Consider the following 72,089-nt stretch of genomic DNA (forward strand, 5'->3'; position numbering starts at 1 on the left):
GATGCCCACAGCTCATTATCTTAATATATTTCATTGTTTAATATGCCTATATTTGGCAATGAATAGTTTTTTCTATAATTTTATAGATTATTTTTATCTTGTCTCACAAGTATATTTTTCAATTACAATTATATCCTTTATAGTTTTAGAACACATTTGAAATTCTGCATATATACCAGTTCATTTTAGCATTGTAAACAAAACTTAAGTACTTACTAAGGCAGAATAATAGTGGCTTACCTAGGAAAACATAAAAATGATATAATGTATCCACTATATTGAAAGAAGTTTTAATTTGCATGAAACCAAGGGATCATAAAATCCTTGCTTGAATTTTTCTTGCATATTGTTTTCAATGTTACCAAGAATTATATACTGGTAATCAGAGTACTATTAATCTTATATACTTGTAGATATCTATTTATTAAAAAAACTTAATAATGATTGTACATTTACTCAGGAAACAAAGAACAAAGGAAGTGCAATCCATTTTCTCTTTTGTTTAAAAAAGTAGATATATTTATTATCACTTATTTTTAAATAACTGTATTAAAAATCAAGTTAAAGAGAATTAATACTATTATAGCACTAAGCTATTTTGTGGGTGGATTAAGTAGAAGAAAAAGACCACGGTCATTGGTTTGTTGAAATGTAAAGTCTATCAAGAAAGTACATTTTACTTGCTCATTTTTTCAAAAACAATGGTATTATAAACATAATTGTTATCTAAGTACATATAGGGGAACAAGATATAGGAAATTCTTTTTGAATAGGTCAGATTTAAGAAAAATTATAAAACTAAATATAAGATACAGTTCCTAAGACATCAGTTGGCTTTTCAAGTTTAATTGTGCAAGATATGAAGGACCCCAAACTATGTTTTATTTCTAAAATTTTAATATGGTTGTATCATATCCCCCATTCAAAATTTTCCCTCAGACTGGTCACAGGTACCAGTACCCTCTTCCTCAAATATATGAACAAAAATCTTCGTTTGTCTGTGTGTGTGTGTGTGTGTGTGTGTGTGTGTGCATGTGTGTGTGTCACCCACAATAAGATGGTGGTCCTGGGTTCTATTAAAAAGGAAGCTGAGCAAGCCATATTTGAGAAACCAACATTCCTCCATGGCCTCTGCATCAGCTCTTACCTCCTGGCTCCTGTACTTAATTTCTCCAGTGAAAAACGGTGACATGCAAGTAAAAATCAAATAAACCCTTTTCTCTTCAATTTGATTTTGGTCAGCTATAGTAAGGCTAACTAGGCCAATTGTCACAGAGGTTTGCAAACCACTCTTGCACCCTTGGGTACATTGTGGTTGTTGCTATGGTTCACAGACATCAGAGTTATTAGCTGATAGCTATTGTTTTTTCCCCTTTCTTTGAAGTTCTCCATAACACCTTCTGGTACCATGAAAGTCATCCCCAAGGAAGGACTCTTACAAGTCAAATCTAGCTCAGGTCCATTGGAACCTGCTTTTTTAAAATTTTTATTAATTTATTCTTATTACATCTCAATGATTATCCCATCCCTTGCATCCTCCCATTCTTCCCTCCCTCCTATTTTCCCCTTACTCCCCTCCCCTATGACTGTTCCTGAGGGGGACTTCCTCCCCCTGTGTATGCTCATAGGGTATCAAGTCTCTTCTTGGTATCCTGCTATCCTTCCTCTGAGTGCCACCAGGCCTCCCCATCCAGGGAACAGGGTTAAAAAGGAGGCACCAGAGTTCGTGTGAAAGTCAGACCCCACTCTCCACTCAGTTTTTTTTAAACCTTGTGGTTACTGCTTGGATTATCTCGATTGCTAGCATGCACCAGGATTCTGTTTGACTCAGCTTCCCCAGTGCTGGGACTGAAGGAAAGAGTAGCTATTTTCAATTTTTTAAAAAATCTTTGTTTATCCTTTGGGAAAACGCTGTGACTTGATCTGAGTTCATGCTTTTGCAGCAAGCAATTTTTAACTGAGCGATATCTACATACCTGTTATTCACATTTCTGACTTCTAAAATATTAAACAATTTTACATCTATTGCTTAAGTGATATGTGTATTAACTAAAAATTTTCTTATTGAAAATATTTAACTAAATGCCTTATAGCCGATATGTGTAGTCATATTTCTTGAAAATGCAGTGATAAAATAGTCATTGAGCCAATAAATCATGCAGAAAAAGTAATATAACTGTTTAGAGGGTGTTTTGGTGCAAGAGAGAAATTACAGTCAATTTCTTCAGTTTGAGCTACAAAGAGCACCATGCTATTAAGGTGTTGATCTAGCCCAAAACAAGAGACCAGACTTTTTTAGTTTTGGCTGTTCATCACCCTACTTCAAGACACTTCTAGAGAGAATTGCTCCAGCAAATGCTTTGAGGCCCCAGGTTATGGGTGCTGCTCAGAGTTCCAGCTGTTGCAGTTGAAATCACCTTTGCTGAATTGCTGGTTTGCTGTTTAACTGGTCTATGGGAACCCTGACATCTATGCCAGTGGAATTGCTCTAAGAATCAGAGTCTAAAAATGTCTACTTTTTGTTCCTATTAACCTCTTCTCTCTCCTATGTAGGGTAGGTGGCTTAGAAGGTAGGTATAAGCATTAAAGAATCCCAACCTACTACATTGACCAGACCTCCTTTTATTTTCCCTGTTTTGTCTGTTACCTCAGCTTATGCATTCACATGTGAAATTGGACGCAGGAACCAAAAGGAGAGAAAACATGCTGTTTGTCTTTCTAGGTGTGGGTTATGTCACACAATATGATCTTTTCTATTACCCACCCATTTACCTGCAGAGTGTATAATTTCATTTTTTTTTTTTTAGGGATAAGTGATATTACATAGTGTATGTGCTAAGTTTACGTTATCTACCCATCAGTTGAATGACATATATGCTGGTTCTGTTTGCATTCTCCAGCTACTGTGAGGAGAGTGACAACGGCATGGCTGAGCAAGTATCTGCCGATGTCAAGTGCTTTGCACAAATACCAAGGATTGGTACAGCTGACTCATATATTAGATTCATCTTTTTAGATTCTGATAGTCCCCTACGTTGCTTTTAGAAGTCGTGTACCAGTTTGTAACGCCACCAACAGTAAATAAGGGCTCTGGTTCACTCACATCTTCTCCTCCATTTGTTTCCAGTTGTTTGGTTGATCTTTTTTCCTTCAGTTTGTGGAAATATAAAACCTTGAAGTTTGCTTGGATATTTATTTTCCTAAGTGCTAGGGACAAGGAACATTATTTTTAAAAATATTTCAGGCTGCTTTATTTCTTCTGTTGAGAAAGCTTTGTTCAGATCTCAAGTCTACTTTTTTAATTAGTCATTTTTGTAGCTTTGCTCTTGTTTTTAGTATTTGATTTTTCAGTTGTTAAGTACACTCTGGAGAGTAATTATCTGTCAAATTATAGTGGGCAGAGATTTTCTCCTAATCTGTGTACTTCTTCAGCTGTTTGGTTGTTTCTTCATCTGTGCAGAAGCTTTTTAGTTATATAATGTTCAATTTCTCAATTGTTAACTACAAGCCATGGACAAATGTGCTCATAACCATGAAGTCCTATGCCTATAACATAATGGGTACTGCATATATTTTCCTGTAAAACTTTCAGTGACTCAGGTTTCTAATTTTGGTACTTGACCCATTTCTACTTAGTTTTGTGTAAGTTGATTGATAGTAATTGTATTCATTTTTCTCCACATGGTTATGTAATTTTCCCAGTACCATTTGTTGAATATGTTTTTGTTTCACAGGCACATATTTTTAGCATCCCTATCTAGTATTAGATGACTGTAGTTATCCATTCTCATGTTTGGGTCTTTGATTATGTTCCATTGCTCTACTTGTTTGTTTTTGCTCCAGTACAATTTATTTATTAGTATGCCTGTTTAACTTATCATGAGGTTTGAAATGCTCATTTTTCCAGTATTATTCCTTCTGAAGAGGGCTTCTTTAGGTATTTTTTATTTATTCTATTTATTTTTAGTGTTATATGGAGATTTTGATTAGGATATTGAATCTGCAAATAACTTTCTGTAAATGGCTATTTTCACATTAATTCTGTCAATCCATAAGCACAGAATGTCTTTGTCTTTTTTTTTTTTATTCCAGTGTCTTTATCTATCTTTTGTCTTCAGAGACTTACAGTTTTAATTGTAGAGGTATTTCATCTCTTTATACAGATTAATTCCTGGCTTACGAGGCTACTATGAATGGACATGTGTGTGTGTGATATCTTTCTTTTTATATTTTAAATGTTGCATAGCAATGTTATTGATTTTTGCAATTTGATTCTGTATTTTTGTATATTGATGTCATTGATCATCATGTATATGTTTTCTGGCAGAACTGTGGGATTTTAGGGGTTTTTATGTATAAGTACTACTGTCCCATCTCCAAGTGGGGATAGTTTGGGTTCTTCTTCTTCCATAGGTGTCTCTTTAATTTCCCCTTGTCTTTTTACCACAGCTAGTACACAGAGTACAATATCAAAATGGAGAGATGGCTGGGGACAGTGGTTTTCTCTGTCTCATTCCTGACTTCAGTGGGGTTGCTGAATGGTTTTCTCCATTAAGGATGATTTTTGGATGTGGGTTTTTCATGTATGAAATTAATTATATTGAGCTAGACTTCCTCCGGTCAAACATTCTCTATGACTTTTATCAAGAAGGCATGTTGTGTTTTCATCTGAATATTTTTTCCTTATACATTGTAATGATTGCATGATGTTTCCCTATGTTCATTTTTTGTGGCATATTATATTTATTTCATTGTTTATATTGAGCCATCCATGAAGAATAAAGCAGTGAGCTGTATGGTAGTATTGAAGGATGGATGGATGGAAGGATGGGGGAGAAGCACCCGAAGAGATTATCAAGGCTGGTGGATCTGGAACCAGGGGACCTGCGGTGATGTAACCCATGGACAACTCATTCTCCATGTACGGAAGGGGGCGTGGAGAGCAGAGGACTGCCTCTGACATGAACTCTGGGCCTGCCCTTTGATCACTGCCACCTGAAGGACAAGCTCCGTGGGAACTCAGGGGAAGAGGATGCAGGCTACCAAGATGAGACCTGATAGGCTGTGGTCAAATCTTGGGGTAACAGGACCCCACCTATCAGAGATCTTGGGGAAGGGAATAGGGCAGAAGCGGGAAGGAGGAAGGGAAGGAGGGAACAGCAAGATAAAAGCAAGGGAATTACAGTAGGAATATAATGTGAATAAATTATAATAATAAAAAAGAACTATAAATGTCCCTCATTGAATTGCTTTCGATGTGTTCTTGAGGATTCGTAGTTTTATGTTTTCAATTTCATGTAGTTCTAAAAATATATTTATTTCTCAATTTTTTGCCTCATTGATCATTCAGTAATTATGTGGTTGTTTACTCCCAAAATTTGTGAAAGTATTAGAGTTTTGTTTGCAGTCAATTTTAAGTTTCGATGTGCTATTATCAGAGAGATACGTAAGTTTTTTTTTCAGTGTTTGTGTGGAATACACTTAAAATATTAGTTAAGTCCATGTGATATATGATGTCACTCAATTTTGTTGTTTCTCTGCTTCTTTTGGTCAAGACCTGATTATTGGAACAAGTGTGTTATGAAAGCCACCTAGTATTAGTGAGTAGATGTTTTTTGGGTTTTGTTTTTGTTTTGTTGTTTTTTTGTTTTGTTGTTGTTGTTGTTGGTTTTTTTTTTTTTTTTTTTTTTGCTTTTTCAAGACAGGGTTTCTCTGTGTAGGCTTGACTGTCCTGGACTAACTTTGTAAACCAAGCTGGCCTCGAACTCACAGTTATCTGCCTGCCTCGGCCACCGAGTGCTGGGATTAGAGGCATGTGCCACCACCACCCGGCTTAGTGAGTTGATATTGATCAATATTTTTCATTCCAACAGTACCTATTTATGAATTTGGATGCCGTAGACAGAATAGTAATGCCTTATTGGTTAGTTGTTCCCTTGATTAGAATGAAGTGTTTTCATTTATGTCTTTGTATAAGTTTTAGGTGTAATTCTATTTTTTCAGATATTATAATGAAGAAATATTCTTGTTTCAGGTTCAATTTGATTGAAGTACTTTTGTCCATTTTTATTGTAATTTTTTTTTAAGTTTTTTAAATGAAAATTGATTTTTCATATAATATATTTGTATTACAGTTTCTCCTCCCCAACACCTCTGAGATTCTCCTACTTCCTCTTCCATCTGCATCCCTGATGTTTCTGTCTCTCTTTAGAAATCAAAAAGTCATCTAAAGGGCAATAAAATAAAATGAAACAAAAACAAATTACTCATAATAGGACAAAACAAACATACAGAATAAAAAAACCAAAGAAAAAACACAAGAAACAGACACATAGATGCAGTGAAGAAGACATGCACAAACACATAGGAATCCCATAAAAACAAAGATAACAAAATATTGGAAGCCCTAATATAAAGACAAAAAATATGTAAGGTTAAAAATCTGCCCTGATAAAACTTCATAAGACAAAGAACATCCAAAGACGCCATTAAGTTCATTTTATTTTGGTCATCCAATGCCTCAGCATGGCATGAGGACTGCCCTTAAGTGTGGCTTGTATTCTCAGTGAGATTCAGATGGAGATACTATTTTTTTTTTCTTTTGCAAGTGGTTATCACTTGGAAACATCATCTGAGTTAGGGATAAGGGCTTGTGTCCACTTCCCAGCACAGAACTAGAACCCCATCTGGTGTAGACTAGGAAAGCCCTGTACATATTATCTCAATCTCTGTACATTCATATGTATATAAGTCCTTTTGTGTCTAGAAGACTGTCGCCTTGGTGTCATCCATCCTTCCTGGCTTTTACAATATTTCTCTGCTTCTGCATAGTCCTCTGAGCCCTAAGGGGAAGGGTTTGAAGAAGATACCACATTTAAAACTGAGTATTTCACGGTCTCTTACTCTCTGCATATTGTAAAATTGTAGGTCTCTGTACTTATTCCTATTTACTGCAGAAGTAAACTTCCGTGACGATGGCTGAGCAACACACTGGTCTCTAATTATAAAAGAATATTTTAGGTTATATTTTACTGTTCTGTTCCTATTTTTGAACAGAAGCATTTGCTTTTTATCTAGGTACTTTGGCAAACAACTTAGTCAAAGTTCTTGGCCACCCAGGCAGTGTTGATAGTGGATTCTATCTTATGGGATGGGGCCTTATATAAAACCAGATATTGGTTGATTTAGACCCACAAACATTGGGCCAATATTGAACTATCACATCTTGATGACAGGTTATAATTTTAGAAATTGAAGGTTTTACAGCTGAGTCTATGCTTATTTGTATCCTTTGGCAGTAGTATAATGGGTCCCTTCCAGTACCATGAGCACTACCAGTCAGTAGGAGTGAAGGCTCTAGGTAGACCCTAATTCAACTTCATGTTCAATGACTTGTGTAGGTACTGTCTTCACCAATATGGCCTTACCGTCAGCTTGTGAAAATTTTCCAATGGCCTTGGCAGTAGGTTGGGTTGTTGGAGGTGTCCATTGAGTCCCTTTGGCAAACAACTTGATTAGATGTACCTCATTATCAGTACCGGTGCCTTTATTTGATGATAAGAGATATGCAGTTGGGGTTCTGACTCTCCTATAATTTGGTGTGTTTGTTTATGTTGCCATCATACATTAATGTACTTTGGGAAGCTTCTACTATATTAGGTTTCCATACAACACCTCAAGTAAACCTGCCTTGTCCCCCTCTTATTCTCCACTGCCCATTTAATCTTTCTGTTCCAACCCTGCTTTTCACTCAGGCATAACATTCTATTCTATTTCTCTTTCCTCAAGAAATCCATTTGCATTTAAAATGTTTTTTATTATTTTAAAGATTCACTGAAAGTGAGACAGATTAACTCCTGGCAACACCTAACATACCTCAAATGGGATGATGAGTATCAAAGAACCTCCTTATGGATATGGCTTGAAATGTGGCAAACAAGCCTCTGGGCAAAATATCCTTATTTCTACCACAGACAATATTCAACCTTAAAAAAGGGCAAGTGTAGATGCAGGTAGAGCTGACAGCCAAATTCTGCCAAGACAGGGTAAGCAAATTTTCAATAGTTCCTGACTCACAAATATGTCTGTCAGATATATTGGGCCAGAAGGCTGAAGATGATGCTCCAACATTATAGAGAGTTTTGGGTGCATATTCAGGTAGCAAACTGTCTCTGTCAGCTTCTCATTCAGAAAACTGCTAACCTGCACTTCCTGTCTACTTATGTAATCAATTTTATTTTATTCTTTCTCAAGTCTCTGGTGGGGGTGAAGACCAGATAAGTTGGTTTTACAATTAAGCTTAGTTGTTTAGGGACTAAGACATTAAGTTGATGATCATGAGATAAGATATATATTGATTTACATTAAGAATTTTAGATGCAAGAAGATAGGAAAAATGTTTTCTTCAAGGTTGTCAAATACAAATAGCCAAAACACTAAGAATGTAACATTTATTTAATTCCTGATTATGTCATGGTGTTTTGTTTTGTTTTGTTTTGTTTTTGTTTGTTTGTTTGTTTTTGCTATAGGTAGTTTAATGTATATATGTGTAATAATAGAAATTTATGTGTAAAAAATAAAAAATCAAATAAATACTATAGTGTATTTAATTTTTAGAATTTTTCCTTAGATTAACCAAGTTCCTTTGCAAATAGCTTATGACCTGGCTTTCACTCCATAGATATATAAAAGGCCAGGAGGAAAAGGCACTTCAATCAGTATTCATAACATAAAAGATGATTTTGTGACAGACTAGTGCCCTTTTAATGGGAAATGAAATGAACCTTGTCTTTGGAAAATGGAAGGTGTAATATTTCCACTAAAGCCCTTCTGAGAACTATCTCAATAATATCCAGTGTCTCTTCAATTTTAATGGCATGAGATTAAATTTTGGAAAAAAAAATTTATTCTCCATGACTTACTTGAAATACTTCATGTGAAGGGATAGAAGTTTGCTTCCTCCATTTTATTATAGAGACAGAGTATCAATTAAGTAAGCCATATGGAAAGAGTAAATAAAAGCCTCTGTTTTTTGGGGGGTTCTATATGTAATTTAATTGTATTCAATAGATATTACTAATTTGAAGTGTCAAACAGAACTTTATGTTGATACCTTTGTAAATACTTTCTGAAATTATGAATATAAAAACAGGTACTATACTGTTAGCACCTGCTTTGTGATAAGAAAATAAGTTCATTTTGCACTACTGATTTAGTAGACTTTTTAAAGAAGGCTTTTATATTCAAAAATGAAAAGAAGTGTGCGCTTTCCTATATAATGTGTGTCTACCCACATTTTCTAAGCTCTGTCCCCACTATTAATTTTCTCACCACAGAAATAACTTGTAACAGCCGGGGAAGCCACCCTGCTGCATCCTTGGTGCCTATGGTCTGTGGTCTGCAGTGGTTAACTCTGCGTGCTGTACATTATCTGAGTTTAGCCAAAACTGTGATTATTTTTGCCCAATTCTTTAGTAGTACCGAGGGGTCCTATTTCCTCAAGAATTCCCCGTATACATTAGTGAGATGGTTCAGCAAGTAAGACACAGGCCTTCAAGCCTTACAACTTGAGTTCAATTCCCTAGAAAGAGAGAACTTTCAATTTTGACTCATATCCTCATATCTCATTTGCTATTTACATAGTATTTAGGGATTAAAAAAAAACTATACAAGTATAAGGAATTTTTATTGCTTCCAAATTGCAAACTATATATAAAGCTTTTGTGTACTTGTAACAATTTTTATATGAATGAGCATTTGGTTTTTGGTTTGTGCTTGTTTGTTTTGTTGTTGTTTTTATTTTACTAGTGGGTGTTAGAATGTGACTGTAGCACTGTAAAGTGGAAATATGCTTAGTTTATAAACAATTATTCTAGGTCCTCCAAAGTGCATTTTCACCATGGAAATGATATTTCTTAATCCTTGTCAGAACTTGATGTAATTAGCATTATGAGCTTTGGCCATTATTATAGGTATGTAGTTTTATCTTATAATTATGTCTGTTTCATGGTTCTCATTTATTTCTTTGTGTACTTATGAATTAATAAAGTTAAAAGTCATTTTGACATTAATATTAGGTAATAAACAAGGTTTCTTTATTCCACTGATGTTACCCTAAAACACTAGAAGAATTCTCATCTTCTGTTCCCTAGTCTACAAATTAAGAATGCAGGCCAGCAGTCTAGCATAATAAAGTGAACACTGATGAACTATGTATTTTTACTAACATATATGCCTCTTATAAATGTGGTTTTCAGTGGTAAGACTGAAACAAATTCTTCTCACATGCTTGTGATATGCTCTATCACTGATATATATATATATATATATATATATATATATATATATATATATATATATATATATCCAGACTTTCTCTTTAACTTTTAAATTGTTATTTGATTAGTCTAATCCAGTTGTCAATAAATTATGACAAAATTTTAATACCTAATCATATGGTAAAAATGACTTCTAACTTAATGAAGACAGTTGAACTTCTGTAGTAATTATTAAGTTTATGAATTTTATTTTCTACTTGAATATAAAATAATTAACATAAATTAGTTAAAGCACTGTTGAAATCAAACTGGAGTTTCTGGTAAAGTCCATTTCTTTAAAGTGGCTATTTCTTGAAAACAGTAGGAAAACTGTGTTTTAAAATGCTACCTACCATGCTTATTTAAGTATAAAATATATTTTGTGATTAACATATGAAAAATCACTTTATTCCTTCAAAATAAATTTTCTCAGTGAATGTGAATTCATAATGTTTTTATTGAGTTAATATAAGTAAAATAAATAAATATTTATTTATATATCTCCTGGGAAAGAGCACTTTTGTTTTGCCAGTATTCTGAATTAACATACAAAATTTAACTATAGAATACAGTTCATTAAAATTTATATATTTATTATTTCTTAGTTTACAAATCAAAATAAAGACATATTACAGAACTAAATCAACTTAATTTTTTTTAGAAATGTTACGTGCATTCACACATGCATATAAGTTGAAAATAGAAAAGCACATAAAACATCATTTACAATTTTCAACTTAAAAAAAAAAACCCTAAAACACTATAAATAGCTTTTAAATGACTTATATTGTCCCCAAACTAGCTTTTGTTATTGGTCATATAGTTTTTAAACAATCATTTTTTATGAATCAATTTATAAACATGTTTGAGAGCTGTAAATTACATAGTGCTGTAGAAAAATACTGAGTCTAACTCAGATCCTTATGTAATAGGCATTAGACTCAATCAGTTAACTGTAGAGGAATTTCAATGGAGCAATAGGGGTGCTTGACAAGGGATCACATCCAAAGACTTTCTAGGTATATGTAATCTAGCTGGAATGCAGATATGCCCTGGATTGCAGTTTAATCTGCCTGGAATGCAGACAAGCTTTAATCCTAATCAATGTAGGTAAAGTTAGTTGATAGAGGGAACAGTCATATTTGAAAGTGATGTGTAACTGAGGGACAAACTGACTAATCAGAGAAAGATTGACACAATGGGATATGCTCAGTTCTCATGACAATGGAGAGGAAAGAGAAGCTACTTAAGAGCAGTAAAGTAGAGTAGGAGACAGTAGAGAAAGAGTAAAGCAGACAATACAGTAGAGCTGAGTACAGTAGAGAGTTCTGTGGTGAAGACACTACAACAGACAAAGGAGTTTGGAGAGTTTAGTTCAGTTCAGTGCACTAGAGTTGAGTTCAGTTGAGTTTGATGTAATTGAGTTGAGCGAGTGCTGATGATGAGTGTGTATAGTAGTACAGTCAGTGCAGTTCAGTTCGTGGGTTCAGAGGCAGTATCGCCAGGCACAGCAATTCAGAGAGAAGCTGAGAGAAACCATACTAAATCAGTCAGCTTGGAGAGGAATTTGAGCCAGAATAAATGAGTTGAACTAGAAACCAATATTCAAAGAAAGCTAGAAAGAGTGAAATTACTCAGCAATAAGCTTCTTAGATGACAATTATATCAGGCGAATAAAAGTTACTTTTACAGTTAACAGCACTAACTTGTTAGAAATTGTACTGTCATCAAATATTGTCAAAATGACTAATCTGTGTGCCATTTAAAAAAATAATGAAACTTACTTTATTGAGCCACTGGAAAAGATCTTATTATAGTGATTGATTAATAACAGAAAGTTTAATAAAATGTTATTTTCCTAAATTTTACTTTCAAAATTGATCATATGTTCCTGGTAGCTTTAAAGTATCTCTTAGCTCCCATTTTTTCTTCTTCTATTTTTTTTTATTAATTTATTCTTGTTACATCTCAATGTTTATCCCATCCCTTGTATCCTCCCATTCCTCCCCCCCCCATTTTCCCCTTATTCCCCTCCCCTATGACTGTTCCTGAGGGGGATTACATCCCCCTATATATTCTCATAGGGTATCAAGTCTCTTCTTGGCTACTTGCTGTCCTTCCTCTGAGTGCCACCAGGTCTCCCCCTCCAGGGGACATGGTCAAATGTGAGGCACCAGAGTACGTGAGAAAGTCGTATCACACTCTCCACTCAATTGTGGAGAATATTCTGACCATTGGCTAGATCTGGGAAGGGGTTTAAAGTTTACCTCCTGTATTGTCCTTGGCTGGTGCCTTAGTTTGAGCGGGATCCCTGGGCCCAAATCTGCCTATCATATTGTTCTACTTGTAGATTTCTAGGACCCTATGTATCCTTTTATTTTGCTGTTCTCCCATGCGTCTCTCATTTAGAGTCCCAATAGGATGCCTTCCCCTCTGTCCCAGTTTCCTGGTAAGTGAAGGCTTTTGTGGGACATGCCCCTTGGGCTAGTATGCAGATATAAGTGAGTATATACCATTTGATTCTTTCTGCTTCTGGGTTAACTCACTCATTATGATCATTTCTAGCTCAATCCATTTATCCACAAATTTCTGGAATTCCTTGTTTTTAATAGCTGAGTAGTATTCCATAGTGTATATGTACCACAGTTTCTTTATCCACTCTTCTACTGAGGGACACTTAGGCTGTTTCCATGTTCTGGCTATTATGAATAAGGCTGCTATGAACATGGTTGAGCAAATTTTCTTGTTGTGTGCTGGAGCATCTTCTGGGTATATTCCAAGGAGTGGAATAGCTGGGTCTTGAGGAAGCCCTATTCCCATTTTTCTGAGATAGCACCAGATAGATTTCCAAAGTGGCTGTACTAGTTTGCATTCCCACCAGCAATGAAGGAGTGTTCCTCTCTCCCCACATCCTCGCCAGCATGTGGTGTCGCTTGAATTTTTGATCTTAGCCATTCTGATGGGTGTAAGATGGAATCTCAGAGTTGTTTTGATTTGCATTTCCCTGATGACTAAGGAGGTTGAGCATTTCTTTAAGTGTTTCTCAGCCATTTGATACTCCTCTGTTGAGAATTCTCTGTTTAGTTCCAAGCCCCATTTCTCAATTGGGTTATTCGGTTTGGTGGTGTTTAGCTCCCATTTTTATAATTTTACCTTTACCAATTAATAATTATTTGTGAAGTGTCTCTTAATCCTAAAGTGAGGAAGTGTCTCAGAATTCAGTATCAAATATTATGTTTAGTAAAAATATTCAAAGTCATATGAATTACCGACTTTCTTACTGTTATTGTCTACATTACATAAGGTATTGTATACACCAACACACGTACATAGAGATAATAAATACAAAATCAATGTAAACAATTAGAAACACATATATAAACAGAAACATATATACATAGATTTACATATATGCATATTTTATAATCCATGTACAAAACAAACGCACACATTGCACACATACACACATATAGGGTCATGTTTAAGTCAGTCATATAAAAAGCATTATTAATAAAATCAACTATTTATTTTTTTTCACAGATATATTTACATCCTTTATTAAATGAAATAAGCCTGGCATGAAAGAATAAACATCATATTTCCTCATTTATTTGTAGACTCCTATTGTGACCACAAATCACTAGAGAACACAGTATCAGCAGTGGTGAAGCATAGAAGATGAAAGACAAAGTATATGATGACTAGCTCTTATATTCCACACTGAAGTGGCCTAACTATGGCTTACAATAACCAATTGACTATTTCCAATTGGTAATGGACTTTTAATCTTCCAAAGATGATACTGGTCCATCACTTCCATGGCTGCACTGTCATATATACCAACAGTTACTATGTACCAGTTACAGTAGTATCTGAGTTTTCTTTTTCAGCCAGAGACAAATATGAGAAAAAAGAGATAATCTTCCAGTCATAGGGGAGGGGAATAATGGGAAAAGGGAGGAATGGGAGGATACAAGGGATGGGATAAACATTGAGAAGTAACAAGAATAAATTAATAGTAAAAAAAAAAAAAAAATAAAAAATAAATAAAAAAAATTAAAAAAAAAAAAAGAAAATCCTTACGTTCTTATGCATCAGAACGTTAATTTGAAAGTACAGGATTTTTTTTTTTTTTGTGTGTGTGTGTGTGTGTGTGTGTGTGTGTGGAGATTCAGTGTTCTCTCCTTTATTGTTTCTGTTATTAATGTTTGGCATCTTCCAAACATATGTTGCAATGTATAATACGGTCTCCCCGCCTAAGCTCTGAGCAAGGAATCTTCTTCTCAAGGAAGCCATCATCTTGAAGTATTATGAACCTTTGTATGGTATGTGCATTTCAACTATTTAATAGTGTATCTATGAAAATGTAATCTGCTACTAGTTAAATATTATGTAAATTTTTCTTCTATATACTTAAAAACAAGATAATGAAGTGAATATTCTCTTGTAAGAACCTCACATTATACAAAGCCTAGTAAAGCAAGGAGCAGCATTTATTTACTACTCTTTCTGAATACGTAATAGAAGAACACAATGTGGGTGCTCATCTGGCTACAGAGTCTCCAGTGCACTAACACTAAAGTGTGATGTGCATTGTAGTTGGTGAACGGTCATATTCATTCATTTTCACTTTTAGCTCTTTAAGTTCTTCAAGCTTGAAAGCTTTAGTGAAAGTGGTGAATTGTCATTTACAACTGACAAGTGAAAATGTTCATCTTTATGACATCCAGGAATGTGCTTGTGCTCACGTTGAAAACCAGGAAAGAATTCTCCCCAGGTGTGTTTCCAATTAAAATATCTAAAAATATTCAACAAATGTAGTAAGCCTATCTATTCCCTTAGACAGGTCTGTGTTAACTGACGTCAGAAAAACACCATTTGGATGAAAACAGATTAATATGAGCATGTGGCCAGTAACCAACAGGGACAGGGTGCATTGCTACATGTCTAGAAATTCTAAAAAGTAGAACTAAATAATTTTCCATTTTATATTTCTTGGTTTAAGCTGCATTACATTTTCTCTTCATTATTTTTAACAATTTCAACAGGCAAAAATATTGAAAGTTGATTATGCCTTGTTCCATGGGAAAAATCATCTCTAAGTGGATTGAGGACCTGAACATAGGACTGAGACGCTGAATCTGGTGGAGGAAAAATATAGATCTGCTTTAACTTATAAGCACTGGTGAGGACTTTTGAAATCATCCTTCAACAGTACAGGAAATAAGACCAACGATCAACAATGCTGTCTCATGAAATTAAAGTCTTCTATGCAATAAGAAATTGTGATGTGAATGAATAGGCAGTTCACACACGAGAAAATAAATCCTTGCCAGTTACTCATTCAGTAGAGGACTAGTGCCTAGAATACGCAAAAAATGAGAACAAAAATGGAAAAAACACCCTCAAATTTACACTAAATATTAAGAAAATAAACAATAATGTAAAAATACTGCAGAACTGAAAAGAAAATCCTTAAGAGAAGAAATACAAATGACTAGTGGAAAACATTTTAGAAATTGTTTAGCAGTTAGCTAGCAGGAAATGCAGAGTCAAACTGCTTTAAGTTTCCATTTCATCCGCTCATAACGGCTGTCACCAGAGCTAAAAAGGACAGCAAATATTGGCATGGATTTGGTGAAAACCAACTCTTACACTGTTTTAGTGGAAATGTAAACCAATACAACTAACATGAATGGGAACTAGTTCAACAGTGATAGGGTTCGGGGAGTGAAGGGTTCAGAAAATGAGAAGATAAAGAAAATAGAAATGCTGGCATCAAGAAATCTTGTACAAGGTATGCATTGTAAAAAGAACACTGATTAAGAAGTACATCTTGTATATAGTTTTCAGGGTTATAAATGGAAAAAAGTCAGGAGAAAACTATTCTAAAATTGAAGAAAGTCAGTTAAAAGCTAATCAACCAATCTTTTTTTAATGTTTCTTTTTAAGATATACATTTATATTATTACACTCGAATAAAATAAGCTCTATGCGGCAGGAAGAACCACGAGACAATGAGGAATTATATAAATGTTACATTCATAGCGATTTGGCTATTTGTGTGTGGCAAACTTGAAGTAAATCTTTTTCCTATCTTGTTGTATCTAAATTTCTGAATGAAAACAAGTATCTAACATATCTCATCTCTGTTAACTTAAAACATCTATCTTGATCTAAAAACATCTTAACTCCTAGCCAACTAAGCTTAATTGGAAGACTAGCCTATCTGGTCTTCATCCCCATCAGAGACTTGAGAAGTAATAAAACTTAAATATCTGAGTTAATTAGAAGTGCAGGTTACATTATAGAGTGTTGGGTGACTGTTCAGACAGCAAATTGTCTCTGTCATTCTTTTAGTCAACCAATCTTGTACAAGGGAAAAAAGGATATGCCATGAGTACTGAGGCAGAGCACACAAAAGCATTGAGACTTATAACCAAGTTCCTTTAGAAAAGACAAGTTCTTTGGAGGATCAGAAGCCACAGTTACCTTAAGGTTCTGGTCTCAGGCCGTCATTGGCCTTGTCATGCATGTTTTTTTGTTTGAGAAAACAAAATAAAAAAACCATACATGAGAACCACAGGAAAAACTTGGCATTAGCCTTGCTCTCAACAGCGTCCATGTTGGAAATCAGTTTAGAAGTTTCTCAAAACGGAAATGAAACTGCCATATGATACCAATATGCCACTTTTGAGCATGTACCTAGAGAATGTTATGTCCTCCAACACAAAGACTTCCATATCCCTTCCTTTTTCCTGTACTCACAAAAGCTAGGAAATGGAAGCAACTTACAATTTTATCAACAGATGAAAGCATAATAAAAATGTGGTACATATACACCATGTTATTTTTTCCAAGTTAAGGAAAAGTGAAATGTATAGGTCAATTCATGGACTCTAAAAAAACCATTGACTGATCTAACTCTGGCTCAAAAAAAAAACCATAATATACACTCTTTATCACATGTGTCCTTGTTTCAATGGTTTTCATAATCTGTGTTAAACTGAAGCACCACTGAATGCTGAGAAGCTAATACTGTGGCTCTCTGTGGAGGGATGTGTTACGGAGAGGAAACCCACTGAAAAGAAAGCTAGTTTCAGGATAAAACATTTCTTAAAATGTACCAAGAAAACTAACCAGAATGGGTACACAATGTTGATTCTGAATATAACCATTGTTAAATGAAATTCTCAGTGCAAATTAAAATATATGAGATAGCTCTGAGTTATTGTTCAGGCAGTGGAAGTGAAGGGTGGGTATTATAGAGGCTTTTTAAGCATTGTAGTCCTTGGTTATAAGAGTAATAACATGTAAGACATTATTGCTTAAGACATAACATACTTAGGCTGAATGTAGATATAAACATATTTCATTGTACAACTGTGAAATTCTCAAGAATGAAGAAAGATAAGGAGGTATAAACTTATTATTTAAAATATCTTATCTCTACAAGTGTTCAAATCTATTTGTATACCACCAATTAAATAATTTTTAATTTATATCTATTATGAACTCCTTCCTGCTACATTTTTATGACTAATTATGAATAAATTTTATGTGGGTGGTACCATTTTTCTTATTGTTTATCTTCTACAGAGTGCCTGCCACCTCCCCTTGGTGGTCCAACATCTCTCACACCTTATCACATTGTTTCTCCCCTCAGAGTCCAGCAGAGGCATGAATCAAGGGGCAGCTGGTCCTCCCCATACCCAGGCTGGAATTGGAACCTCCCAGGAGAAAGGGACACCAGGGGGACTGGTGGTGGCTGCTGCTCTATTCATAATAGCCAAAAATTGAGAAAAAAAAAACTAAACATGAATGGCAATCAAGCAACAATCTTAGAACCTCAGTGGATGGTATAGAGTAAGGGATTAAAGAGAACAAATAGAAATGGTTTAAAAATAGAATAGATAGTAATGGATAGGTGAGGATGACTGGAGTGAAAGCATCAAGCAGGAAGGTGAGAGAAATTATGGGAGGAAATACATGGAAAGACAACTAAAATTAAGGAGCATTTGAGACATACTATGGCAAGCTAATACAGTAGAGGATCAAAATGAAATCACAAAGTGATTTGTAAACATCTCCAAATGGAAATCTTTTGTCACCAAATGAAGAGTCTAGTAGCAAGAAGGGCTTATTTCTAATTGAGTTGTTTGTCAAAGCACTGCCATGAGAAGCACCAAACAACTTAGAATATTGAAAAATCTCCCAACTTGGTCTTGACAAACCAAGAAAAAGGTCCCATTGCTGGAGACAACACCTATACTACTCATTAAATATGGAGATACCAAGTTGGTGCCTATGGAGCACTTTCACCCCCTATGCTCAAGCATCTTTGGTACACAAAGTTACTCTACATGATATCAAAAGAGAAACATAAGCACCAAGCCAACAACAAACCTGTTATCTAAAATGATGTATTATCTATAAGATATGATAATCCAATGGAGGCACAAAGCTTGTGAGAAACCAAGGAATAATCGGTTTAATTTAAGGTAGACTCCGCAAGATGAAACGCATATGTGAGACTGTTTGGGTGACCAAAAACAAGACTTGAAAGCCCAGGGTATAGAGTAAAACCATATATCATTGTTGTAAAATGAGAAAAAAAAAGTGTAGTGATAAAATGACTCCTAATGATATTCTTCTATGCTCATAGGTTACTGTCCTGTTCAACCACCATCAGAGATGCTTTCTCCTGCAACAGATGAGAACAAATGCAGAGACCTACAGCCAGACATTACACAGAGACAGAGATCTTAGAAAACTTGGTCCAAAATGGGATGCCTCCATCAAATCCCTCACCTCAAATCTGATGGAACCAAACAGAAAAGGAAATGAAAAGACTACTAGAGTCAGAGAAGATTGATGACACCAAGAAAACAAAGCCCTCTAAATCAATATGAGCAAAGGTAGTATGAACGCACAGAGCCTGAAGCAGGTCCTCTGTACATATATTATGGCTTCCAGTTTAGTGTCTTATGAGCTCCATGAATGTACACTAGAGGGTCCCTGATTTTTGTGTCTTTACTTGGACTCTTTTCTTTTGTTGGTTTGTCTTATCCTACTTCAACCTGATATTGTGTTTTATTTTATTTTATTTTATTTTTATTTTTTGGAATGAATTAATGAATGAAAAAGTGAATGAATGAATGAAAGAATGAATGAATGAATGAAAACATAGGAATTAATGTTAGAGTTAACAACCGAACTGTCACTTATACCTTCTGGGAGATGGAAAAAAAATCAGTTTTCTTTGTAGAGTATCACTGCATTTATCAACCACTCCAGGACAGGCCTCATGTTCAAAAGCAGTTGATCAACTTAAAACACAGACTTTGTGTGTGTGCTTTTATTCGATTACAGTTTGCTGAGGAAATTTGTTTTTTGTTTGTCCGATGTAGATTTTTTTCTTCATTTGGAGAAATGTACTATCAAAAGAAAAAATATTTTCAACAAAATCATAAAAGAAAAATTTTGAGTCCTAAAAATACAGGTTCCTATCTAAGTACAAGAGACACAGAGAGCAGCAAATTAGAAGAACATGAAAGAAGCCCCTTATATCAAATTACAATCAACATACTAAATGTACATAGCAAAGAATACCTAAAGCTACCAGAGAGGAAATCAAGTCACATAGAATGAGTTAGGAGAAAATTCTTCAATCTGAAGAGAATGATAAACACACCCAGGATCAGACAAATAATCAAAAGATGTCTAAGAAACACCACAAAACACCAGTGACAGAAGTTAACACACGTTGGTCAATAAAACTCAGTAATGATGTCAAAAATATTATCCATCATTTTGTTGTCTACAAAATGAGCCTCACTATCTATAGTAGTCTAAATCAAATTGTCACTTATAGACTCATACAATTGCATACTTATTCCCAAGTTGATGGAGTATTCAGAAACATTAGACAGTGTGTCACTGCAGGTGAGTTTTGATGTTTCAAAAGCTCATGCCAAGCTCTGTCTCCTCGCCTTCTCTCTCTGTCTCTGTCTCTGTCTGTCTGTCTGTCTGTCTGTCTGTCTGTCTGTCTGTCTCTGTCTGTCTGTCTGTCTCTGTCTCTGTCTCTCTGTCTCTCTGTCTCTGTCTCCTCTGTCTCTCTGTCTCTGTCTCTCTGTGTCTCTCTCTCTGTCTCTCTCTCTCGCTTCTCCCTCATCTGTCTCTCCTGCTCTGCTCTCTCTCTCTCTCTCTCCCTCCTCATCTCTCTCTCCTCTCTCTCTCTCTCTCTCTCTCTCTCTCTCTCTCTCTCTCCCTCCCTCCCTCCCTCCATCCCTCCTTCTTCCTCTGCATGCCACTTCCTATGGATCAGGATGTATCTCTTAGCTACTTCTCCAGCACCATACCTGACTGATGGACTAACCTGATAATGTAAGCAAACCTTGAGTTACTTTTATAAAATTTGCTATGGACATATGCTTCCTCACAATAAAACAGTAATTCAGACATGCTCAAAGATAAACCCTGTGTTAGGGTAAAAGCATAAATAAATTGAATCCCAGGGAAATGAAACTAAGAAAAATAACCGTGCACACCTAGTTTTTTATCTGACAAAGTATCCTTTGAATCAAAACTACTCAGCCCGGAAAGCATACACACAAGTAACATTACATGGTCTGAGCAGTTTATATTAAGGAATATGTATGTATATACAGTGTGTAGCTTTATATACATATATATGTCATATGTTCTTATTTTACATAAATAGAAAGTAGATATGTAAATCCAAATCCATGCGGAGTTGTTGGACTTTCTCTTAGTCTTTATATTGTTAATGCAGAATGCCAAAGCATGGATATTATTAGGAGAAATTTTAAATAATAAGTTTATATATTACAGTTTTTGAGGCTGGAATCTCAAAAAGCATGATGCCAACTTCTGGTAAATGACTATTGGTGTGTTTTAACATCTTATGGTGTAAATCATAATGGCTGAGAAAGTGCGAATGGAGAGAAGGAGATGAATTTGCAACAGCCTTGCTCTTTAATAACTGATGCGAATAATTCATTCACAAAGGCATAACCCTTATAAAGTTACCATTTTCTTAGATCCTAGTGCTCTTAAGTTAGGGAATAAATTTCCAGTACAATGTTTTCTTACACACACAAAGCATAGCAACTGCCCTTTCAATTCCTGCAGACTCTAAGTCTAGATTTGGCCTATTTCAATTAGGACATTGCTCAAAACAAAAAAGACTATCTAAGACAAGTAGTCTATCCACAAAATTATCTTCCTGAGACTACAGGACACCTAGGTGCATCATCTATAGTAACCAGATTATTGCTATTAAAAGAATATGCTTGTCTCTTCAGAAACATCATGGTTAGGCTAGCAGCATCTATTCCAGCCATGTGGCCACCCCACAGCACCAAACTATCTCAAAATGTGAGATCATATGATCAGTGAGATCACTGAGGAACTAGCACTGCGGCTTTGTGGTGCCAGTTGTCATGGTGGGTTTATTGTTCAACACTACAGCAATCCTACAGGTGATGTTTTCTTACATACAAATAAAGCAGATTAGGTTTATGTTTTTTTTTCTTCCTAGGCCCAAGGATGCTCCAGACATTACAGCTACAGCAGGTCTGGGCAATGTAGTAGGTTGGGATTCTTTAATGCTTATACCTACCTTCTAAGCCACCTACCCTACATAGGAGAGAGAAGACAGAAGTAAATATTTTTAGACTCCGTTTCTTAGAGCAATTCCACTGGCATAGATGTCAGGATTCCCACAGACCAGTTAAACAGCAAACCAGCAATTCAGCAAAGGTGATTCCAACTGCAACAGCTGGAACTCCGAGCAGCACCCATAACCTGGGGCCTCAAAGCATTCGCTGGAGCAATTCTCTCTAGAAGTGTCATGAAGTAAGGGTGATGAACAGCCAAAACTAAAAAAGTCTGGTCTCTTGTTTTGGGCTAGATCAACACCTTAATAGCATGGTGCTCTTTGTAGCTCAAACTGAAGAAATTGACTGTAATTTCTCTCTTGCACCAAAACACCCTCTAAACAGTTATATTACTTTTTCTGCATGATTTATTGGCTCAGTGACTATTTTATTACTGCATTTTCAAGAAATATGACTACACATATAGGCTATAAGGCATTTAGTTAAATATTTTCAATAAGAAAAATTTTAGTTAATACACATTATCACTTAAGCACTAGATGTAAAATTGTTTAATATTTTAGAAGTCAGAAATGTGAATAACAGGTATGTAGATATCGCTCAGTTAAAAATTGCTTGCTGCAAAAGCATGAACTCAGATCAAGTCACAGCGTTTTTCCAAAGGATAAACAAACAAAGATTTTTTAAAAATTGAAAATAGCTACTCTTTCCTTCAGTCCCAGCACTGGGGAAGCTGAGTCAAACAGAATCCTGGTGCATGCTAGCAATCGAGATAATCCAAGCAGTAACCGCAAGATTTAAAAAAGACTGAGTAGAGAGTGGGGTCTGACTTTCACACAAACTCTGGTGCATCATATTTGACCACGTCCCCTGGATGGGGAGGCCTGGTGGCACTCAGAGGAAGGATAACAGGTTACCAAGAAGAGACTTGATACCCTATGAGCATTTGTAGGAGGAGGTAATCCCCCTCAGTCACAGTCATAGGGGAGGGGAGTAAGGGGAATATGGGAGGGAGGGAGGAACGGGAGGATACAATGGATGGGATAACCATTGAGATGTAACAAGAATAAATTAATAAAAAATTAAAAAAAAAAGAGCACGTTAAAAAAGGGATTGTAAAGAAGAGAGGCATTTGATGTCAATTTCTGACCTCTGTGTGCCTGTGCATATACAATGTAAATAACACTCTTCTAATGAAAATTTAATGCACTTGAACTTTTACCCTTAGACTCTTATTATATGGATTATTAATAAACCTGTAACAGAATAGTTTGGAAAGAAAAGATAATTTTTAAGTTACGTCTTTTAGTTAGCATGGCTAAATACTTAATTCTTCAAGGAATGGAATCCTCATTTTAGGACTCTTTACAAACGTTCTTGCCATTCTTAAAAAAAACTCCTTATAAAAAAGAAAAATCGCCGGGCATGGTGGCGCACGCCTTTAATCCCAGTACTCCGGAGGCAGAGGCAGGCGGATCGCTGTGAGTTCGAGGCCAGCCTGGTCTACAAAGTGAGCCAGGACAGCCAAAGCTACACAGAGAAACCCTGTCTGGAAAAAAAAAAAAAAAGAAAAATCTCTCCTCATATAAAGAAGCATATGCTATTTTCAATAATTGGATTACAAAGCAAACATGATATTATTAAAAGTAGGACTAAATACACTTAAACTACAAATCAGATTTCTACTTCAAAAGTTAATGAGAAACTACATAATGAATTACACAGTTTTATTTACAAAAAAATTAATCAGTTTAGTAGGCTAGGAGGGCTGTAGAATTTGAATTAAAGAAATAAGTAAAATGTCAAAAGAAAACATACACATTCATGTTCAGAAATTCAGAGTTGGTGGAGTTCCTCTCCTTCAGAAGTCTAGGGGAGGGGAACAGGGCAGAAGAGGGAGGAAAAGTGGGAACGGGAAGACACAAGCAAGGGGATAAAAATCAGGATTTAATCTGAATATATTATGATAATTTTTTAACGAAGAAATTCTGAGTTTAATTTCAGCTGAGACAATTTGCAGGTCACTTGACTTTGTGAGCAGTCTCAATCCTTTTATTCAGAGGAGTAGATTTCAGAGGGTAGCTTTGGCTTCTATTTCTAAACCGATGCATCTCTTGTTGCTTTCCAACGATTTAAAGAGGAGGAAGAAAAATTATACTCATCTGTCATCCTAATAATATCTGCCTTCCAAACCATACCCTGCATCCCCAAGTTGAATTTTTTTTTTCAAATAGCAAAGAATTCCATGTGGAAGTGACCTTTCTAAATGGATATTTCTATGGCAAGATAATTTGTGAGATATCAGAAATTGATATCTTTATGATTTCTTTCCTAGCAGTCTCTACTCTGCTGCGTGAAGGATTTTTGGTGACTTTCACGACTTTGGTTTTTAAACAAAATTTACTGATGCCATTTGAAGAGGACAGATTTTAAAAGTAAACAAATCAGCGAGAAGAGGAAATATGAAAACAATGATGTATAGAAAGAAATTCTTTCATCGTCATAATAAGCATAACTACAGATGATTACCATACATCAAGCCCTCCACATTAGGGGAGAGGCAAATGTTTGGATCACCTGCAAAGGCCAGGCCTGAACTGCATATTCTGTGTGTATGGAGTAACAGTATAAAACACTTCATCAAAGTCCCCTGGAAGTCTCATCATTCCAGTACCCCGCAGTCAGTCATACACAAGAGAAAATACACTTTAAAATTGAAAGGTCATTTCTCTCTTCTGTTGTAGAAAAAAATTGTTAATAATGTTTGTTATTAGAGGCCTATAATTATTATGGTTGTTTTATTTAATTTACTATCAAACAATAAAAGACCCAGACACCAGATAGCTTTTACATAAGTCTTGTTTCACTTGGAGCTGGGCAGATATAACCCCCTTAAACATCCTCATTATCACACATCCCACATCCCATGCCACTTGCTTTAATCATTCCTGTCCTTCCAATATACTCATAAGCGCTTGCACATGCTTTCTATCTGGGCCGCTCCTCTCTAGTCATTCTGAGTCCCTTCCTCCAGCCCCACATGGTTCTTTACCTAACCAATGGCTGATCTCCTTCTTTCTCTCCCACCTCTCTCCTTTCCCTTGGGCCTTCTCTCCTCCAAGCCCACAAACTTTGGCCATGCCTACCTCATTTCTGATCTCCTAAAGTATGTAGGCATTTATTCATCCAATCAGGAATAATTTGGAGGCAATGATTACAAATGTCATTTTTAAGTATGTGAGTGTCTGCTCACCTCAGGGGGCAAAATAATTAATAATCAAATAGAAAGCACCAAACCATGCTGTTTCACTTCTTTATTGACTAGGTTAAGTGTGTGTGTGTGTGTGTGTGTGTGTGTGTGTGTGTGTGTGTGTGTGTGTGTGTTTGTAAGGTGTGTGTGTCTAAAAGTAAACATGTCTTCCTAAACAGACATAGATTAGACCATCCTTCACTATGCTAAGAACATATAATATACTTTATTATTCTTCTAATTTTTAAATCATATTTATAGAATCATCCACAAAACATCCCTAAAATTATAACTAGAAGTTCAGAGTAGTAAATAAGAGTTTTTGAAATGTTGTGTACAGGCACAGGGAGGGTAGGTTGTAGAGGATTCTGAGTGTTATATGCTTATAGTAAATCTTAAAACAAGAAATACAATAAAGAGGATAAGAAACTTCAATACAACACCACTGGAAGTGTACAAATGAGAGCTTTGATAAGTGTGTGGAGGGTAAAACAAAAGCTGTATTGATTGTTCTGGGAAAATAATTGTGAAGACATGATAGACTCAATAAAATATTTTGATCACAAAAAGATAAGCAGTTGGATATTATTCAGGAGATGTTCAAGATAAGCCTGGGAGAACATAGGCACATATCAATAGGAGGACAAAAGATGGCATGGGCTTTTGTCCCAGGGTTCTGAGATCTGATATGTATAGAGATTTTTTTTCTGATATGAATGGAGTAGTGTAAACTTGAGAGAAAACCTTACAATTTTTATACTGAATGTGATAATAAATGTATAATATATATAAACCTAAAACTTCATAGATAATGAAAGAACTCTAATTAGATATAGTGATTTGTAAGACATGTTATTGTTTATACATTTAAAGAAACATGGCTGATCATAAATAGTATAGAATCTGTTGTGGATTTAAAAATAAGCATTAGGGCTGGAGAGATGGCTCAGCTGTTCAAGGCTAGGCTCACAACCATAAATATTAAAAAATAAGCATTAAAAAGTTTAAAAATAAAATAGGAAGCACAAATTTAAAAAATAATTCGAAGAGTCAAAGGTGAAATATGTCTCTATCTAGCTAAACACATTATGTTAAACCTTTTATCATTTACTCCTACTTTAGTCTATACTGTACTGCTGCCTAGTGTTATATAAATGTGACACAATCCGGTTCATTTTGAAAGAGAAAAACTGAGTTGAGAAAATAGCCTGAACAATTAGGCTTCAACAAACCTACATTGCATTTTCTTTTCTTTCTTATTAATTTATTCAGATTATATCCTGATGTTATCCCCTCACTTTTATCTTACCGTTTATCCCTCACTCCCTCTTTCACAGTGTAGAAGTAACAGCACTGATTGACAATGTAGTAATCAGTAGAAAGACAATCTTCAGTCATAATTATATCCTTAAAATACCTTAATATTTGCTCTTATATTTTTTCCTTTATCGAATGAGGCCCACTTTTTTATTGTACTATAGCCTTGGTTAACCTTGGGCACGGCAGATATTAATCCTTTAAACTACCTCCAATATTGGGGCTGGTATCCCATACCCTGCTCCAATCCCATACTATCTGCTTCTAATAATTTCTAGTGAGCTATCTCCCCCATCCATAATCCCAAGTAATTGCTAAATGTTCATCATCTGGGCCCAATCCTCCATCGACGCTAGCCGTGCTCTTCTTCTCGGCCTCATCCATGGCGGCAGCCTTCCTTCTACCCTCCCGAATGAGGCCCAAGAAAGTTGTAGAGAATAACCTACTGCACTCAAAGTCCTCATATTTATATGTTAATATCTGACAAATGCTTCACAGCAACATACACACTATGTACACTGGTATTTAGCCCAACATCTAAGCAGCGTATGTCATCCTAGTAGATAATAAATCTAACCTAAAAGTGCTTAAAAAAAAAAAAAAAAAAAAAAAAAAAAAAAAACTCCTGGTAGAAATCCAGTTAGTTTACTGTATACTCTATTTTCACGTGTTATCAGACTATCCTTAGAACCCTAAGTTTTAATTTTTTTCTGTATTTCCAGTCATTCATTTCCCCTTCATCACAAGCTTTCTTTTTTACATGATACAAATATTTTATACTAACTAAATTTTGTAATTCAAGCATTGTGGTGAACGTCTGAGGTACACAAGAAAGCCTGCCTGAGGTGCACAATGTGACTTTCTCTACAAATGTTACTGATAATAACTCCAATGTATAATAAATAAGATGGAAGGCCATTCATTATTTTCTGAATATTCTTTTGATTTTCTACATCAAGATTAAATAAATCTTTAAATATTGTCAAGCTAGGTTATGTTAGATGAAAAGCCCATGCCAAATCTTCAATTAAACAACTATAAAAGCGTATTTTTGGTTATCATCCAGTGGCATTTAGTCACAGCACCATTCCTCAATAATTTTATCGCAGAACTCAGGTACTTTGTAGAGCACAGCAGGTCTTCAAAGAGAAGTAAAAGTGGGAGAATGAATAAACACCGGCTCTTCACATCAGTCACTGAAAAGGCCAAATATGATGACATAGTCTTTGTTATCTTCGATTAGACAGAACTTTTTATTTTCTGATATTTTACAAAGATGCATAGCCTGTGATCTAGCCTCAATAGGTGTAAAGCTTGAAGAATCTATTCTTTTCTCTTGGTGTCTTAGTTCTTTGTGTCCATTGGTTCAAGTTAATTGTTGACAATAAAGCGTTTTTTAAGTGGGCCTTTTGTTGTATTATCCTGTTCATTCTGCTGTGGTCATTTAAACAAAAGTGCCCTAGAAATTACTTTCGCTCATGTTTCAAGCTTGCATAATGACCAATACAGTGTTTTATATTGCATTTCTGTGAACTCCAAACACTGGAAGTCTCATGCAAATTTACTTATATGTCATATATGGTCCCCTCAGCACTGACATAGCTCTTTATGTTGCCAGGTATATTTTCTTTATTGGTTTTTATTTTTTCATTTATTTTTTAATTTAATCTCTTTCTAGCTTCTCCTCCCAATCCCACCCTCATGCCCCTGTTCCCCCATTCCCCTTCTTTTTCTCAGAGAAAAGAAAGCCCCCAAGGGTTACCAAACCACCCAGGTACCTGAAGTCAAAATGCATCCTCTTCATCTGGTGCCTGACAAGGCAGAGCTAGGGGGAAGGGATCCAGTGGAGGGCAAGAGAGACAGAGGCAGCCCCTACTCTTATTGTAAAGGGACCCACATGTCAACCAGGCTGCACATCTGCTACATATGTGTAGGGTACCTCATCTCCAGCCCATGCCTGCTCTTTGGTTAGTAGTTCAATTTCTGTAAGTCTCCATGGGGCCAGGTTACTTGGCCTTGTAGGTCTTCTTTTGGTGTGCTAGACTCCACCAGCTCTCTCAGTCTTTCCTTCCACTATTCCACATAACTACCTGAGCTCACCTTATTGTTTTGCTGTGGGTTTGTGCATTTGTTTTCATCAGCTGCTGGATCAATCCTCTCAGAAGACAGTTATGCTAGGTTCCTGAATACAACAATAGCAAAGTATCATTAATAGAGATGTGGGTTGGCTCTCCCCTGTGTGGTGGGTCTCAAGTTAGGCCAGTCATTGGTTTGCCATTTCCTAATTCTTTGTGCCATCTTTTCCCCTATACTTCTTGTAGGCAAGACAAATTTTGGGTCTTAGATTTTATGAGTGGTGTTCCCTTCCCTCCACTGGAGGTTCCACCTGGCTACAGTGTTGGGTACTGTTAGGCTTGGGCCCCATGGGGCCATGCCCTGGCAGCTTCCTGTTGTGAACATTGTGCCTTGCAGAGCTGTCCACAAGTTCCTGTTTTGCACCCTGGTTACCTTGGTTACATGGTTCCTCTTGTCCTGGGGACTTCCCATCTACATCTTCTTGTATTTTTCCACCTCCCTCTGTACTGCATAAAAGGCCTTGGCCCCTCCTCATTAAATGGCAGACTCCGCTGTCTGGAGTATTCTTCAACTCACTGTCCCTTGCTCGATACATGGGGTAATTGCAGCACGGGTGTTGCACTACAGGATGTTAGCTCTTTAAACCTCTCTGCCAGAAGTCTCAGCCAGGATCACCCCATAGACTCCTGGGAGCCTCCCCTGTCCTAGAGATGCCCCCACCTACTGATTTTCATCTCCTTCCTGGTCTTCCCTGCCACCTTATCCCTACCCACCTGATCCCTACACATCTGATCCCTACCCCAGTTACTCTCCTGACTCACTTTCCTACTTTTGCAAGTTGCTCAGGAGACAGCAAGGAGTACACTACATTCCAAGCCTTCTTTTTTTTCCTCCCTCTTCTATTTCTTCTCATACCATCACAATCTCTTTTCTGTGTTACCAGATGTTCACCAGATGCAGAATAATTTCAGCGAACAATTCTCTGATGCATCTTGCAAGTCAGAAGGCTTTTGCTCCACAGTTGACAGATCCCTTTACCAAAACCATGACAAAAGCATTCCATATAATGCTAAATACCTGTAAAATAATACTTTATATTTTTAAAATGAATATTCACTGTTTTTAAAAGATGTATTTATTTGTTTTTTAATGTATATGAGTGCTTTACCTGCATGTACACCTTCATGACAGAAAAGAGCATCAGATCCCAGTATAGGTGTTTGTGAACAACCATGTGGTTTGTGAGAATTGACCTTTCAAAGAACAGACAATGTTCTTAACCTCTGAGCCATCTTTTCAACCCCCAAAGTAACACTTTTATAAACCAAATCCTGGGTCACTGGGTCTTGTTTTTGTTATATTTTATATTTTGTTATATCTGTCATATACAAGTCTACAGTATTTTATTTTAACAGAATATTTCATGTCTAGTATCTAGGGTCACACATCTGCACTAGCCTCAAAAAGAATCCATACAATCTAGTCCTAAGATGACCTTATCATCCTGAGCAAACTGTTTTCTCTATTAACTAGTGAAAGAAGAATGAATATATGTTTAAATGAATAGTAGCCCCTGTCTTAATGATCACATTTCCTCATCAAGAAAGACAAATAAACGCAAGTGTAAACATTGGTGATATAATTTTATCATCAAAAGTAGGCCATCGCAGAAATAGGTCCTATAAAAAGCAATATTTTTCTTTTCTGATCAGTGTTTCCATGAACTTTTAAATCTTTTCTACAGTTTTAGAAGTATATCTCTGTTCTAATTTAATTAATTGGAAAACTGAGAGATGTGCAGTCAATAAAGGAAGAATCATGACAAGAATCCATCCTCATGACTTAGTTTCATTATTCCGATTATATATTGTCTTTTTCTAAATACTTGTGTAAATATACAAAATGTCCCCAGAAATGATGCTGGAACGAGAATAATCCTTTAAAGTAAATAGTCCTCACAGACATCATTGAATAAATAAGTCCAAGCTGTTAAACACCAGCAATTCGGGAACTTCCCAAGGCTTGGAGCAGTTAATTTATTAAACATTTATTAAAGATTGCTTTAGATACTTGAGATTTAAGAAAACAATTCAAGAAAGACATGGACCATCTGCCTATTTGAATTCTTTATTTGTTATTTCCACATTAAGATAAATTATTATAAAATAATATTGCCAACATATTCAATTCAGAGCACATGGTAAAGACATGTGTACTTCACAACCTTGAGTAAATTCAATGTAACATTGCAAGAAGAGTCCACATAGAGACTTTTCTATTTTATAAAAGGTATGAATAATTTTAGAATTCATTTTGTTCCTAATAACTGTAGAAACTTATGAAAGATAAGCTTCTTGACATAATATTTCAGAACATCTCTTCAACCTTAATCCTGTAAAAACTCTGAACATTTTTTAAGTTTTTTTTCTAACTATATAAATAGTAGATGGAAAATTTCAGGTAATGTGTTAATCTTTTTCACATTTTATAATAAAAGACAATTTTAATATTTTTTTCACTGACAAGTGTGATTCCAGCCAAATATTTTTTACATTCAAGACAGTCATCAGAATATAAAGTGTTTGAGAAAAACATTTTTGTAATAAATCGAAAATGAGCTTGATAAAAATTTAATAGCAATTTAAAATGAATAATAATTTATTAATTTATTCAAATATTTTATTTAAATAGATCCTCTTTTATATGTAGTTTATTAAGTATGTGTAATAATATAAATGTATATAAAAATGTATTTAATTAATAAGAAAATAAATTTTGTTACATTTCTCATTCTGAAAAATATCTACATTTAAAATTAAGTATTCAGAACAAAGAAGAAAAAGAAAAGCTATTATTAATAATTTAACAAGTAATAGTTCAAACTACTTTATAAAAATATATGTTGTTTTTCCACAACATTTCATAACTTCTATTAACAAGTCAGAAATTTGATGAAATGAATTTTTTAAGGAAATATATATACTTATTTCATAAGTGACTAGTTTTATAGTATGATTTGAATATAGCCTATTGAGCATTCATCGTGACAGTATAAATAAAGCAAATGTCCTCATAAATTACTACCCACATAGTATCTCAGTGTGTGTTCTGGCTCAACACTTAATTGATTATCTCTACTTTCAGTCTTTTCTGTGGTGAATGTCCGTATATTATTACATCATATTATGCTCTTACATTTATTATATTTCTTTCATCATCTCTTTTTTAATTCTCAAAATTACAAATTCTAGATTAAATATAAAAGGCCGTGTAACACGAAGATTGAACCCTGGGCTTTACAGATGAGGTGGAAACACTCTAACGTGCTGCTTTGTTTGATTTTAAACAGGGTATTACTTAGATTGCCTAAAATGTGCAGCTCTCCTACTCACTAGAAGTGGGGACCAATGTATGCACCAAGCCAGGCCAAAACAAACAATCAGACAAACAATGTTAATTATAAAGCAGTACCCTCCAAAGATTCTGCCTCAAATTTTTGTCTGAAAGCACAATTCTCAGTATCCTCTTCTGCAAGCCAATGTTAAATTATAAAGGCTATTTAATTATGAAGATAAAATTTTATTAAAATTCAAATTTAAAATTTATTTAATTTTATCTTATATGTGTGAGTGTTTGACTGCATATGCATACTTATGTATATTATACATACATATATATACATATATAAATATATATGACATTTGTGCTGTGTTAAAATATCAAGAGTATTTTAGACACCTCAGAGATGGAGTTGCCAGAGCCCATGAATTTCCATGTCAGTGCTGGGAACTGAACTCAGGTCCTCTACAAGAGTAGCAAGTGCTCTTATCTTGAGATATATGTCTCAAGTCCCTAAAATTTAATTGTTACAAAATACTATTTCCCTGGTTGTTTACTTTCTTTCTTTCTTTTTTAATAAAATTGAATGTCTTGGAAGGTCAAATATTTCATCCCCACTTTTTCCTTTGTTTTAGCCATTTGTTGCATTTTTCTTTGACAGTTCCATGTGTGTGTGTGTGTGTGTGTGTGTGTGTGTGTGTGTGTGTGTGTGTACATTCTGACTACTGTGCCCACTCACATTGTCTAACTGGCCCCCTCACCCGACGTTCTCACATTCATGACTTTGTGTTTGGTTTGTTGTGTTGCTTGTGACACTACTGGGTTTCAGCAACAGCGTCTGTGTGTCCTTAGGGTTGCATTTTTTTTAATGTGAAAATGTCACTTTCTTTCTTTATTATTTTTTTTTTCTGTAGTAAAAAGCAACTTTGGAGACCGTAAGCAGCACTGTGTCCAGCAGTAAATCACTTAATGAATGAAAAGCAGAATATGTGAACAAACACAATAGTACTCGAGTGCTTGATTTTCCTAAGCAGAACATTTTGGACAAAATGTTTTACTTTCATTGAAAGAAGACAAATGTTAAGATGTCATTTTTATACTGGAGAAAAATCTCTGTCGCATCAGAAGTTAGGTAATTGTGTGACAAGCTCCAGTTTAAAAAAAAAAATAGATCAAGGCAGGAATGCTTCTGCTTAAATGAAAGTCTTCACTAGTAACAACACATTTGCCGATTTGAAAATGAAACTCGACTCTAGCAGACAGAGAATGAAGGTTTTGCTGCAGTATCTGTGTCTGTAGTCACTGTCTGTCTTTGACTCAGCTTATCTTTGTGTGAGGCCATCATCCAAATGAGGCCTCCTAGGAAGTCTTTCTCTGTGCAGAATCTTATCACCTTTGAGCCACCTTAAGTAGCAATTGCTTTTGTGAGGCTTAAATTTACACTGCCTTTCAAAGATATAGACAAGATGTAACATGTTCCGACTCAGCAGCAGAACAAATAGAGGGATTGGTTACTGTGACTCAAATGATTACCAATCGCCTACTGAAAATTTTTCATTCATGCTTTGGAAATTATATGTAGAAACATCCTTGCTCCTACTAACATCTGGAATTTTCATGAAAGCACCTTCCTGGCTGAAAGTAAACCATAACGAGAAGACATTGCTAGGACACTTATGATGTGTGCATACATGAGAAGAGAGGATAGCAGCATAAGAAGAAAAGTATTTGGTCTGGAAAGTACCAGATCATTTGACTGATGATCTCCTCTAATATGGATTTTCAGTTGTCCAAAGTTAGGCTGTCCGCTCTCGGAGATCAACCTGAATGAAAGCTCTGCTAGATTGGTCTAAGAAGAGTCCACCCATCTACGCTTAAAGCTCACTCTTCATATACGTTGGGCTCCACACACTCCACATTCCGCCGTATTATGTATGATCACTCTGGTTTGTCTTAGTCAAAAGCTGTCTTAGATTATCATGGCCAAACTTCTTTACTCTTTTTGTCATTTTCACCACACCAATCCTTGTCCGGACCCTTCACTATGAACCCGTGCTTTCCCTTGCTGCATTTGGATTTTAGTCACATAACTAAATAAGTTGTCACTCTCAACTCCCTTTTCATTTTTATTTAGTTATGTGATCTGTACTTCTAATAGGGAAAAGCACTGTGCACAAATAATTTCCAAAGAGTGGCTCGTAGTTGTGTATTCTTCGTGAGATGTGGGTATGAAAGAATGATCATTGATTGCTGGTGCACTGTACATTTTCAACATTTATTTCTTACAATTGTGATGATTTACCAAAAAAGACAATAAGCTAGACCTTAATTAGTAACATCAAGACAGAAAAAAATTGTGAATTTTGCAGATTGCACTAAAATCCAAATACAGCATGTCGTAATTACATGATTTTCTTCTTCTTTTTCCTTCCTGGAAATCCTCCCTTTTAAAAACAAAACAAAATGCAAGATTTCCTTCCTCCCTTCCTTGTTCATGCACTCTGTCTGCTGGATGAAGACATTACATGACCACCTGCCTTAAGATCCTGTTAGTGTGATTTCTCCGCTGTGATGAGCTGCACCTTCAAAATGTGAGAAGAAAAAGCCTGTAATTCCAGCACTAGGAAGGTGTTTACAGGAAGACTAAGGTTAATGCCAGCATGAGCTAAGTACAAATAATCTGTCTCAAAAAAAAATAAAAAAAAAAAAGAATGACTCACTGATACATTATATGGTGTAGCTAAGCCTTTATATATACATATATATGAATATGTAGATGAAATGAATATATATGAATATATAGATGAAATGAATATATAGATGAAATGAAAAGACCTAACAGAAAATAACATACAATGTAGGAGGACTCTGTGTAAATTAATATACAGAACAAGATACTATGGAGAAAAGAAAGAGAAGAGTCGGTGCACTGAAGGTGAGGGAGGTGTTTAGAAAAAAACGAGTAACGGTTGCTAATGAACAGATTTCCTTCTGGGTGTTGAAATGTTTCCAACTTTAGGTTATGGTTTCAAAGCTATTACCATGTTTTTTTAAAACTGAACTATAGCAAGTGTGAGGCTAAGTAAACTTTTCCTATCTTACATTGTCACTTTTTTTTTTTCATGGCAATGAAACAATTAACACAAGCAAGTTTTGTAAGAATCTTAATTTTTTATCAATGAATTATGCCTCTGGTTTCAGTTTCATATGCATAATATATAATTATAACTATACATATGACATGTATTTCTTATATGTCTGCTACAGGAAATTTAGACCAACACAGGACAGTTCATTTAAATGACTCCATAGTCAATAGCACTGTTATTATCATCAAAATATGACCTGGCAATTTTTCTTGCTTGAAACAATTACTGAAAAGATATAACATTAACTATCCAAAATCTTTGTGTTCTTGGTCATTCAAATCCAATGTCATAGCAATTGGAACTTTTCCAGAAACTAAATACATCATTGAAAACTAATTAGCTTTAAATTAAATCTTAATAGAAAATACCATTAAGGTACTCAAACTCCATTTGAAACTCAGACTCATTTGAAAATGAAAGCACTGTTAAATTTCATGGATAATTAAAATATCTTCCTGATAGCAATCCCTGGAAAATTATCTAGTAACTACTTTTATGTACATATGCTTTTATTTTGATATTAAAATATTTCAAGTAAGCTTTGTTCATTTAGAACATTCAAATCTGTAAAAAATAATTTGCTATAAATTCAAGAATTTATGGGCATTCCCTTTATAAGAATGTCTTACACAGTACTTGACTTTCTAATATAATTTATTCTATTTTGGTTCATGGTGTTTATATAAATAAAATGTGTAAGTATTAATATAGGTATGTTTATATACATTTCTTTTTAAAATTTTTATTTTTTATAATTTATTCACATTATATCCTGATTGTTAACCTCTCTTGATATACATTTATTTATTAAGGGATTTTTAATTTTACTTTTGATTTCTAAATATATCTATATATTTCTCTACATGATTATTTTAAAAATTATTTCTTATATTTTTTAGATTATAATTATATCCTTTTCTTCTTCCATTTTCTCCCAGGAAATTCTCCCATTTAAAAAATATACCTTCCTTCCTCTCCTCCATATTCTCCATGGTCTCTTTTTTCAAATTTTAGTATGTATATATAATAAAATAATATATAACCCTAAATATAACCATCTCAGCCTGTATAATGTTACTTTTACGTATGTTTTCAAGGCTGATCATATTGTATGGAATAGCCAATTGCTGTTCCCTTCTCTGGAAAGACTTCTCTTCCCCTCATCATTTCTGTTGTCTGTAATTCTTTGTGTGACTGAGTCCTGGTAGATTTTCTCCTATGCACTTTGGCATATTTCTTGCTGTCATCCATGATTAGCTCATGTTTTGACAATCATGTTGGTGATACTTCTGGGTATGTATTCTGACATTACTAGGAGATACAAGCTGACAGGAAATATCCTGATCTTTTGTGTTTTAATATATTTCTTCTCTCTCTACTGCAATGACCTCTGAGACTTAGGCCCAAGAATGTTTCTAGATGTATCCATTGGATTGGGCTCAATAATTTTGCATTTTGATTAGTTGAGGTTTTCTTTGTATTTGTTTCTATATTTTTGTATAGAAGATAGGTGTTGTCCAAGCTTGTCTGTCTAACTAAACCATATTTTCATTAGACTAATTGTTTCCTATAAGTTCAACTCCTTGTCATTACACCAATGACAAGAGAAAAGTCTAATTTTTGTAGTGTAATCAGAACTTGGTATGTAGTTACTGTATGACAGAAGGGTTATAAAACTGATGTTTTGGAGTTTAATTTCAGTGCCTATATTCTTGGTTCACATAACATGTTTAATTTCTTAGGAAACAGAAACCATATATTTGCTCATAATTCTGTTAATAGAAAAAAGTTGAACTTATATTTTTGAATTTTTCAGTTCCATGATACTATTAAAGTGTTTAGTTTAGGACAGTTAATAGAAATTCCATGTTCCCACTTTTAATAAAGTTTTAGCATGTAAATAAACTAATAAATTTCCTCATAATGCAGCTTCTATGACTTAAGAAGAAAATAATGACATTCCTATCCTCATATTTGCACTTTTACATGTGACTTTTCATTGAAAGATAAACATTAGAGGTATTATTTGCATTTTCAGTTTATTTAAAAGTATTTATACAGCCTAGAACCAAGTAATTGTCAGAATACTCACTTGCTTCTTACAAAATTTGGATCAAATAATTTGGATCATTGTCATATCCAAATTAAATAAGAACTAACTGATTAATTGGTTTGAACTGATTAATTGTTTAGCATACTTCAAGCCATGGACTATGTACTCAACTCAGCCCTCAAAGCACTTTGAAATACTCATCTCATAATTTTAGTTGTTATGTTAGTAAAGGTGAACTCTTAAGAAATGTTTGTTTTTGAAAGAATATAAGTGAAAAAAAACTATAGTTTGGAAGATTATTTTATTTTATTTTAGTGTCAAATTTTTCAACTGAAACAACAACAGTATTACATCAGAAGAATTTTATTATTTTAAGTTTTTATGTAAAAAATTACAATTATAAATGGTCTTTCTACATTTCATTTGCTGTGCTGAAACTCACTACATAGACCAAGCTGACCTTTAAGTCACAGAAATTTCCTTGTCTCTTGCCCTTAACATGCTGGTAGTAAAGGTGTTTGCTACCTTTGTCTTTGAATATAAGTTTTAGCAAATGCAATTTTATTCATCTGGTAAATATGATTCACACATTACATGAAGTTTTATGTTCAATTAAATGTACTTCCAGCTTTGGATTATTGTGCATAAATGTTGATTTTATTTCCTCAGATGAGGGGATGAGAGGAGAGCTGTTCGCAAGCCTTTCTAGCTCTGTCTGAACCTCCCTGGCTGGTTCAGCTGAACTGTCCTCTAAACTCCTCTCCAAGCTTACTGATTCAAACTTGCTCCTTTGGCTTCTGGCTAACTTGCTCTGCATGGCTTCCACTCATCCTGGCAATCTGTTCTAATCTTCTGGCTCCTTCTCATTCTGTGCCTCGATCTGTCTTCACCTCTGTCTAGCTTTTTCTCTCTGCAACCTGTCCGGATAAAACTGTTTGAGTAAAATACTCTCGGTAAAAATTTTCTCTCCCTCCCTCTCTCTCTCTCTCTCTCTCTCTCTCTCTCTCTCTCTCTCTCTCTCTCTCTCTCTCTCTCTCTCTGTCTCTCTCTCCTTGAACTTCTCTTAAGTCATCTCTCCTTTCTGTCCTGTTCTCATGAAATTTGGGCATATCTTTTCTCTGACTTATTCTGCCAGACCTTTCTCTGATTCTGTCCCTTAATAAGATGTCATTTTCAAACATGGATGCTGTCCTCTATACGCTAACCTTACCTTCATTGTTTGGGATAAGGAATGTACAAACGGTGAGTCTGTATTCCAGCCAGATCATGCTGTAATCAGTTAATGGGCATTTAAACTATGTTATAATCTTTGGCTATTGTGATGAGTTATGAAATAACTTGAGCATATTAATTGCTTATCAACAGACTTCATTTGTTTGAATAAATATGCAATAATAGACCTCCCAAGCATTTTTTGTTTCTACTAATTGTAACAACTTATTCCCAATAACAATTTCTAATATTTTAGGTAAAAAAGATAATTAAGTACTAAAGATGCCTTGTAAGTACAAAACAAAGTTTCATATTATTTATTCATACTGCAAATGATAAACTTTTTATTCATTCAAAAATACCAGAAAAGTTCTATTGTTCTGAGACACTATTTCTGTAGCCCCGACTTTCAATTCTCCATGCTACTGATGTCTCAAATTCAGTATGACAGTGTCTCACGTGGTTGAGTTTGGTTTCATTTTTTCCATTTATTTGCTTCCATCTCCCAAAGTGATAGAATTATATATGTGTACCAATATGCATGGCAAAGTGTCTTTAACATTTTCCCTGGAGATTGAAGCTAGGACATCACTCATGCCAGATAAATGTTTCACTACTGATTTGCATCCCGCAGTCACAGAACTCTAGAACATATCCATGTCATGCCCATCTGTTACATCTTACCTACTGGAATGCACTCATGAAACACACTCTGCCACAGATAAATAAAAAAATAACTACTAAATTGCCACTCTAAAATGAGATTTACTATTTTTCCGTTTACTAAAAAGAGATGTTCTTTGTCACATAATCCATTCTGATTATTCCCCCATCCCTGATTTTCACATCACTTTCTTCCCACCTCCCTTCCATCTAGATCCATCTCCTTCCTGCCTCTCATTAGAAAACAGACTCCTGAATAATAGTAATAAAATAAAATATAGTAAGAAAAAACAAAAGTACACATTGGAACAAACAAAACAAAACAGAGACTGAGGGAAAATTGCCCAACTGAAAGCACAAGCAACAGAGACCTCACTTGCACACTCAGGAATTTCATAAAAACACTAACCTGGAAGAGATACTCTATACTCAAAGGACCTGAACAATAAAGAATATCTGTGTGTTACAAAAATATAAAGTATTTCAAATTATAAATATATAAACATTTAAAAAGTATGAGAAAATAATAATTGAAATATATATATACACACACACACTCATTGTGTCTGTGAGATGCTGTTTCTTTGGTGTCATCCATCCTCTCTTGAAAAATGCATTCTTATTGCCTCCTCTTCTGGAAAGTTCTCTGAACCCTGAGGGAAGGAGTCTGAGTGTTTCAAGGTCTCTCATTCTCTCCAGTGTTCATGTGGATCTCTGTATTAGTTCCCATCTACTGAAAAATGCAGCTTCCCTGATGAGGGAGACACTGATCCATATGTGTATCAAAGTGTCATTATGTATCATTTTATTACTGTGTTCTTTTAGAAGTACAATAGCATTTGGTACTTTTGTAAGACGGTGACCTATCTAGTCTTGGTTTCTTGGCCACCTGAGCAATGTCAGCCTTTGGTACAGTCTCGTGGATTAGGCCTTAAATGCAATCAGATAGCCAAGGTATTTCAAATGCAATTTGAGAGCTGCTTGTATGTGTATTTTCTCATCACTTTGCGCTGGACCTGGACACCCAATTGGTATGCTCTTCTCTGGGAAAGACCATCTGTCTTACTAGCACATTTCCTCAGTTGTCTACAGTTCTTTATAGAGATATGAGGCTGGGTAGGCTTTGCTTCCCTATACAGTTTGGCATGTCAGTGGGTGTTGTTATTGTTCTGCTCTTGTTTGAGTAGTCAAGGTGGTGAGAATTTATGATGTAGTTTCTGACATTGCTAAGAGGTACAATCTCACAGCAAACTTCCTGATCACTAGTCTCATACTGTCTTTATAACCCCCTTACGGAACATTGCCACAGCCTTAGATGCAGGAGTGTTTTGTAGATATATCTATTTGGATTGGACTTAGTAACTTTGCATTTTGATTAGTTGTGGTTTTTGATAATGCTCTCTCTCTGTTCTAAAGAGAAGTTTTCTTGATGAGGGAGTGGAGATAATATTTATCTCTGGGTAAAATGACAAATATTTATAGATTGTTTTTAGGGTATGTGCTACCTTAATAAATTATGGGTTCTAGATATTCCACCCGTAAATATGACTTGACTAGCCATGAGCCCTTAGCTAGATTTTCAGTTCCAGGTAAGGTTTCCCTCTCATTGAACAGATCTTATAAACAGTTAGATTAGGTCTTAATTTGTTGGTTACCACCAACTATGTGTGTCATTGCTGGGTTATTGAGTCATGCTTGTCAATAATACGGTTTGTAGTTGTGATAAGTGGGTGGCACTCTAGTAGCCTTTCTCCGTTAGATGCTTGCATGGTGCCTTTGGGTTTCAAAAAGATAGTGTCTGAAAGAGGCCATTCAAACCATTACCAGCTCAGAGGTCTCTTGGCCCTCTCGCTGAAGTTCATGGTATCTTCAGCAATAAAGACTTACCTTCAGCTATTGGAGGTTGCAAGTCAAGATATCTTCACAAGCAGTATTAAATTGATAATGCTTAATCCTAGATATTTCCAAATTCTACTTACAAGCTAATACAAAACTTGTCTTGCCTTTAATGAAAGTTGGACATATAAATAAGTTATCTAATAAAATATTTTAGGTGACTTTTCTTCAGATGGATCAAGAAATTTTAGATCCACTACCTTAGAACATAGGCGCTGTTTGAATTCAAAATTGTTGAACAATGGCAAACACTTAAGAAATATATGCAATTAGGCTACTAGTAAACAATATTGTAATTATTATTCTTTCCTCAGATGAGGAGATGAGATGAGAGCGGTGTTTCCAAGACTTTCTAACTCTTTCTGAACTTTCACTGGCTGGTTCAACGCAGCTGGTCTGATCTTAACTCCTCTCCAAGCTTACTGATTCAAACTCACTTCCCTTGGCTTCTGATTGAATTGCTCTGCCTGGTCTCAAACTAATTCTGGCAATATGTTTTAATTTTCTGGCTTCTTATGCTCTGGTTCATTCTGTCTTCACCTGTGTTTAGCTTGTTCTTTCTGCAAGCTGTCTCTGTAAAACTGTCCCAGTAAGAAACTCTTAGTAAATAACTCTAATGTTAAAAACTCCCCCTCTTAGTTAAGTGGAGAATGGGGACTGACTTTCACAGGAACTCTGGTGCCCCATACTTGACCTTGTCCCCTTGATGGGGAGGTCCAGTGGAAGTCAGAGGAAGGATAGCCGACTACCAAGAAGAGAATTCATACCCTTGGATCATATTCAGGTGGAAGAGGTCTGCCTCAGTCACAGTCATAGGGGAGGGGAATAGGGTGAAAGTGGGAGGGAGGGAGGAATGGGAGGATACACGGGATAGGATAACAATTAAGGTGTAATATGAATGAACTAATAAAAAAATTATAGTGCAAAAAAATAAAATTTGCAATTACAATAAAAAACCTACTCCTCTTTCCCTGTGCTGCTTTCACGTAGCCTTTCTTTTCTGTTCTGTTCTCCTAAAAGTCGGGCATATCTTTCTGTCAGATATTTCATCACTTTATTTACTTCCCAATTAAATATCACTTTCAACGTGACTACTTTCTTTTATAAGATAAATTCACCTTCTTTGTTTGGGACTAAAGATTTGTTCTAAAGGTTGTAAATAAAGGGTGTTTCTGCATCCCAGCCAGATTACTTCGACCTAAAATGTCTTTCAATGTGATTACTTGCAGCCTTGTTGCTGGATTAAAAATCTTCTACAGTGTATTTAACAGATTAGGAAAGTAGAAAGTGTGTCAAAGGGAAACACTGAGATTACAGTGTGGTTATTTTTATATAGGTGACACTTAAAAGCCCAAAGTTATTGAAAGATGGTAATAAAAATAGGTAGGGCAAAATTTCTCACATATGGTATTTTATTATACTACAGAAAATAGTTCACTGGAAGAATAATTAAGAAAAGGTGTTAAGACTACATTAAAACACATTTAGTCATAATTACTTTTGAGTGAATGTTCCGTGGTATTTTTAATGTAAATGTTACTCAAAATAGCTACTTGTAAAAGTAAATTTAATCATTATTTTAACATTTTCCCCATTTACCTGAATATATACTTTATAACACAAGAGTAAAAAGTTAAACAGTTTCCTCAGTTAAGTTATCATTTCAGCACTTAGCTTTCAGTCTTTACATTTAATTATGATTTTTGTAAGTTTTTCATCATTCAAGTACTGCATCATTATTTTACAATTTTCATTTTCTTTAAAAATTTTTGGCTGATATTTACCTCCACATTTCCATGACAACACCTAGGGTTTGCTTATTAATTATTCAAAATATTTTCTCTGTGAGATCTCAATTATTCAGCCTTAGTTTTTTTTTTTTGTTTGTTTGTTTGTTTTTTGTATTTGTGTTTCTCCTGGTTACTTTACCCATGCTGTGCTGCTCATTCATATGTAATCAAAACCAATTTCTTAGTGATGTCAAGTATTGTTGTCACAAATTCCTTTCCGACTCTGCATCACCTCTTTTTTAATCCCTCTCTTCCTTTTCACTTCCTCTCCCCCATCTCCTCTCTTTTCTTGACTTCACACTCATTTTCCTCCATCTTCCTCCCTTCTTTCCTTGTTCTTCTTGTATTGCCTCCTTTACTCTTTTCCCTCCTTACCTTCATCCTACTTTTACTCTGTCTTTTCTGTTCTTCCTTTATCTTTTTGGAGAGCCCAGATATAAAAACAAATCTCAAAAATAAAGAGAAGCTCAGAGAGATACTTGCGGATGCAAAAGCACTTTACTATATGCCTGAGTTTGATCCTCAGAACCCACACAGTGAAAAGAATAATTTGTTTACTGCAAGTTGTCCTCTGACCTCCACATTCACTCACCCTCTCATGTATGTATGTATGTATGTATGTATGTATATATATTCATTCTTTCAAAGTTATTAATAAAACATCTATATATTCTTTGAAATGTAGCAAAACTTAAAACATTTAATAATGAATTAATCTTAGATTCAACAATAATTGTTTGCATTCCTTTTAAAGATGTGATTATTTTAAATGTGTAGGAATAGGCCTTAATTTACTTGCTTCTATTTATATGAAAAGCAATGTCTTTATGCAAGAATATGCTAGAAAAAAATTTATTCTGCCCAAAGCTTATAACTGTGACAGATATGTACATGGGCATCTTTTCCTTGCAATCCTATCCACGCCTCCTTTATGGTTCTCACACAACGGTTGCAGACAGCAGGGAAGCTATTATTATCTGTGTAGTCAGTAATAACCACAAGAGGGAAACCTTTAGAAGAATACCAAAGATCATCTTCCCAGAGGTCCTGACCTGACAAAAGACATTCTGTAGCCTGTGACCTCTGAGGAAGGTAGAGAGACAAACCAAGAAAATCACTTTAAGCTGATATTGAGCTCCTCTGTTTCTTGCTCTATCTAGATTGGAGCCAGTGTCCTATAGAGAATAGTGTCTTCTCTTAGTCTGGGTTTAATGATAATTTTTGTCAGTTTCTGTCACCATGGTAACAAGCAACACACAAAGTATTTACAAAGGAATTATGTTTTTACTAAAAATTATGTTAAGATTTTTAAAAAGAAGCTAAATATAAACTTTGACTTTATCCTTTGTTTTCAAATGAAAGAGAAAATGATGGGTTTCATCATTCATTTAAAATCTGGGAAGTTGTTCTTCATTCTTAACATTTTGAGATTATTTATGCTCATGAAGTAAATTACCGTTGGATTGCACAAATATCAAATCTGAGAGTCAGAGGAGCTTAGTTACACAGAATCCTAGCTCCTTCATCTTTATGGCAACAATGCATATTTTATGAATAGAAATGAAGTTTAACTGCCACACCATAAGTGTTCAATCATTTTGAACTATAAAAATTATAAATATCATTGTTTCAATAATAAAATAAAAGATAAGGAACAGTTATTTTAATTGATTAACAAATCATTTGGCTTAATTCCCAAAGCCTTAAGGAAAGTGTATATATGGACTACTTTTGTTTATATAGAAACATTCACTAAACAACTTTATTTTATTATTTGGAAAGTTTTTATTTTTAAGAAAAAAAGTTATTAACATAAATACTCAAGTTAAAACAACATGCATCACATACAAATAATAAACTTATTTTATTGTTGTCAAGTCTACATATTCTCAGAATATATTATGCAAATAAATCAAACAATAAGCAAATAAAACAAATGCTGGCAATATCCTCAGGGATTTTATGTTATCTGTAGAAAGTATGCAAACCTAATTATCTTTTCATTTTTTGTTTTCATGACCTATCTTTTACAATGTCACAAAAGCAAAAGCAATATAAATCAACACCACAAAATAGAGAAAATCAGAATGCACAAAATTATATATTATTCAAACTTATTTTTAAAGATCTGATTTCTAAGTTCTAGCCTTAGAGCATAAATTTCCACATTGCATATAATTCAATAATATTAAATAATTGGAATTTCAAATATATTCATTGTGGCCTTAAAACTACAGTGAAGGGCAACGTTTTTAGAAGACAAAGTAGACATCAAATTATGTTGTAAAATAAACACAATGAAAAGTTACAACTATGTGCTACCTCCTTTATGAGACTGACTGACTTGCTACCGACTGCGCTAATGAGGCTTCTTTGCTATGTTCTTTGGTCAGAACATTCTCCACAGTTGAGTGGAGAGTAGGATATGTCTTTCTCATGTACTCTGGTGCCTCACATTTGACCATGTCCCCTGGAGGGGGAGACCTGGTGGCACTCAGAGGAAGGACAGCAGGTTGCCAAGAAGAGACTTGATACCCTATGAGCATATACAGAGGGAGGTAATCCCCCTCAGGAACAGTCATGGGGGAGGGGAATCATGGGAAAATGGGAGGGAGAGAAGAATGGGAGGATACAAGGGATGGGATAACCATTGAGCTGTAACAAGAATAAATTAATAAAAAAAATTTTTTTAAATGACATGTACAGTACCAAGATTGTCATCATTTACATGACAGTCATCACCTCTATTTTTAAGGAAAGTATAAGGGGAGAAGGCAAGACAGAGAGAGAGAGAGAGGGACGGAGGGAAAAAGGGAGGGAGGGAAGGAGAGAGAGAGAGAGAGAGAGAGAGAGAGAGAGAGAGGAGAAACAAAACAAGCTCACCAAGCTATAATAGCATATTTAGATTTTGATGTCTGATTTCATTGTTGGGAATGAATGTTGAGAGTATCTGCCTAGTGGGCCCTACTTTAATTGTGGCTTGAATACTCAAAAAAGACTTGACTGGAGAAAACTAATTTCTCTTTTGCAAGTGGATGTCAGTTAGAGATACTTTCTTGATTAAGATGAGCATAAGTCCACTTCCCCCTCTCTGTACTGGGACTCCATTTGGCTTGGACCTGTACAATCTGGCACAGTCTCTATGAGTTCATATGGGCACCATACCAGTTATATCTAGAAGAAAATGTTTCCTTTGTGTCATCAATCACCTTTGGCCCTTAGATTTTTTCTTTCACCACTTCTAAGTAGTTCTAGGTGTGAAGGACTTTGATGACTATATACATTTAGGACTCAGTGTTACAATGTCACTCACTCTCCACAGTGTCTACTAGTGGGTCTCTGTATAGGTTTTATGCAAGTTATTTGCATTTAAACTACTACAGCAGTTTTAGTATCTCTGTCAAAAATAAAGTAGCTGTAGTTTTATGGATTTGTATCTAGGGTTCCTATTCTGTTTAGTTTTGTGTCTGTTCTTGCCAATTCCATGTGTTTCTGTGGCTCTGTAGTATATGTGGAGAAAATTACATTTCTATTAAAATCATACACAAAATAAAAGTGTTCACTCTATTTGTATTTAATATAGTGCTTGAAATATTAGCTTAAATACGGCAAGAAAAGGGGACAAGAGCAGTACAAATAGGGAAATAAATAAGCACCTATTTGCTAAGGATATGATTGTAGACGTAAGGGATTCTGTATTAGTTATTTTCTCTTGCTGTGATAGAACTCCGTGACCAAAAGAAACTTATGGAAGTAGTAGATTGTTTGGATAGGCATTTGAGTTGGCCATGATAAATAAAAATGGAAGCAGGTGTGTGGCATGGCCACAAGAGCAAAAGCTCAGTGTTTGCCTCCTCACTTACAAGCATGAAGCCAACATACCAAACTGGAAGTGATGGGAGTCTTATTTTTTTAACAACTCAGGGGCTTCCTCTAATGCTGGCTTTCTTTCTGCATCAATGTACCATGTAAACCTTCTCCGACAGCATCATTAACTTGTTATCAAAGATGAAAATACCTAAGAGTAGGCGGGCATGTCTTACAAAAATCAAACAAGCAAACAAAACTCAATATTCTGCTCTCTGGACCCCCATAGACTCATGGCAATATCACACGGAAAATTTAATTTAGTCCAGTTTTAACAGCCACTGTACTCTTCACAATACAAACACTGTTTAAAAGTCCAGTATCTCTTCTGAGACTGAAGGCAATGTTAATTGTAATCACCTGCAAAATCAAACCTGAATTTTTATTCTTACAATAATATATTGGCATAGAATGTGTATTATTATTCTAAAATGGATTAATGGGAGCATAGTAATAAATACTGGCCAAAGTCAAGACCATAACACAGCATGGAAAACAGTAAATTTTGAAGCTTTATGTCTGGTGTCAAAGGGCTTAGATGACTTTTCCCAAACAGTGTTGTTGTCTCTGTCTCTCTGTCTTTGTCTATCTGTCTGTCTGTGTCTGTCTCTGTGTCTGTCTGTCTGTCTGTCTGTCTCTCTCTCTCTCTCTCTTTCTCTCTCTCTCTGGAATTACTTGTATATAAATTTCCTTGGTATATGTCTCATGGGTCTAGAATCCCCAACATCTTTACGTCTCCACTGTAAATGAAGCTTCATTTGCCAATTTCTGTATAATGGCTACTTAGATCTTCCTAATCTCCCATGGCTTCATGAAGGGACTTCCCTACATCATGATTTGGCCTGAATAAATCTGTGAAACTTCAGGGGAAGATGTCAAGACTCTTTCATGCTTGCATGTTTTGTGCCTTTAAATCCAGTACCAGTATCATGTGGATAACAGTACCAAGTCCATCTGCCAGCTTGAGATAGACTCGGGAACTACATTAATGCTAACTTTTTATTGCAGCTGCCTTCCAAAACTAGAAACCTTGGGCTTTATTTCACATGTTTGAAGCATAAGTGTATGGGATCTTGCAATAAAGTCATCGTTCTCTTCATGAGCATGCTCAGAAAGGCTCTTCATAATGGTGCTAATCTTTGTAACAATTACAGCCTTTCTTCTAGCATGTGCTTAGTTTAATAAAATTTCATAGTACTCATTTTCTCTCCAAACTGTATATTTTTATATTTTCTTTCTATAATACTTAATTGTTTCATCAATAGTAGATGTGCATTATCAATAATAACAAGCTAGGAACTTATTATTAAGATCCCTTGAAATTCCTTCCACCAATGAAATTAGATAAATACTTTTAAATTTAGCCTCAGTCAAGTTCCCAGTATTTGGGAAGAAAGCAATCAGATTTTTTTTTTACCAAAATATCACAGGAATGGCTTTTAGATTATTTGGTAGTATTGTTGACCCCTGGAATCACTCAACTGTTCTCAGAACAACTCTCTATCATGTTTGTACTAAGATGGCCCATTATATTCTGCTTACAGCATTTAACCACTTTTGTGTCCAAATTTCCAAGACATTTCATATTTCTTCAAAAGAAACAAATAAAACACACACACACACACTTGTCAGTTTCTTCACACCAAGAGTTCAATCTCTGTAATAACTCCATTTTTCAGCCACTTTTTGTTGTTATGATAAACCAGCAGAACTGGAAGCTACTTATTTTTTTAAAACACAGTTTTCTATGACTTATAGTTCCAAAAGATAAGAGTTTGTCATGGCAGACAACTATGACAGCTATCCGTAGAGATGTGGCTGGGGCAGGAAGCTGAGAGCGCACATTCTCAACTAAAAGCACAAAGCAGAGACAGTGACCTGGTAGTTGTTTGAGGCATTTTTTCCCTCAAGGCCTGTCCCCAATGATGCACTTCCTTCCACAAGGTTACACCACCTAAACCTCACCAATCAGCACCACAAAATGCATCCAAGCCTATGTGAGGCTTCCTCATGCAGACCCGCACAGAGCCTAAAGATTCTACCAAAATCATACAAAACACACACATGTGTGCAGACACACACAAAGACACACACACACACACACACACACACACACACACACACAATATTCACCAATGGTAAGCATATTGGAATAAAAATCAGGGATACAAAGCTATTGACAGTAGCCACAAAAAGTAAATAAATTGAATACCTTAGACTCAACCTACCAAGAAAATGAGAGACTTCTAAATGAAAACTCAAATTTCCTAGATAATTGAGTTTAAATTACTTCCACTTATTTGTACTGAAATACTTTTAAAAACTAACAGTATGAAGAGAAGCCTAAAGCACTTATATGAAAATTCAAATTGGGGTACATATGATTAGTCCACCTTGAAATGTTTTAGCATACTAACTCATTTAATATTCTATTCCCTGTCCTTAATATGACTTATTGTCTTAGTGACTTTTCCATTTCTGTGATGATAAACCATGAACAAGGCAACGTTTACTAGAAAGCATTTAATTGCTTAAAGTTTCAGAGAGTGAATCTGTGGCCATGATGGCCAGGACCATGGCAGCAGGTAGGCAGTCTTGGTGCTGGAGCAAGAGACGGAAGCTTACCTCTTACTTACTAGTAGACAGAGAGAGACTCTGCATCATGGTGTCAGGGGATGGGGGTTGTGGCACCTATTAGCTTTGGAACTCAATGTCCACCTTCAGTGACACACCTTCTCCAAGAAGGCCATGACTTCTTCTAATCCGTCACAAAACAGTTCCACCAAAAAGGGGTAAGCAAGTAAATATATGGGCCATTGGCCTCTATTTTCAGTAAACCACCTCACTAATTCTCGTGTGTGGCAGTGCTTAGGATCGGTGTGTTACACCTACTTCACGGACCATAGGGAAATCAAAGTGAAGGAAGAGAGATTTCAGATACTTAAATTTCAGATATGGAAATTTTGATGACTTGGGTTTCATGGCTTCTGGCCAGAGGTAGCATGGGATATCATGGCAGCAAAAATGTGATGGAGTGATGCCGCTCATTTGTAATGAACAGGGAGGAGATAAATAAAAAGAGGTGGGTAGAAACCAAGGGAGCTGAACCCGCGTGATCCACTGACCTCACATCTGAGCACTACATATCTCTTAATATGGTTTTTTTGCTTCTATTTTATTTGAACTCAATTTCTTTGCGGTAAAAACCAACTTAGAAATAACACCTCAGCTACAGACTACATATATATATGTCCATTGGCCAATAATTTTGTTTTGCTACTTTTTCTATCAATTACTTATATCCATTGTGTTTTTCACTGTGTTGATTTAAGAACTGGTTCAGTGCATGGCTCCCCTAGCTACTTCCCAGATGCTCATATGAACAGTCCTATTTAGAGGAAAACCTTTTCACAGTTGAAGTATTTCATCAATACAGAGACTCTACACTCACTATAATTTAATACTCCTGAGTGTCAAGTACCTATAAACTGAGTGCAGCAGGAGAATCAATGTCAACCTTCCTTACCTGTAAGCATAATCACTTTTGCTAAATCATTGGTGTTCCAGATTGTCCCTTGAGTGCATTCTGGTTTTTTTTTTTTTTTTAATTTGTTCACTTTACATCCCGATTGTAGCCGATTACCTTAGCACCTCCTAGACCCACACTCACTCCCTCATGCCCCACCCCCACCTCTCTCTCTAGTACTCAGAAAAAGGAAGCCCTCCTCCCCTATCATTTAACCTCAGCCTATCAAGCCTCATCTGGACTGACTGTATCTTCTTCCTCTGTGGTCTGGCAAGGCCACCATGCCAGGAGGAAGTGATCAACAAAGGGGAGCAAGGACTACTTCTGACATAGACTCTAGTCCTCCAGCTTTAATAGTTATTTTCTGTGTCTTAAGATAGAAACTTTTGTAAAACCAAATGCAATAAGCAAGAAACAAATTACTCAGTTTACTAAGTGTCACAAATAAGGTACATTTAATAAATGCTGAAGGGAAGACTGTCTATATATTTCAATTTGGCATTTGTTATATTGTAAATTTTGAGTGACTAGTTTTTGCAGTTTTTCAAGATATAATTTTAAAATGAGAAGTGCTTTTAAATGTTTTCGTGTGCTTTCACATACTCAAATGCTAAACTAAAATTAGGATGCAAACATTAGATATTTGTTTCTTTCTGCATCAGAGTTTAGTTCATTTTGTAATAAAAAGTTTCTGAACTTAGTTTCTTTAAAGCCTTCTTGTTCATTGGTCATTCGTTCACCATTCTCCCCTTTGCTCACAAAATAGGAAACTCAATTTCTATGATAGCTGATGTAACTTTTGACAATTTAATGAAGAGACTTCTCAAGAGTCAGAGAGTAAGAAATGGTTTTCTCCTAATATCAGAACTTAGCATGAAGTAGTAAATATGTGATTTTATTTAGGCTCTTAATATTGTACCCTGTCTGTACTTAGTTTAAAATTGGTAGGCATCTCAGAGAATTCCCTACACAATAACTATTTTTTCCATTTTCTCATGATTTGTTACCTTTATTAGATAGGAGTGGGAGGCACACACAGCAAGATTGAAACAGAATCTGTGTTTTCTAACATCTGTTTTCTTAGTGCTACAGTTCCCCATCCTCACCTTTAGCTGTTCAGGGAATTTCATTTAAACAACTGACTTCCGAAGGAATTTCAAACTGTATTCTTACTGCATTGTGAAAATATACATCAAAGACATGACCTAGGATAAAGAAGAGTGATGATCTTCCTTGGTCCCTGCCTCCTTTATAAGTCTATTTTAAAATATCTTGATGCATCTATTTTTTAAAAGGCAGGAAAATGTACTCTGTAACACTCTACAATATATCTCAGCCACGCTCAACTGTCTACACAAATCCTGATGCAATGGAAGAAAATATCCCAAGTCTCAGAATAATGCTTTGTAGTGACCTGCAAGCACAGGTTAGTCATGGTAACAATAACTACAGGAAACTGAGAACAACATCCGAGGAAGTATGAAAAGGGGACATATTTCTCACTCACCCAGAAAGTCACTATGCAAAAAGTAAGCTGACAGCAGCCACAAACAACCTAAAGAAAGAGAGGTGACATCCCTCAGAGGGACCTTACTAAATGGCAAATTGGAACACTAATCCCAAGCTGGAGTTGCATGCTTTTTCCTAAATGATACTTTTTTTTTTTTTTTTTTTTTTGGTTGTGCCCAAAGTGTGGCATCATTTCAGAATGATTCTAGTACATTTTATTTCAGATATATTTTTGAATTGTGTGAGCCCAATTTTTACTTAATTCAGCTAAGCCTTCTCTCTTCCTGACAAAATGTATCTTTCCTGAGAGCACCCTTGAGAACAATGCAGGGAAAGAGTCCATGGAATGTAGTAGCAGTGCCTATATTTGAATTCATCTGGAGGAATAAAATGATCTGTCTTTTAGATTCATAGGTAAATGCTGCATTGCCAGTCTAGGAATGTACATCTTTAGAGCACATTTACAATCCTCTGCAACTAGGAAGGAGCACAATGTTTACTTACATTAACCTTGGATTAGGACTATGGTTCTTAACATGTAGGTCACAACCCTTTTGGTGGCCAAACAACCCTTTCATGGATGTCATCTCAAATATCCTGCATATCAGATATTTAAATAACAATTCATAACATTAACAAAATTACAGTTATGAGGTAGCCATAAAAATAACTTTATGGTTGGGCGTCAGTACACTATAAGGAACTGTATTAAAGGGTTGTAGCATTTGGAAGGTTGAGAACCATAGTCTAGGGTCTTGGTCTCAGTTGAATGTCTTAATATGATTTTTTTTATAAAAAATATATATTCTGCATTAAATTGTCACTTGTGAAAAAAGATCTTGTATATATATTGAAGTTTGTGTATTCTCTTGTTGTTTTCTTCACAGTCATAGTTAAAAGCCAGTTGTCAATAGACGTTGCCAAGTGTTGTTGAGTTCTAGAAATTCCTACTCATTTATTTTTCTTACATTGAAAATAGATTGCTTTTATTAAAGATATTATGAATATGTTTTGTTCTCCCCAAAATCCTCCAAGATTTTTGCTATTTCTCCTCCTATCTGAATCCACACTCTTTCTGTACACATTAAGAAACAAACAGGCACCTAAAAGAATAATAAGTAAGTTAAGACAAAAAATCCAATACAGAATGAAACAAAGAATCAGAAGAAAAAGAGATAAATGAGAAGCATGAGAAACACACATAGACACAAAAACACACACTTATAAACACAGAGGAATTCTATAATAAAAACTAGAAGCATTATATATATATATGTGTGTGTGTGTGTGTGTGTGTATGTGTGTGTATATGACATGTATATATATGACATGTAAGGAAAAGAAAGCAAAAGAAAGAAAGAAAGAAAGAAAGAAAGAAAGAAAGAAAGAAAGAAAGAAAAAGTCCTTGACAACATAAGAGACAAAGAAGCTCCAAGACACAATTGAGTTTGTGTGTGTGTGTGTGTGTGTGTGTGTGTGTTGCCATTGTTGGACATGGCACCTGCCCTTAAGAATGGTTTGTATTTGAAAGCCAGTAAGACTCCATTAGAGATGCTAATCTTTCATAGGAGGTGGTTATCAGTGGTAGTCTCTTGGTTAGGAATTGGGGCTTGTGTTCACCATCTGGTGCAGATTCATACACCTACGTACAGCTACATTCTTTGATTCTTTATTACTTAGGTTGTAAGCCATATTTCTATTCTATTTAACACATTAGTATTAAAAATAATCCTAAATTCTCTTGTAAATAATATACTTAAGGATTATTAATATAAATGTAGCCTTATCATTTTATAACTTCCCCCACCTCTCACACAGACAACTTGCATGCACACAAAACACACACACACACACACACACACACACACACACACATACCACCATATGGCAGAAGATCTTCAAATGCAGTCAGACGCACAATTCTCTAAACAGAACATCATATTGTTCATGACTGAATGAACCCCATAATAGCAATGGTCAGTTTTTCTTAATATCTTAATCTCTTTATTTGTTTCTTTCCAATTAAAAATGTTCTACACTCTGCTCATGTTATCCTAAATTCATAGGTGAATCAAAACTTTGATTTTTCTTTATAAAGGGAAAGTAAAAAAGGCTTTGTCATAGAAGTATTAAAAGTTTGTTGTCTACTGAAAGAGGGAAAATGTATGGATATGGGTAAGTGGAATTTGGTCAGTGTCTGGGAGGAGTTCTAGGAAGGGAAAAGATACTCAGAATTTATTGTATAAAATCTCTTTTCATTAAAAAGAATAAAATTTAAATAATAAATAATTTTTAAAGTATAATTTAGTGGTTAGTGATATGTTTCAGTGGGTAAAATTGCTTGCGACCAAGTTGGAGGACTTTTAGTTCTACTCCAGATCCTTTCTGGTGGAAGGCGAGAACCAATCTGACCTCCCAAAGTTGTCCTCTGGACTACACATACACACCCCACACTATAAACACAACATAATGTACAATTTATATAAAATATTAAATAAATACATTAAAGCTCTATATAGAATTTGTATGATTACTGATTTAAAAACAGTTGCATTTTGAAAACTAGAAACATAAAATCTGCTATTCACTTAATGTGTAACATAAAACTATAATGAAACTGTTAACGCTATAGCTAATTAGATTCATTCTTGGGTAGGATAGATAATTGCTTCTGTAAGTCATGACGAAAGCAATCTCTTAGAAACAGTGAAAATAATCTCAGTGGTGTATGGGGTAAGAATATAACATACCTGAACTCATTTAAAAGCACCACTAAAGTCTATCACAAACAGGATGGCATGATGAGGTCCATCAACACAGCTGGAAGAAGCACTAGACGAAGTTGACCAATGCAAAATGGATTCCATGATTTTCTGTGAGGTTTCTGCTTTGTCTTTGTAATTTTTTTCATCTTTGTTTTATTTATTTCTTTGTTTCCTTCTTTCTGTGGATCTTTTCTTCTGCTGAAGATATATTCTATTCTCATACAATATATCCAAATTATACATGTGTCTTTCTCTACTCCTCTCAGACCCTCCCCACCTCTTCTCCTGTCCAGATCCACTCCTTTTCCATCTCTTGTTTTAAAAGAACAGGCTTCTAAGAGATAATAGGCAAATGTTACAGAATAAAATGTAATATGATGAAGTAAAAACTATCTTATCAAAGTTGGACAGAGCAACCCAGCAGGAATAAATGAGAACCAAGGACATACACATGAGTTAGAGGCCTATGTGTTCTTAAGTCAGGAGTCCCATAGAAAAACTAAGATAATAGCTCTCGGCTGTATGCAGAGGACATGGTGTATATCCATATAAGCCCTGCCCTTGCCTCTTCCATCTCTGTGAACTCAAATGCACCTTGATTAGTTGATTCAGAAAGTCTTGTTCTCCTGGTGCCCATCATCTCCTCTGCCTCTGCTTCCACAGAACTCCCTGAGCACATAGGGGAAGAATTGAATGGATCGTCCCAATTTTTGCTATCTCTCTTCATAATCTCCACCTGTGCATATCTGCATCTATTCCAGTCTGCTGCTAGTGGAAGCCTCTTGGATGATGATTGGATAAGGCACTGATCCATGGGTATAGCAGAATATAATTAAGAGTCATTTTGTTGATATTTGTTAGACCAGCAGTGTTCACTGTTACCTATGTCTCTGGGCAATCTAGTCTCTGGTTCTTTGTTTCATAAGCAGTGTCAGATATGAGTTCCTTCTTATGGGGTAGGCCTTAGGTCAAATAAGATACAGGTTGGATACTTCCACATGTTTGTACCACCATCACCATTTTTTAAGCAGCACAGATTGGGTTGGTGTCCATGTGTCTCGTTTAGTAGTCAAAAATGTCCCTTCCTGCACTAGAGAGAGTAGAACACAGGAGTGAGGACTCTATATAGGCATCAACTCAACTTCTTCCTGTTCAATGAGATGGGTGAGTGTCGTTTCCCCTAAGGAGATCTTGCTGAAATTTGCAAAGAAAAGCATTTGTCTTAGCAACAGCCTGAGTTGTTTGAGGATTGTGATGGGACTTCCTTGGTCAACAATCCAATTGAATATAAGCTAATCCTGCCATGGGTAGCCTTCCCTGGGAGGCTTCAAATCTCCCATGACTAGGAGTTGCATTAAGATCACCTTCATAAATTTCAGGAAGTTTCCATCGCATGAGGTTTCCACACCACCCCCTCAAAAGCCACCCTAATTCCAGCTACCTCTCCCCACAGTCCTTTCTCCACCACATCTTGTATCACACCTAATTCTTCTACTCCCATAAGCAATACCAGTCCTCCCTTAAAATCAGTTTTCTTCCTCCTATCAAAGAAGTTCCCGTATCCCTTCTAGTCCATTACCCTTTATTTGGACTGGCTATCATTTAATTAACAGCTAATACACACTTATATGTGAGTCCATACCATATTTTTCTTTGTGAGTTACCTCATTCAGTATATTTCCTAGGTCTGTTTGCCTGAAAGTTTCATGATGTTATTTTCTTTAACAGCTGAGTAATAATCTATTGTGCAAATATACCACATTTTTCTTGTTCATTCTTAGTTGAAGAGTGCCTAGGTTGCTTCCAATTCTTCAGTATTATGAAAAAAAAAAAGCCTCTATGAGCATCACTGAGCAAGGGCCCTTGCAGTAGAATGAGTACTTGCTCAGGAGTGATATAGCTGGGTCTTCAGGTAGATGGATTCCCATCTTTCTGAGGAACAGCCATATTGATGCCCACTTCACATCAGGAATGGAGAAGTGTTCCCCTTGTTCCATATCCTCACCATCATGAGCTGTCACCTATGTTATTGATCTTGGCCATTCTGACAATAATAAGATAGAATCTAAAGGAGTTTTGAAGTGCATTCCTCTTACGACTAAGGATGTTGTACATTTCTTTAAGTGTTTCTCTGCTATTGAACCCTTCTATATATAAATGATCAGAAAAACAACACCCTTCAAACTAGTCTCAAATAATGTAAACTACTTGGGATAACTATAATAAAACAAGTGAAATAACTGTGTGATTAAAAACTCTAGTCTTTGAAGAATGAAATTGATGATATCTAGGATTAACATAGTAAAAAATGTCCATCATCCCAAAGCAATGTGAAGATTTAATGCACTCTCCATCAAAATTTCAACAAAATTCATTATAGGCCTTGAGAGGAAAACTTTCAATTTTTATGGGAAAGCAAAATTTTTAGGATATCTAAAACAGTTCTTTATAGTAGAAGAACTACTGGAGATCCCACTATTCTGGATTTGAAGCTGTACTACAGAGCTATAGTAATAAATATCACATGGTACTAGCATTAAAAACAGACACATTGATCAACAGAAACAATTGAAGACACAAACATAAATCCACACATGTATGAATATCTCATTCTGTTTATAAAGTAGCCAGAAATATACATTGGATAAAAGACAGCAGCTTCAAAAAATGATGGTGGTCAACCTAGATGCTAATATTCATATTTATCACCCTGCACAAAACCCAAATCTGTGTGGATAAACATATAACCAGATACACTGAATGCAATTTTTAAAAAGTGGAGAACAGAGTTTTGAAATTTTTTTCAAACAAGTCCTTCACTTGCCTAGTTAGAGTAACTCCTAGATATCTTATATTGCTTGTGGCTAATGTGAAGGGTGTGGTTTTCCTAATTTCTTCCTCTGCAAGCTTGCCATTTGTGTACAGGAAGGCTACAGACTTTTTTGAGTTAATTTTGTATCCAGCTAATTTGCTGAAGGTGTTTATCAGCTGTAGAAGTTCTCTGGTGGAATTTTGAGGGTCACTTATGTACACTATCATATCATCTGTAAATAGGGATAATTTTACTTCCTCCTTTCCCATTTGGATACCCTTGATCTCCTTTTGTTGTCTTATTGCTCTGGCTAGAACTTTGAGTACTATATTGAAGAGATATGGAGAGAGTGGGCAGCCTTGCCTTGTTCCCGATTTTAGAGGAATTTCCTTGAGTATCTCACCATTTACTTTGATTTTGGCTATTGGCTTGCTCTTTATACCCTTTATTATGTTGAGGAAAGTGCCTTGTATCCCCGATCTCTCTAAAACTTTAAACATGAATGGGTGTTGGATTTTATCAAATGCTTTCTCTGCATCTAAAGAGATGATCATGTGGTTTTTTATTTTCAGTTTGTTTATATGGTGGCTTACATTGATGGATTTCCGTATATTAAACCATCCCTGCATGCCTGGAATGAAGCCTACTTGGTTATGATGAATGATATCTTTGATGTGTTCTTGTATTCATTTTGCAAGTATTTTATTTAGTATTTTTGCATCGATGTTCATAAGAGAAATTGGTCTGAAATTCTCTTTCTTTGTTGAGTCTTTGTGAGGTTTAGGAATCAATGAGACTATGGCCTCATAGAATGAATTTGGTAATTTTCCATCCATTTCTATCTTTTGGAGTAGCTTGAAGAGTATCGGTATTAGCTCGCCCTTGAAGGTCTAGTACAATTCTGCACTGAAACCTTCTGGCCCTGGGCTTTTTTTGATTGGGAGACTATCGATGATTGCTTCTATTTCTGTAGGGGAAATGGGACTATTTAGCTTGTTTATCTATTCTTCACTCAACTTTGGCAAGTGAACTTGTTCAAGAAAATCGTCCATTTCCCTTAGATTTCCAAATTTTGTGGCGTATATGCCTTCAAAGTAGGATCTTATGATTCTTTGTATTTCTTCAGTGTCTGTTGTTATGTCTCCCTTTTCATTTCTGATTGTGTTGATTTCAATACTGTCTCTCTGCCTTTTAGTTAGTTTGGCTAATGGTCTGTCTATCTTGTTGATTTTCTCAAAGAACCAGCTCTTGGTTTTGTTGATTCTTTGGACTGTTTTCTTAGTTTCTAATGTGTTAATTTCAGCCCTGAGTTTGATACATATACACTATGGAATACTACTCAGCTATTAAAAACAAGGAATTCCAGAAATTTGTGGATAAATGGAATGAGCTAGAAATGATTATAATGAGTGAGTTAACCCAGAAGCAGAAAGAATCAAATGGTATATACTCACTTATATATGCATACTAGCCCAAGGGGCATGTCCCACGAAAGCCTTCACTTACCAGGAAACTTGGACAGAGGGGAGGACATCCTATTGGGACTCTAGATGAGAGAAGCATGGGAGAATAGAGAAGTAGAAGGATCCAGAGGGTCCTAGAAACCTACAAGTAGAACATTATGATAGGCAGATTTGGGCCCAGGGGTCCCACTCAAACTAAGGCACCAGCCAAGGACAATACAGGAGGTAAACTTTAAACCCCTTCCCAGATCTAGCCAATAGACAGAACATTCTCCACAGCTGAGTGGAGAGTGGGATATGACTTTCTCACGTACTCTGGTGCCTCACATTTGACCATGTCCCCTGGAGGGGGAGACCTGGTGGCACTCAGAGGAAGGACAACAGGTTGCCAAGAAGAGACTTGATACCCTATGAGCATATACAGGGGGAGGTAATCCCCCTCAGGAACAGTCATAGGGGATGGGAATAAGGGGAAAATAGGAGGGAGGGAAGAATGGAAGAATACAAGGGATGAGATAACCATTGAGATGTAACAAGAATAAATTAATAAAAAAAAAAGTGGAGAACAGCCTTGCACACATGGACACAGGAGACAACTTCTTGAACAGAACTCTGATAGCTCAGGCTCTAAGATCAACAATTAATGAATGGTACCTCATGAAACTGAAAGGCTTCTGTAAGACAAAGGACATCACATCATCAGTTGGACAAAGTGCCAGTGTAAACTACATATCTACAGAATGGCAAAAGATATATATATATATATATATATATATATATATATATATATATATATATATATATATATATATATATATTTACCAACGACCAACCCCACATCTGACAGAAGACTAATATCCAAAATATATAAAGAACTCAAGAAACTAAATATCATGAAACCAAATAATCTAACTTAAAAATGGAGAACAGGTCTAAACAAAGAACTCTCAGTAGAGGAATCTTAAGTTGAAGGCAGACACTTAGAAAGGTTGTCATTTTTATAGTTTTGATTCATTTTTCACTTTTAATATTTCAGTACTTTTTACTTTTTTATTATAATTTACTCACATTACATCCTGATTCCTAACCCTCATTATTATCTTCCCATTCCCACCCTTCCTCACTCTTCTCCCCTATTCCCCTCCCCTAGACCACTGACAGAAGGGGACCACCACCTCTGCCATATGACCACAGGCTATCAGGCCTCATCTGGATCACTTGCTTCTGCTTGATCTGTGTGCCTGCTGGGCCTCCCCATCAAGAGGAAGTGATCAAATTGGAGGCACCAGAGTTCATGTCAGAGGCAGTCCCTGCTCTCTCCACAACCATGGAGAATGATCTGTCTATTGGCTAGATCTGAACAGTGGATCTAGATTTACTTCATTTATTGTCCTTGGTTGGTGTAACAGTTTGTGAGGCTCACTTTTGGTCCAGATCCACTGGCCTTTAGGGTCTTTTTCGAGACTTCTGAACACTGTGGGTCCTTCCATCCCCCCATTCTTCTATACTACTCTCAGAGCTCCACCCAAAGTCTAGCAGTGAGTTCCAGCATCTTTTGTGACCCCCACCTTCTGACCTCAGCCTATCAGGTCTCATCAGGATAGCTTGCCTCCCCTTCCTCTGTGTGCAAGCAACCCAGTGCAGGATCGAAAGGGTTGAACCAGCTAGGACTCGCAGCTGGACTCTGAGTGAAGAGCTGAGAGTTGCATGGAAGAATTCGGAGACAGAAGGAAGGAAGGGGTCAGGACCTACACAAGGAGACAAGCCAGCCTGGCTAATCTGGACCCAGGGAACTTGCACAAACGGATTCACCAATCGAGGACATTGCAGAGAACCGAGACCTCCTCTTCATATGTAACTGATGGACAGCTCATTCTCCATGTAGGGGGTGGGAGAGCGGGGACTGTCTCTGACATGAACTCTAGTGCCCGTGTTTTGATTTGATTTGATTTGTTTGTTTTTCTTTTTTGAGAGTTAGTGTGAAAAATATGCATTTGGGGGGTAGGGAGCTGGGGATTCTGGGAGGATTTTTCGATAGCAAGGTGCATTGACGAAGAAAGAAATTGAATAGAAACAAGATATATTTTGGTGCATCTTATGGAGTGAATGACTTCATCTTTTCCATTTAATTTTCTTCACATAATATAATTTGATCATGTTTCCTCCTCTTCCATCTCCTCCCCGATCTACCCCACTTACTCAGCTACCCAGCTTCAGATTAAAACAAACAATGAAAAACAAAACCAATAATACAAAAAATAAAATAGAATAAAAATGTGTACAACAAATAACTTAGTTCATTTTGTGTACTTCAATTATTCATAGAAATTGGATTGCGCTTCAGAGTGGTTCGTATATCCTGTGAGCTCCCATGGAGAAAACTGATTTTCTTTTTTCAGCAGTTATCAATTGCAAAAAGCTTCTTGGTTTTAGTTGAGACTTTCTGCCCATGATTTCCTTCTCTGTGTCAGGACTTTGGATGGTTTGCACCTGTGAAGGCCTTGTGAGCATCACCACAGTTTCTGTGAGTTCATATCTGTATCAGTCCTGCTGGGTATGGATGGTGCTTTTTCCTTGTCATTATCCACCACTTCTGACTCTTACAATATTTCTGCTCCCTCTTCGGCATAGATTGCTGAACCTTCAGAAGATGGTTGTGGTAAAGATGTCCTATGTAGAGATGCTTACTTCAAAATTTCTTCACAAATATCCAGGGTTTTTTTGGTTGTTTTTTTTTGTTGTTGTTGTTGTTTTTTGTTTTTTGTTTTTTTTTTTTTTTTTTTTTTTGGTTTGTGTATTATTTACATCCACTGCAAGAAGCTTCTCTGATGAAGACGGAGCAGTGAACCAATTAATCGGTCTCGCAATGTCACTAGGAATAATTTTAATTATTATATATATGTGTGTGTGTGTTCGGTGTTTTCTACAGTAGTAATTCTATGTGTCTTTTCAGGAGGTATTTAGTGTTATTTGTCCCTTCCCATATGTCTCTTTTCCCTTCCACTCCATTCTCTTTCCTATTTTATCATCCCATTCTAGCTTTCACTGTATCTCATTATGCCTCTGTACTGCATTCCCCACTCCTTGGAAGATCCTCTTCTTCCCTTAATAGTAACTTAACTAGTGGCAGTTTGAATTTAATACACACATATAAAGCTTAAAAGTAAGCACCGAATGTAAGACAAAACACATAATATCTGTATTTCAGAATCTGAGTTACCTCACTTAGGATGATTGCTTTTTCCTCCACCCATTTATCTTCAAGTTTTATTTTTCTTGTACTGAATAATATTATGTACTACTACATTTTATTTCTTCATTAATTATGTGAAGGAGATGTGCACTGTTTCCAATTCGGGATATTATGAATAGTGCATCCACGAACAAAGATGAGAAGAAGCTAGGAGTAAATGTGTTTCAGTTGATTCACTATTTTTATGTTTAAGATTTGAAAGTGAGTCATAGTATGCAAATGAAGAAAAATCAAACACTTAAAATAGTGAAAAGGTGAATTTGTTTACAACTGAGCTACTTCTCTTGTTGGCAAAGAGATATTTGTATAATCTGTATTTTATCAGTTATTTAACTTTTGAAGATTTTCTTAATATGTTAATTCTTTAAGTGAGATTAGAAGTTAATTTTTTTAAGTACTTATATTATATGTCCTACCGTTAAAAAATCTACACATATCGCTATGGTCATGATATAGACTCCATTACTTAAGGTTAGGCTTCATGTTATTTCAATTCACTTATACATTCCTTAGATCTTTTTGTACTGGTCTGTGCTCAAGGAGCACATGATAAATATTGACTTGTTATATGGATCAGTGCTCTCTACATATGTGAGCCCAGGGAGTTATTCCTATTAAATCATCACTCAGTTTTGTATAAGATATCTAGTCTACCTTGAGGGACTCCCACCCTTGTCATGGCAGAGGCATTCTCTCATTGCTAAAAGCAGAAAGACATACTGTGCACAGAAACCATGCCCGGCAAAGATGAAGACGTAATGAGAGCAGGGTAATGAGCAGAATAACAGTATGCCAACACAAGACAAATTTTCTTCCCTTGGAAGCAATTGCTACAGAGAATACCAATGAGAAAACACAATACTTCAAACTGCTAGGCCGGGATATATTTTCTTATCAAGCAATTCATTTCTTATCATGATGGAAGAGAAAATGGATCCCTGGCTAATGCTGATAAGTTAAGACCAATAATGTGATGCAGTAAACATTAATACATCATCCTCTGATAAGTCACAAATGAAAATAAGATAACAAAGAAGCAAAATGTAAAAACAAAACTGTATGCCCTTCCCATGAAAGAGACCAAATAGAACTGATGGTAACTGCCCATCAATTAAATGTAAGAGATTCAAAATTGACTTCCCTCATTTTGAAACAAATTGTAAAAATTCAACTTCTTCCTTAAATCAACACGTTATTTAATAAAGCTAATAACCAAAACTCAGACATAAAAAAATGGTTATTATGATGTCCAATAGTATATTGAAAACTGTAGTAGAAATTTTCATTGTCAAATAAATTATTTTTTCATTATGTAATTACTTATTAAAATAATGTTATTTTAGTTACAAGTATCAGTGATGACATTGAAATGTTCTCTTGTGGAACAATTTGAGTGAGTTTTGGGTGTTGCTAACTAGAAAGCACATGCATTGACAGTACCCACAGAGACTGCATGTGGAGCTCCCCATCTGAGCCAAGAAAGCTGCCCTGGCATTAGTATCCAATCTGAAGAGGCCATTACCCAAATCATGCCATCTTATTGCAGCTCTTTCTAATATGAACAAGTTTACATCCAGATTCTTTTGTTTGTTTGTTTGTTTATTGAAAGCTAATTATTTTGTAGCCATGCAGCGGTGGCATATGCCTTTGAACCCAGCACTAAGGAAGCAGAAGCAGGCAGATTTCTGTGTTGGATCCACTCAGGTCTACATAGGAGTTCTAGGAAAGCCAAGGCTACACAGAAAAAAAAAAAAAAAACTTTCTCAAAAAAGAAAAGGAGGAAGGGAGCAAGGAAGGAAGATAAAGAAAGAGAAAAGGAAAGAAAGAGATAATTTTCATTTTTATACAATATATCTTGATTGCAGTATTCCCTCTCTCTGCTCATCCTAGTTCCTCTATCTAGGAGAAAGCAATGTATCATGGCAAAATAAAATATAATAAGACAAAAACCAACAAATCACACCAAGGCTATACAGGGCAAATCAATAAGAAGAGGTGCCTCACATTTGACCATGTCCCCTGGAGGGGGAGACCTGGTGGCACTTAGAGGAAGGACAGCAGGTTACCAAGAAGAGACTTGATATCCTATGAGCATATACAGGGGGAGGAAATCCTCCTGAGAAACAGTCATAAGGGAGGGGAATAAGGGGAAAATGGGAAGGAGAAAAGAATGGGAGGATACAAGGGATGGGATAACCATTGAGATGTAACAAGAATAAATTAATAAAAAAATTAAAAAAAAGAAGAGTCCGAAGAGTAGCAAATAAATATGTAAAGAAAGAAAGAAACAAACAAGCAGACAGACAAACAGAGACCCACTCATCCTCACACGCATAAGAATTTTTCTTAAATAATCTAATTAATCTCTACTAGCAACATAATATACAAAGTTTTTAAGGGTAATTTTTAAAGGAAGTAAACTTCAATTCCTGTGACATTAATATATCAATAGTGCCATAAACATATGGGATACTTCACAAATAGGACAAATTGATAAAAGTGAAATTGCAACAATCATAACATTGATTGTTTTACTTCAAAATAACATTAGAATGATAAATGAGATGATCAAAAAATTAAGTTCTTATAAGTCAGAATAGAAAAACATGAAAAATTATGGGGACACAGGAAGTGAATGGAACTTCTCAGGTGGAAGTATATTGAAGATTTTTGTCAAGTCACAATCAAAAATCCCAGCACCACAGACAGAATTTCTTCTGGAGATGACTAACCGATGGATAATATTTCTTATATAGGGAGAATATTAAGACTATATGACCTTCAAGCATGGACTTTCCCATGAGTTTTCCAGGAATCTCAAAAACAAATCCCAACTTTTGCTTGTATAACACCCCATAGAATCCTTGCAACTTCAAGCTTTTCATTGTTAGCTGTAACCTTTTTCATTACTTAATTAATGTACTTTACATCTGGATCTCAGTTCTTCCTCCCTCCTTTCCCAGTTCCCAGTCCTAACCACCACACACACACACACACACACACACACACACACACACACATCTATTACTCCTCTCTCTCTTCAGAAAAGCGGAGGCCTTCCATGGATATCAACCAGTCACGGCGTATCAAATTTCAATAAGACTAGGTACACACTCTCTTACTGAGGCCAGAAGAGGTCACCAAGTAAGAAGAAAAGGTACCAAAAGCAGGCAAGAGTCAGCGACAGGCCTTGCTCCCACTGTTAGGAGTCCCACTTGAAATCCAAGCTACGTAAATGTTCCATATGTAAAGAAGTCCTAGATTACTCTCATGCAGGTTATCTGGTTGTTGGTTCAATCTCTCTGAGCCTCTATGGGTCCAGGTTAGTTGACTCTGTAGGTTTTCTTATGTTATCCTTGACCCTTCTCGATCCTTCATCCCACTCTTCATCAGGATCCCCCAAACTCTGCCTACTGTTTGGCTGTGGATATCTGCATCTGTTTCCATAAATTGCTGGCTAAAGCCCCTCTGATCACCATCCTAAGGCTCCTATTTGCAAGTATTGCAGAATACCATTAGAATTTTCAGGAGTGGCTCGCTCTCTTTTATGGCAAGACCACTTATTGGTTGGCCATTCCCTTAATTTCTTTTCCGTATTTATCATTACGGGTAATCTTGTAGGCAGGACAAATTGTCCACAGAAGGTTTTGTGGCTGGGTTGGTATTCTAATCCCTCCACTGGAAATCTTGCCTGGTTACAGCAGATGGCAGATTCACACTCCATATTACCCATTGCTAGGAGTCCTAGCTAAGATGACCCTCATAGATTCCTGCTAGTTTCCATTGCCCTTGGTTTCTAGCTTATCCCAGAGATGACCCCCATTCCAGTTTACTCTTCCAGTGTTCTTTCCCTCAATTCTTCCCCCACATGTTTCTTTGTTGCAGTTATTTTACCATTATGGCCTAATAATGTTTATTATTAAGCCTATAATTATTATTACAGTAGTATTTTCTAACATGCTAGCAATCAATCAAGATGCAGGGCAGTATTTAATCCCCTAAAATACTCCGATACTGGGGCATATGAGATACCTGCCCCAATCCCATACCATCTGCTTCTAATAATTTCAATCCAGCTATCTCCAATCCACAATCCCAAATACTTGCTGATTATAATCATCTGGGTGAAGTCTCGATCCACATTGGCCATGTGCTTCTCTTCCATATAACCCATGATGGCACACCCTCCTTCTCCTCTTTCTTCTGGCCTCTCCTCCTCCCAAGATTCTTTCTGTCTCCCCAAGCCCTGGAACCTTAGCCACTCCTATGCCATTTGCCCTGCCCAGGTAAGATGGCACTTTATTGGTCAAATAGGTTAGGCTCTTAGGCAAGGCACAGGTGGGTCCCAGTGACAGCAAGAACTAACTAGCATCAAAATACATCAGACCAACTGCCAATCTCCCTGTTCCCATCCCCACTGCCACCTCTGTCCAACCCTCTACCCTTATCTGGACCATAGCAATCATCATATGATATACTGAGGTTCCTTAGCACCCTTGAGGTGCAACTACAGAAGCCACATAAACCAGTCTACATGACTAGTAGAAAGACAGTGGATGGTGGCTTTCTCTTTTTTTTTTTTTTTTTTTTTTTTTTTTTTTTTTTTTGGTATTTTATTTTATTTTATTTATTTATTTATTTATTTATTTTTATTAATTTATTCTTGTTACATCTCAATGTTTATCCCATCCCTTGTATCCTCCCATTCCTCCCTCCCCCCATTTTCCCATTATTCCCCTCCCCTATGACTGTTCCTGAGGGGGATTACGTCCCCCTATATATTCTCTCTTAAGAAGCCCTCAACCATGCATTTCGGTGCAAGTTGCTCTTTCCCTATGCTTCTCTCCTCCTATAAGACCCTCTTTTTAAAACTTATATTAAAATGTCCACATAACCACCAACTCAGATTTAAATTAGCTTGTCCTGATTTTTTTAAATTTTATTTTATTTTTATTAATTTATTCTTGTTACATCTCAATGGTTATCCCATCCCTTGTATCCTCCCATTCTTTTCTCCCTCCCATTTTCCCCTTACTCCCCTCCCCTATGACTGTTCCTGAGGGAGATTACCTCCCCCTGTATATGCTCATAGGGTATCAGGTCTCTTCTCGGTAACCTTCTGTCCTTCCTCTGAGTGCCACCAGGTTTCCCCCTCCAGGGGACGTGGTCAAATGTGAGGCACCAGAGTACGTGAGAAAGTTATATCCCACTCTCCACTGTGTGTCCTGATTTTTTAAGAGAAATCAAGAGTGTGGCTTTATCTCAGTAGAGGTTGTGAAAAGACAGCAGTACTTATAAGGCTGCTTACATCATTCAAAAATCACTAGAAATTAGGTTAAGACAGAAAACCTTGTCTTAACATGGTTTTACTTAATTTGTCAGATCAAGTTCAGCAATATATCAATTTTTGTATATTTTTCAGTATTTTTAGCAATGTATGTATCTTGCGATTTGATTTATTTCTGGGCTGATTAATTCAATGACTTAATTGCAAGTCTCTAAGCCATTCGATTTCATTATTTTAAAATATTTATATTACAAAATTCATTAAGAATCATACAGTATGCTAATTTAAATGTGTTTACATAATTATTAATTGCTTAATTATGTGTTATTTGTATGTACATAATTTAATTTTTGGAAATGGATATTGAGTGTATATTCATTTAGTTTTGTGCTTGTTTAATATGTCTTGCATAAACAAGGCTATATTTAGTCCTGCAAACTAGTTAAATGATATTCCTGATAGTTATTCCAATTCTACTCCAAACTAACTCATAGCTATAAGAAAAAAAGTAGTTAATATTTAAATACAATGAATGATTTAAATATAATTTAGCACAATTTATGTTAACAGTAATTAATATTAGAGCCAGAAATATATATCACTAGGTAAAAGTGCTTGCTGCAAAAGCCTGAAGACGTAAATGCACAATGAAAGACTTGAGCTTCTGCGGACCACGCCAGCTAGCCAAGCTAATATTGAAGAAAGGAAAAAAACAATGTCTATAAGCTGTTTCTAACCTCCACATGTGCTCCATTGTGTGTCTCTCTGTCACTCTGTCTCTCTCTCTCTTTTTTCTTCCTTTTACAGATAAACACACAAATCAGTAAATATTGAAATGAAAAGATGATATAAGATAAAGCAATTTCCATTTGATACTCACTCACAAATATCACTACTTTAAGTGTGTGTGTTTGTGTTTCTCTGTGTGTGTATATATGTAATTTTCATTGTTTAAACATAAACACTTTGGGAATGTATTTAATTAATTGAATATTTAAAAATCAGATATGCTACCACATTCCTCAACCCACAGCCAAGCCAGATTAAAACATGAGCTGCTCATATAGTCACTGAAGGAGAGGCCAGGAGAAAGCAGCGGAGGCGCTGTTCATGAATAGGTGAAGGAAAGATGGCAGAAGTTCAGAGCCTGCCATCTGTCAATTTCAGTCTCATCTACAATGTAACTCCTAGGTGTTCCAGTTTCCAAAGCTGCTTTTATTTATCTAAAGATCACCTAACACTATTTCCCTGCTTCTCACACTCTTCCTAGTTAGTATCTTTTAGGAGAAAAATGTTGCCTGAAGTAAATTTTCTAGAATCCTTGTATATTAAACATTAGTAATATATTATGTTTTCCCATTTTAAAAAGATTTACATGTCTGTTATCTTCTCTATTTGCAGTTCTTTCAAACCCCTGAGATCTTAACAGTCTCACCTCATGCTGATCTTCGGGCAATTTTGAATTGACTGTCCATGGCCCTGAAATACACTCAGAAATGCTGAGATTGTAACCAAATTCATAAATGGAAGATGCATTTCCCCTGATGCAAGCTTCCTTGCTTGGCATACTTTGATTGCTGCTTCATTGCCTAGGAATAACCTGGCACAAGATCTAGGATACCTTTGGGTATGGATTTCTTTGTCTTGAGTCTGTGTATATGCTTCACAAAATACTTAAACACATTATATTTAAATCCAAATTCTGGTATGATTGAGTCACACTTAAATTTAATCTAGACTATGCTCACTCAAAAACAATAACAAAGATTTATCTGAAATAATAAAAATATTTGTTCCAAGGAGATGCTTAGTTCTGTTCTGAGGATTACTTTTTATATAACAGTATAAATACAGAATTGGTGACTTTTTTCTGAGAACCATGTCTGTTTCCTTTGCCACGTCTTCTAACACATGAAAGAGGCCAGCTATCTTCTTTCTAGCAATGTAATGACTGATTCTATAAAACGCTACACTTTTATTCTAACAAAGTCAAAATATTAATTTTCTTCATACTATACCCCGCCTTGCTGTTTAATTTTGTTCTTAAGCTACAGAAACAGAAAATGATTTAAGTTCTCTCTTGCAATCATGATGAATAAAAAGTGTGTCAACATGTTTTAAGGATAATAACTCTCTTGTCTTTATTTTATCAAAATAGATGGCCCCCCTAAAAAACGCATTTCAATTTTGAAAGTTTAAAGATATTACCCAGAATGGTTCTTGACGGATATATGATTTCTTAATCATGATCTGTATAAAAGCTGCCGGATCCCAAAACTTACAAATGTAGGATAAACTCTTAATATTTATAAAGTATGGTTATGCCTTTTACACAGATTAATATACCCTGAAAACTAACCCTTTTTGAAAATGAAACAGTATTTATTTTACAATTGATTGAGAACAACAGTAGTAATATCGCAATAATGGAAGAACATGACAATTAGTTTAGATGTGTCATAATTATAAACATCCATTAATCCTACATATAGTAAAATATGTTAGAATAGTTTGCGCAAAATGAAGTGAAACTTTAAAAAGAGATGAAACTTCAGCTCTGTGTTTTTTATAAATGAGTAATTAAAGCTTTGTGGCCAAATAGGGTTTACTACAGTTTTTCTTTGTGTTATGAAAGTTTTAAACACACATACATGGTTCTGAATGTTCTGACTTCACTTATAACCTTACACTTTTTCCATATAAAATTCTAAAGTGAGTACAACTCTACATCATTTTTAAATGCTTGCTTGCATTCTCTTCTTTCAGAAAAAATAATCTGAAAATAAGTAAACTAACTGAGTGGGAAAAAAAGTCAAAATTCCAAAGAATTATAAAGTAAGAATCTGAACACCCAAAGCTACTGAAAGATTCAGCCCATATCTCTGTCTGAATTTATATCATGGCTGACTTAGGGCCTCAGATAAGTTGATTCCTGTAAGAAACCACATTACGTTCTATGGCAAGGTAGTTTATGAGAAAAGTATGTATATGTTTACACTCATTTCTTTACAGACATTCAGAACAGTGATGACTTTACACAGTAAGCATATGCCACACTTACTTAAGATGTTCCACAGCCGCCTGCTCTTTGAGACGGTTCAATCAATGGACTCCAGTTCGGCCTCAAACTCACCATGCATCTGTGGATTGTTTTTCATTTAGATTCTTTTTATTCTTTCTTTTGTAGAGGCAGAAATATCAGTTGCACCCCACTCTGCCTGATTTATGCATGTGAGGCCAGCTGAGTACCATCACCTGTCAAGTAGGTCCCCTTTTCTCACTGAATGCTCATTACTTTTAGACATAATGGTGTATGAAGCCAATAAGTAAAAAGAAGCTCTCACAACCAGTTCAGGGACTGGCATGTTTTGATAATATAATGAATTAACTCAAACAAAAGGTTTGGCTTAGCTTTAGGCAAGAGAAAGGTAAACTTCACAGTGAAAGGTCAGGCTGTCAGGTAATTCAGGGCTTTACCAATGAATTATTATTAACGAATCATAATTGTGAGAAATGATACAAACTTAAAGTACTAAACAAATGAAGGAAAATATGACAGTGATTATTCATGTCTCATGGGTTTCAGACCTGAAGCTAAGTGAAATTAATATCGTTATATTTTAAATGTTAAATACCTTGCTTGAAAACTAAAGTCTGAAAAGCTTAATATTTAGGCCACTGTAAAATAATAGAGTCTGAAGTTTTTTATACATATTTATATTATAATTTATTTGCATAACATCTGGATTGTAACCCTCTCACTCTGTTCCTCTTCCTTTTCCTACCATCCCTCCTTCTTTTGGTTGTAGAAAAGAGTACAGTTGTGAAGTATCAAGTGAGGAAAATAATAGCAAAGCATTTATCTTGTAACATAAGTAATAAATCCAAATGCTAAAAACCTAAGACTATACATACACACAAACACCTAAAAGCAATGATAAGAACACTACAGATAAGTAAGAAATGGTAGTGAATACATGTGCTAGCTACTATAATAAATCTCTGTAAGCAGGAAATCATTGGCTCTTCATAAGAGTGCCTCTGAGATTGCTCAGCAGGTAAGCATGCTTGCCTTGCAAACCTAACAACCTGATGGATGCCCAGAACCAACAGTGAAAGGAAAGGACTGACTCCCAATAGTTGTTTTCTAACTCCCACAAATGAGCCTTGCCATACAATGCCTATACACAGAGACATATATCACACACACATAGATACAAATGCACATACACAGACAGAAACAATAATAAATAAAACCAAATAAATAAGTGAGTACTTAAATGCAATTACTAATACACCCAACCAGCAAGAGAAAATGGATATATACAAATAATGAATTGCTGTCCTTATCTCACACATTAGTGGCAGGTTCAAGTTGAAAGCAAAATGGCCAGATATTGGTAGGCCACTTCAACAAATTCTGCACCACCATTGCCCCAGTACACAATGCAGTCCAGACGGATTGTAGGTTTGTGGGTGGGTTAATTTCCATGCCTGGTTTAACTTGAGGCACCTGCTAGGAGACTCAGCCCATGGTCTATACTGCTATACACTTAGATCAGTACCTTGTCCAGTTGTCAGCAGAGACGCTTCCACCAGCAGGTGCTGAAGCAGGTGCAAAGACTCACAGCCAGTTATTCTAAACTGGAGATCTCCAGCAGGTCCCTCCTTTCAGAGATTTCAGAATCCCACTGAAAAGAGGGAGGAAATATTGCAGGAGCCAAGAGGCATGGAGAAACCCAGGAGAATCTGGTCCACTGAATCAACAAGTACAGTACATTTGGACTCCCAGAGAATGAGGCTGCATGCAAGTTCTGCGCCAAATCTTTGTTGATATGTTGTGGCTGTTAGCCTGGTGTTTTGTGAACTCGTAATTGTGGGAGCAGCAGTGTCTCTGTTATGCT

Source organism: Acomys russatus, chromosome 30, assembly GCF_903995435.1.
Source record: "Acomys russatus chromosome 30, mAcoRus1.1, whole genome shotgun sequence".
In the NCBI taxonomy this organism is placed as follows: domain Eukaryota; kingdom Metazoa; phylum Chordata; class Mammalia; order Rodentia; family Muridae; genus Acomys; species Acomys russatus.